The following is a 72,089-nucleotide window of genomic DNA, read 5'->3' as shown; positions in this document are numbered from 1 at the left end:
GGCTTCAGGAGAGACCAGGCACCCTGCTACAGACTTCAACTTTTGACTGATCTGCTCCAAATGCTGAGATCTGTGACAAGTGTTTTCTTAGGCATGCCTGAATGCCTCCCCATTACCATCTATGCACTGCCTTAGACATTTGGAAGTAATTTTATTTCCTGCTTGAGGCTTGACTGCTGTCATCTGAGAGTATTTGTATAAGTACTGCTGGCAGATCAGGCTCTTCAAACTCCCTCCTTCACCTAATTATCCTACAGGCACCAAGCAGTGTGTCCAGCCATTCTACTTGTGAACCAAAATAAAACCAGAGAAAACAAAATTAAATCATGCTTACATTCAACCTTATTCATGGGATAAATAGTGATTTAGTTAAATTAAGTGCTTTTTAAGTATACAGACACAAAATTGTGGGGTAACTAACAGAAAAGGGCCAGTCTAACCAAACTTTCAGGAAAGTGTGGCTGCTCCACAGTTCCCTGTCCTGCCCATAGCATAAGCAGGGTTAACTCTTGTTCGGTAGCTCAGGAACAGTGCTTAATAGGCAGATACAACATCATCAGATGCTCTTGGGGAATTAAACTATATAATAAACATTGGATAGTGCTATGGGGCTAGCAAGAGAAATCCTTTTTACTGGAAGGGATGCCAACATATTCTGCCTTTGTATCCAGAATATGTTGAATCTTGTAATAAAAGCATTGTTCTTGATTGTACTGTGTTTTAAATTAACTTTATCCATAAAAAGGCAAGCGAAACTTTGATTCAAAAATGCTGATTTGTGTTGATGGTGACATAAATACGTGAACATGTGTGCTGGGAAATATGAACTGCTAAATGACATGTAGGGTAGTAGTGTTTCCATCCAGCTAAGGAAGGAGTGGAGAAGCAGTTGTATACTTCAGATGTTAATTTATAATTCATTCAGAATAGTCTAATGGTAATCTAAACATAGTTTTTCACTTTTCCATGTTAAGCCAAATGTGGAATCACAGTGTTGAGTGGAAAACAGCATTATTTATTTTGACGCTATTTTCTAGAAGAGACAAAACCCATTTGCCATATCATGCTCACAGAGCCAATTACCCAAGAGTTTACCTCTTCTCCCAAGTCGAGATACATTGTTTTGCTGTTGCTTTCTGTCTCTGAGTTGTTGTTTGGAGATTGACTTTACTTGGTTGATGAATCTCAGAGGGTAAACTCTCCCTCCCCATAGTGCCAAGCAGAAGTGACTGACTGGCCAGCCACAAAGTATATATCTAGGAGTAAGGCTTTGGTTAACTGCTCTCTGCTTGGGAGCTGACTTGCACCTTGATACTTAGCTGTATTTATTCATACTTAATGTTGTTTGTGGTTTCTGCAGGAAAAAGTTGCGTCTATAATTTTCCAGTCCTAAAATACATGTTTTAAAATTATCTACATCATTTAGGAGAACACCCAGGGACTTTTCTATTTGTGCAAAAAAGCACAAAGAGTTGTAGCTCCTTGTCTAGAGGGCTGAAACTCTCAATCTCATTGAAAACTCATTTGGAATTAAAGACCATTCACTGTCTTTTAGTCTGTGGAATGCGTTTAAATTTGTGGGTTTTTTTTAAAGCAGGAAGTCTTGCAAATTGAATTAAAAAAACCCCACCTCTTTTCATAAGAGAAGTTCTGATGAAACCTGGTTTCTTACAGGTTTTAAACTGTGTGCACATTCCCAAAAGTATAATGAAAGGTATTCGTTATTGTCCACTCGCTTTACAAGGGACCCTTACTGGGGAACTCCCTTATCTTATGTATGTTCACAAAAATTGCAGCAGTGCGATTATCTCAGTGACCTGGTTTTTCACAGGGTCTCTGTCAAGCTTGTCTGAAATCAGCCCCTGGAATCAAACGGACTCAGGGATACAGATGTTACAGTGCAGTCAGTAGGGTCATATAAGCCTAATTTCCTTAGGAAACCATAGGAGAAATGCAAAATGAAATGTTCATCCAGACCTTCAGGGGCATGAAGCAACACACAGCCACAGACTTTGAGAATCACAGAATTGTAGGGGTTGGAAGGGACCTTGAGAGATCATCAGGTCCAACCCCCAGAACTAATCTTCTTTTAGACCTGTGAATGCCTGTGCTAGTTATTCTTTTTGACAGTCCTGTAATGACGAAATCATCTGTTTGATATTCTTGAGGAATATCTGTTGCCATTCATTGCTTCATCTCTTGGCTGTGCAGGAAGACTTTAGCTGAATTTGAAGACACCAAGAGAACATTCATCTTGGGTAACACTTCATGAATTGACACTGTTATACACTTTGTTAGTGGTCAGGGTTTCCAAGAGAACACTGGTTTCTCTGGATTTAAGTGCATTGTACTGTAGCTGTTATCTAAAGTTCAATGAGATGTATGTTGTGCGAATGTCTAAAAGCTTGATTTCATTTTGACAATCAAATATTTTGTAGTAAGTGAAGTGTGAATTAGTTCAGTCTTTTATTGGTGAAGGGTTCCAAGTTTGTCATGTATGTACCTGTAAAGTAAATATGTAAATTGTGCTAATGATAGCAACAATTGTTTCATTGCGACAGATGGAAAATAGATTTTGTATTTATCAGCACTCCTGAAAAGGATCTGATGGTCAAAATAATTGTATTTGTTATAAATTTGCATGGCATGGTAATTTGGATAATTATTTATTACCACTATAAATAATTAAATATATACATATAACTAGATCAAGCCCTACACTGTTGTTGAAACAGGCTGACAATCAAAGATTATGAACACCAGAATCCTCTTGTGCCTCTCTTGGCAGTCTGAATGCATACAGGACAGTACATCAGCAAAATGGTTGTTAGTGTGTGTCATATTTCGCTTTGATTTAGTTCTGCACCTCCTCTTTGTGAGTCAGCAAGATTAAACTGCGTAACTAATAACTTGAAACTTTGCTTTTCATAGTCTGTATTTTTTTAACTTAAAAAAACATTGTATCTATGTAATTTTCTATTTTCTTCTCGCAAGCTAGTGTCAGGATGACAGAGAAAGGATAACCTACCTGCACAAGCTCTTTTCTTTCCAATCTTTTTTCTTTAAATAACCATACCTCTTCTGTTCTAGTCTTCTTGTCTTAAGAAATGTGCAAGCCTTGGGGTTTGGTACAGTATGCCTCAAGGAGCCCTCCTTGGCAGAGGAAAGCATAAAACTGGCAGACCGTGCTTTCAATACCAGTTGTCATCTTTTCTGACTTTGTTAGACAATGTTCTTTACTGCCATACGTCCTTACAGGCTCCTTTAACTATTACACTAGTAGGACTAGTATAGGGACAATGAAATGGAGCTGCTTTGCTGTCAAATCCTTTTTTTCCCCTTACTGTTTCATCTATGAACCAATGTTGTTCATGTCTGCATAAAAGCTATACATCTGCAAGTTTCACTTCAGCTGGTTTTTGGCCAAGTAGGGCGTTGAGAGATATATTTCCTTCCAACATATACCTGACATCTCTTCCGCTGAGGTAATGGTGGTTGACTGCTTCCATATTAAGTTTTCTTTTACAATATTTTTGCCCAAGATACTGTGCTTCCCCACAGTTATGTTTTTCTTTTTATGGTGTCATTTTCCTTCTTAATTTCTTTCTTCTACCTGCTTCCATACCCAGGCCTTACTTACCTTGTTCAGATGCAAGATATGAACCAGAAATCAATGAAAGCAGTAAGAGTACAATAACAGGGTGTTACTTTAAATAACAAATCAGGCAGCAGTGAATTTTCAGGTGTTGCTTTCAAAATGCTGTATATCTGGTGGTGCAGTATTGAAACGGTTTCATATGCTGTCTTTTAAAACACTTGTCCCGTTGCTGGCTTGTTGAGGAGTGGAATTAACTTTGAGAGGAATTGACTTGAAAGGAAAGCAAGTTCAGCATCCAGTGCCCCAGCTAGGGTGTGCCTTTTGCCTTTACTGTGCATAATCTTCCTTGACACTCACTCGTGATGACTGACGGGCTTTGACAGCCATCTAGTGGCTGGGACAGGGGGGTTACCCCCAGTAATTAATACAAGTTCAGTGTTGTCACTGCTTGGAGATTTGGATACATGCTGTGATTTTTACTTTCAAATTGTGGATGTGTAGTTTTCGAGTGTGATGTATTACCCATGACTGACTGAGTGGCTTCTTCCAAAGGTGCTTCTCAAGCCGTTCAGCACATCGTGTTACAACTGCAGAGTTGAAAAGAACATGTGACATAAAGCATTTATAACTTGGTCTCTGTAATGAAGAATCCCACAGATTTCCAAACCAGGGAGGAATGGTGGAACAGTTTCCTTTTGTTGCCTTTCCCAGCCTGGGTGTAAATGGATTACATGCTCGCAGTTCAGGTCTGAGAGTTAAATGTCAAAATGTGACGTGGGATGAGTTGGCTTTGAAATAGCTGCTCATTTCAGATTACTCTCTCAGCGTTGAGCAAACACATCAGAAAAGAATACTAGAAGTACCAAATGTAATCAAAAGATTTAAAAGTAAAAATAATTTTTTCTGGCAGTATGGTGGGGTGGGGTTGGTTGGTTTGTTGTTGTTAGCAGCAAGTCTGCAACCTGATGGGAAAATTGATATGTGCTTTTTCCCTGGCCTTTGTCTGCCTCTCAGCCGCTGAGCAGGCAGAAGCTAGTCACCATCTGGCTGAGCTCCGATTTGCCAAAGCAGTTGCTATGTGGTTTATTTGAAGCTATGATAGAATGCTGACTTTGGGCTCAGTAATGTAGAAGTTTCATTTAAGTGAACTGCTGCTCCTCTGAACAGCATGACGAGTTCTGCGGGTGATACATTAAGGAAGACATAGACCATATGCCAGACATCTCGGGGGAAACGGCTAAATATGTCAGAGAGCGCGTTATGTCATGCACACAAGGGAGAAGTGAGAAGGGTGCTTTCCAAAATATGATCTGCAGTTTGGAAAATGATTCTCACAGTGTCGTAAATGGACTATACAGCACACTTGGTTGATGTCTTTACTTCACACTGAAAACATTTCCTCCTGAGCTTCTGCAGCACCTCTTAGAGTCATTTTGTCAGTTGGTGTGATGAATTGATTAAAGAGAGGAGTTGACCTGGTATAAATTTGGATTTCACTTTCTGTTAGAATGCTGTAGAAGTTAGTGATGGCAGGCAACAGTTAATGGCACATCTGCTCTGCTTCTCCGAGCTTTGACGTTGACACAATAACTGGACTTGAGTTAAGGCATGCAGCTGAAATCCCAAATCCGTCCGTATTTATTACTTTGGGATTTTCTGTTTACATCTGGTTTAAATTAGGACAGAAATGCAAAGAACAGTAAAACTGTCCTTGTGCTTAGAGCTATTAATTTTTACAGTAACAATAGGTTTTCTTAAAAAATAATGGTGGTCGTCATGTTTAACGGGTGGGATATGTCATATCTATATGTAGTTATAGATATTTGCCCCCATTCTCAGTCCTGTGTCAGATAATGGTCTTAACTGGATTGTCCACTTTCAAAACCTTTTTTGGTAGGAAGGTTTCTGTGTTCAGATGCAGTTTGCACCTGGATAAGGTTAATCTCTGCAGTATCCCAGGGGTCAGGAGAATCATTTTGGATGGTGTGTGAAAGCTTTGCTGTGTGTTACTCAGAGGGTGGCTTGGCAGTGACGTTCTTAGTTTGCAGTTTTGTGATGCACTGTCTAGGGACAGCCTAGGGACAGTTCATTGCTTTTGCAGGCGCTATGTTCCTTTAGAGAATCAAATATTTGTTGGACCACAGTAAAAAAAAAAATTTCTTTTTTTTTTGTTGTTAGGGCATTCTGTAAAATGTTGGATACCCAAAGAAAAGCTTCCATTTGACTTGGGTTTTTTATTTCTTTATCAGGCATAATATATTTTCATAGGAGATACCAAGAAGCACTCCCCTTATGATCAAAAAAATAACGCAGATATTTGGAGTATTGGCCTACAAAGTAGGAAGAAAAAAAAGGTTTTGAAATTCCAAGTTATAAATTCAACCCAGACAAGTTGTTCTCCTTGGTAGAGTCTTTGGAGAGAAGAGATCAAAACCCATATTCGGTACATTTTAAATAATTAGTAAGAAATTAATTTTAAATTTGAGTTCAAGGAAAAAAAAGAAAAGTATTACTGTAAAGAGAAGAAAGAAAGTAAAACTGCTGTAAATGGAGTGAATTAGGTTAAAAATTTCATATATAGCTGCATTAAAATAGAATGACCTCCATACAAATACGTGAATGTTTACATAGATAGGGCATAAGCATATAGTCAAAGCTGTTTCTATATGAATGGCCACACAGGATAGTTTTTCATATATAGTTGACACATTTGAGAGGTATTTTATATGCAGTGAATATATATCCGTAGAACTAATTTGTGTGTGTGCTGGGGTAACAGTGTAGGGCCGTGACTAGCTGAGTTATAAGAGCTGATCAGCATGGAGATGGCTGGCTGTTGCCACTGGGCAGTAACTGACAGTTTTTGGAAGATTTGGTTCTCTGTGTTGGCTTTACCTTACACCAAGACGCCAATAAATGAGTTTTTTTCTTTTCAACACATACTGCCATATCTGTTCAACACTGTAGTAAGTCCAGCTGTGTAAAGTACCTGCAGCAGGGAGCAGATAGTATATGTGGTTTTGTACAGGAGTCTCACAGGTTCTCTTCCCCAACCAGATGTCTCTCATGTCCTGTGCACAACAGTTACAGGGAGCTGACATATAGCAGGTGTTCTTTCAGGTAGAGTTAGTGCCCTGCTGAGCAACATGACATCCAGAGACCTGTAAGGCAATGTTCATTTGATACCATGGTGGATTTGTGTACTCCATGATGATTCTATTTTACTTCTTTATGATGAATTAGTAAAGTGGTAAAATAAGAAAGACATTTAAGAGGACTGATATTTAAAAGTCCTTAATATAAACTTGGTGCATTGGTGGATGTTTTCTTTGTGTATATGTTGCTGCTTCTGATCTCCAGATGCACTCCCTTGCCCAGACTTACACCTCCATTGATTTTATCGTTGGAAAATGTGATGTATGTTCTCTTTCCTATCACAGGAGAAGATGTTGAAGAAATAGCCTGCACTCAGAATGGCCAGATGTACCTGAACAGGGATATTTGGAAGCCCTCACCATGCCAAATTTGCGTCTGTGACAATGGAGCTATTCTTTGTGATGAAATCCAGTGTCAAGATGTGCTGGAGTGTGAGAACCCACAGGTCCCCCCAGGAGAGTGCTGTCCTGTGTGTCCCCATACAACACGCAATTTTGACACCACTGTTGGTAAGATACTTCTTTCCAGTTTGCTTTTTCAAAAGGAGAGAGAGCTCAGAGAACAAAGAACCTCATGATGCTGACATTTCTAATAGTATTTTCATGGTGGAAGTTTAAATCTGAAGAGAGCAGAAACTTGGCAGTTATATTTCATCTTGCATTGCACCTGAGCTGGCTCTGGAAACAGTTTTCTTACAACGAGGAATCTGATAAGCCCAAGTGGCTTTATAACTAAATGGCTGGTCTGAATTCGATCTTGATATTTCAAGGAGATGGAATGCTGGCTTTTTTTTTGTGGTTCACCTGGAATGGAAAGATAAATATATTAAGCTAAATGTATGCATAATAAACATATCTATATATATTTATTATAAAAAATAAATGCATGCTTTAATAAAACACTTGATTCAAGGCCCCTCCAGTAGATGACTAAATGTAAACATAAGTAAACAGTATAAAGGGATTCCCCAAAGTAGAAATGCGGACACATGATCCATTTGTGAGACATAAGTAAATACATTAACATGAAGTATTACTAATTCCCTGTTTGCATACTTTCTGTGAAATACCTTAAAGGTTATGCCTCTTCTAGTCCATTTTTTCTTCCTGGAGAGGCTTGGATGAAGCAATCCCCACTCAATTTTCCTTAAAGAATATCTCCTAACTTGCAATTAATGCTCATTAATACTGTGTATTGCATTATTTGAACTACATTCTATAGGTAATAATTAAAGCAATTTCTTCAGGAGGTATAATTGCTGTTGATTAGCTTAATATAGAACAAATTAGCGGTAAAGAGCTTGTAGTAGTGTCTTGTGCAATTGAGTGGTGGAGTGAGATGTGGCAACCATTAATAGGTGGTGCATCCTGCTGTGTTATAGGAGGCATTAGGCCAACACCAACAAGGTACGCTCAACAAATATAAAGCCAGATGGATACATTACATAATTCCTTACTGTTATCCAAGGTATAATAAAATATTCCTCTGAAGGTTGTTTGCAGATAGGAGTGTGGCTCATATGAGTGATACAGGGCTCTGAACTCAGGCAAAAGATACTGCAGTTGCTTTTTGAACAAGAAGAGGTCAAAAAATCCCTCAGTCAGCTCTGTCTTTTGAAAAATACCATATAGTACATTGTCAGTCCATTAACATTGCTTGCATTGAATTCAGTAATAAAACTTACTTTGACTTCACTGTTAAGCATTAGACTAGCTTTTGACAGTTCCCTAACAAGTTATTCTGCTTTCTCAGTGTGTTGTTTTTCTGATTCTATGCAGTGCTGAAAAAGGCTGAGTGTTAGGGCACATCATTGCAAACGTTTCTCATTCCTCACACCTGAACAAGGGAGTATGTGTGCCCCTGGGAACTTCTTTAGCTCCCTGGAGGGTGATACACCATCTTCTGTGCATCCAGGATCAGTGCTGGCTCTGGATGTAATGCCTGAACTCTTACTGTGTTTTGTGACTCAGAGTAAAAACATTAATTTCCTCTCTTTTCTTCTTTTGTCCTTTTTAATAGGGAGAGGAAGAAAGGTAAGATTTCCTTCACTTTTTTTTTTTTTAAATATATTGCAACTGCTAAAAGAATCTTTGGCATCATCTTGGAGCACTTCACAGTGGTTAAATATAAGATCTGTTAAAAGCACTTAATTCTTTCCTCTTGGTCTTCCTTAGTGGCTAGGGAGATTACAGTCCACATGGAAAAAATTCTGGGACTCAGGCAAAAATCCTGGTCTTAATATAAAGAATCCCTTAACTGAAAATCCCTGCTTTCTTCATAAAAGGAATTGCACTTTGAAAAGTTTGGTGATTTTATCCCTGTCAGGGCCACAGAATGAGAGAAGGGACCTCTAGGTCATTAGAAGCCAAACTATTTAAACTTCCTTGTTTTTTGCTGAGACATAGCTGTCCAGTGTGGAGTAGGTAGCAGTGTGAAGTAGGTAGCACAACCCCCCTGACCATTCCTGCTGGAAGTGTTAAAACTTTGCACAGGGAGCACATCCGTATTATGGTGCAAGGCATCACTGTGTCTTGTCTGGCTCTCCTTGTCTTAGCTTTGACATATTCCTAACTGTGAGGTATCAATTACAAACCATGGCCACTGAGGTGGGACGTGCAACTGGTAGACATACTGTGCAGCCTGTCTTGCATATGGTTACACCTGAGGTCAAGATGTACTTACAGGACCTTATGTGACAATGTTGTGTGCTAGGCAAACTTACCCCAAAACTGCTCTGCCTTCTAGCTGGTACCCCACAGCAATGATGTGATGAGTTCCAATGTGAAGTTAGACATACACATTCAAGTTATAAAAATGTTTTACATGAAATTTTATAACAATTTTTGTTTTCTTACTTTTGCTGTTGTATTTCATTATTTCATATACTTGATCATAAATGACAGATTTTCTATAAATCACCAGAGAATGGCACAAATATGAAAATGCTTCTCAGCCATATATAAACATATGCAACCATGCTGAAAACAGTTTTTTGGCATCCTTTCTACTTTCATGGTGACAATAATTCAGGCTGCTCAGGCAGCTCGCATCACATCATGGCCACGTTCGAGTCAATGCGAAGTAAAACACTGGCAACTGGCACCCAAGTCCTTGTGAAGGTCCCTTTCAACAGGAGGTTCTGTCACAGCCTGTGCGCTGGGTGGGCACGCTAGGTCCAGGCACTGATGAAAAATGGGGATAGAATGTTCTTGCACAGAGCTACACTTATGTGGGCAGCATCTCTCATAGTATGTGACTAACCAAAGAAAAGATCTATTCTTTAAAAGAAGTTAAAATACATTTCAATAAGTGAGCTTCTAAGGCAGTTAAGCAACTCCAAGAAATAATAGAAATAATTTTTAGGTGATCAAATATGTACTAAAAGTGAGTAGCTCTCTATGCAGATGTAGTTTGTGGAAATAAATGGACTGTAAACAGCTTATAAAGAAGGCAGGAAAGTTTGTAACAGGAACTTTTTATAAAAAGTCTTTTTTTGTTGTTGTTGTTGATAAAATGGTTACCACCAATAGGTCTAAACCCAGTTATTGTATGTAATGTGTAATCATTGGTAAGACATCCAGTTCAAAGGAATGTCAATTGGCAGGTGCTATGTCCTCTGCTCTGAAGCTCTGCAATCTCAGTTTATATCCCTATGCTGCAGATGGGCAGCATAGGGATATAATGATTGGAACTTTAATTCAATACCTTGAAGAAAGGGAGTCTGTGTGTTACTCTGGGCTCTGCATTTCATATGAATCAAATCATGTGGTAAAAGAAGTACAACATGTTTTCTAGTATTTGGGTATTGTGATCATTAATCAGTGTCCAGAGTCATGAAAAATAGTATGGATTCGCTATTGCAGGCACCTTAATTTAGTCTTTGTTATATCTTTAGAGAAGTCTTTGTGACAGTTATTGGGTTGGTGTTGGTATAACTGGTACTGTTAATTGAATGTTCACTTGTCTGCCATTTGATGTCCTTGTATTTTTTTCTACAGGGACAAAAAGGGGAACCTGGAATAGTGCCACCTGTAAGTCCATGTTTTTCTTAATTTCTCATTACACCCTAGAAATGTGAATTTTAGTGCTTTAAATCAGGATTGCAGTAATTAAGGAAATAAAACAAATATCAACAGCCTGGGAAAGAAAGAAATGGAATTAATTGCACCGTTTCACATATGTAATAGTAGAAATTCCTATTAATTGCATTTTGGGAAAAAAAAATCTGAGTTAAATCTGTCATAATCTTTATTTTCATAGAAGTTTCTGGAGGTATAATAGTAAATTAGTATTTGGTAAGTGTAGAGACAATTGAGAAAACATGAAATAAATTGTTACTTTCAATCTTTATTATTGTCCCTTTCTAGGAAGGGAAGAAGACAACAAGTTAAAATAATCAATAAGCTGAGACTAAATCATTGTAATTCACTTATTTTTTTAGATTACAATGGTACTTCCAAGATTTTGCTTGTGTTGCTTATTAAAAGATTCCAAACCAGTTGGGTTTTTTCCCCAAAAATGTCTTATAACTTTCCTAGTACTTAAATTTTCTTTTTTGCTATTTACTTTTCAGTAATTAATTTTCCATTGTGTAGTCATGTCTAACACAGCCATAATGTTGTGTGGTGGCTGTATTTTCACAGAGTTTATTTTGCCTTCCTTAGGTTTCAGGAATACGAGGCCGTCCAGGACCAGCCGTGAGTATTTTTGATCCTCTCTTTCTCTGTTGACAGCATTTTCCACGTTCTGCTGTTTCTGTTTTGCACTGGGGGAGGGCAATGTGAGAGAGGACTCTTTTTTGTGCCTGTAATGGGCACTGTCTGCCAAGCCGATGGATTTGAGGAGGCAACAAGATCGTGGGAATTTTTAGTAGCTTCAGGTCAGCCCCATACCCTGGGTGAATGGGTGTGTGCTTCCAGTATGTGCATATCTGAGGACTTTAGTGTCGGGCTGATGCTGGGGAATACTTTTCTAGCAGGGTTCTAGCAAGAGTAGGAGGAGATGCAATATGGGCCTTGGCTGCAGCTAAGCAGAGAGCAGCTCTGGGTTAGCAAGAAGGGTGTCTCAAACCTGTTCATCTCTGCATTAAGACCTTCTAGCATTTAGAAAACCTTTGCTGAAGTAATCTGTGGAGCACGTGAGAGAGAAAATGATTGCATGGACCTCTGTATCCTGGTTCTACTCCCTTCAGGCAATGATCAATTGAGAAGAAATATGGAATACTTTGGTGATTGTAGCTTTTTTCTTTATGATCATGTGAAAAAACCCAAAGGAATCAAATTAATTTTCAAATAAGCATTACATTTCATGTTTTCAGAACTCTAATAATTATTAGCTAGATCAATGGGTACTTAATATTTCTAATCTTTCTTTTAGGGGCCTCCAGGCTCACAAGGACCACGAGGAGAACGAGGACCAAAGGGAAGACCTGTAAGTTATTAATATCTCAGAAATCAAGTACTGGAATAATCTCAAAAGGTTAGATGCCTTTAAGCGCTCTCTATGTCTTCTAGAGTTACCAGAACTTTCCTCATATTTTTCAAGAATCAGGTAACAAACAGAAAAAACCTCTCCATTACCTGGATAGATTGAAACCTGAACATTTTGAGATAATTTACAGAAGGTTAGCAGTATTTTCACTAAAAGCCATACTTTCTCAACAGTTACCCAAAGCAGTGTGTGAGAGTATGGTTTTCTCCAGGGTTAAATAAACCAACAAAGCAACAAGAACGCAAGAAATCCCCAAGCAAACAAACAGGAACATTGTGTTTGCCTGTTGAAGAACTCACCGGCTTTTTGCTGGTTTCTACTGTGTCAGAAGTGTCAGCTTTGTAGCTCAGAACCTTTCACAAAAGGCAAAGCTTTGGAAGTTAACAGGAGTCAGTATGTGACTGCATATGTTGGTATGCTGGTGAATAATGTAATCAAGATCAGTCAGTGGAAATGAAGACTTCATAAGGAAATTTCAGCGTCTGCATGTGGAGAACCACAGAAAGGCCAAAAAGGAGTGCTGAAAATTCCAGAGATGACGCGATCCTGTTTAAAAAGCTAGGTCAAAGAGCAGAAGCTGCTAAAAGCAGATTTTGGAGTTGTATCACTGCAAATACTATGTGGATATTTTCCTATTCCTCAGGAGAGAGCAAACCAATACTGAGCTTAGGCATAGGCCTAAAACCAACTCCTTTCTGTTGTTCCTTCAGCGAATGCCTGCTTCCCATAGATGGCAATGACACCTCTAAAGCAGTGGAGGACATGTGTAGACTCTGAAATGGATGCCAAGCCACTGCTGCTCTCTAGATCACCATAAGATGTTTGGTGAATGAGGCTTAAAAGAATTCTGGAAGTAATTGTGAAATCTTGTGGTGCGTAGAGGAATCTTGACTGTTCATAGAGATGTCTGAAGTGCTTTCCTAGTGTGCTGCAGCACTGTTGATGAGACAATAATTTCTGTTTCTCTGCCATATATCCCTAGTATGTCTCTACAGTAGAGCAGTGGCTAGAAGCACCTGAAATGCCTTAAGGCTTGATATAGTTTTGAGTTCCTTTGACATAGTATATTACGCTGCTTTCAAGGAATATCAAGTTATGGAACGAGTCAGCTCCTTCGAAAAATGTTACCTTGAAAGTTCTGGTGAGCTGTGTGTATGTCAGAGACCAAAAATGCTGCTTCTGGGTACTGCTAGTGCAGGATTTTTTTTACTTATACTCCGGAAAGTATTTATTTATTTTATTTATATTCTGGAAAAAGAAAGAGTTACCTCACACTGCAGTTTGTATTATGAAAACCTCTTAGGGCATTGTTTGCAGTTTGGTTAAAACACCTGGTGAGGCAGGTAACCTTGTACAGACACCCTTCATAAAATGAGTCTGGGTAAACATGTTACTGGCTGGCTGTATTACAGAACCACTGAGCATGTTTCCAAGACTTTTGTTTGTGTCTTTGGAATTATTTGTGGTGGTGTCCTTTAAATAGGCTCCTACTGGCTAGTGAGCAGAAGGAACTCAGCCTTGCTGCAAGTCTCTGCCTTTTGCAACAGCGGGATCCTTGGATGCAAAATTAATTCAGGAGTATTAGCATGTGTTTTACTTCACGTTCTTTGTTAGTGTAAGAGTGAGAGAGAAAGTTGGGGAACAGCACTTTTGCATTTGCAAAATACATCTGGGGAGGGGAGTTCTGGAGCGTGACACATTTCCAAGTGTTTACAAATGATGTTTTGAAGACAGAAAGTAAGCTTGAGTATCCGCAGAACCTTTGGTATGTTTTGTTTCAATGCAGATTTGCATTCGATTGTAATCGCAGTAGCCGTTAAAACAGACAGTGGTTTGAGAGTGTTCTATCACACTCCGCTTTTTCTTCTATTCCATCACAGACAAAACCGTGTAATAGTTCCCTGAACAGAAGCAGTGGGCCAGCATGAGTAAATTGTGTGTTTGAACGGTGCCACCTCGTGGTCATTGTGAGGATCTTTTTATCTTTTTTTTTCCCCAGAATGTCGCTAACCCTGAAAACTAAAGGAATTTGTCTTTAAAATATTCATATAAACCGATGAATAACATAAAATAAATAAAAGTTTAAGCAATAATTTATTAAACCAAATATTATATATTACTGCTTAGTTGCAAACTCCAAATACAAACGTGCTGTTCAGGGACTTTTTGGGTTTCGAGGTTGGACTTTGCAGTCTTGCTCTGGAAACAGGTAGACCTACTAAAAGTAGGTCATCCATTAACAAATGAAAAAAAGCCCTTTTTCTGGATCAGATTTTAAGATGGTTTGCTTATTGAAAATGAGTAGTTGTTGTATAGAAGCTTGCTTAATTCTCTATAGGCAGCTGTTTTTTCCTTTAATACTTAGTTTTCTTTTTATTTTGAGAACAAATGAAAGAGGGTAACCTATTCTTTCATGCTTCAGACAGTATGCACTTTTAGGTTTGGTAGTGTGTACTTCTGTTTATAATAGAAATATTAAATAATAAAGTTTTCTGTTAGGACTGTCTGCTTTCAACCAGCATGCACAAATCTTATTTGTTTCAGAATACCATCTACTCACAACTCATTATGTGTGTACATATATGTCTGACAAGAAAAAGGTTTCCTCCTGATTGCTAGGCATATAGAAATTTCAGATCATAAAGATTGATGGAGAATTAATAGAGTGAGCACATTCAATGAGGGTTTGCAGGAATCCTATTGTCAATGCTATCCCAGTGTAGCCCTTTCCCAAGGGAATGCTTTTTCTTTAGCATATGAACCATACCGGTTCAAACCATACTGCTTCAGACATAAATTTCATTGAAAAGTGTCCCAGGCTGCAAGGAAACATGACTCTCATCTCATGGAAACGCAAGCAATCTGTGTGGTTATAATTATGTTTGTAAAGATGACTCACTGAGCCAGGCTTCCAAACTCTTATGTTTGAGGATCTTTAAAACAGAAGAGCTCATTATACAGTATAAAATTTTTCCTTGTCATAGTCATCACTTTATTCCAATGAAGGAAGCAGTAGTGACAAGCACTTTAAAGTCTGCACTTATTATTATTTATTATTGTGTTCCTATTGATTTTGTTCCACTAATGTTTCTTTAGCTGGTTCTATATTTAATTTCAGTTCTGACACAAGATCAGACGAATGCAGTTTAGGAATCAAAAGTGGGTGATGAAAATTGGAGCAATTGGATGGCCACCTGGCCTACTCTACAATACTAGCTAGAAATAGCGTTGATGCCACGGGAGTTACTCTGCATTTATGTCACTGTAACTGTTGAGAATTCAGCAATAGTATAAGCTAAGCCATTCATGACATCGGGAGGCTGTGAAAATCCGGCCTGGTGCTGGAGTTTCCTAAGCATGTGTATGATGTAGACTAATCTGAGCTATCTGTATTTTAGAAGTAAATTTGTGTTGCTCTATATTTTGTGCAAAGCCAAATAGCTTTCCAGGAATAGTATACTCTAGTATGGAAAGGTAGGAAGCCTGAGCTTCCAAAAGAGTTTGTGAGAGAAATTACGTCAGTCTATTTGTGTGTTGATTTTGTGACTGATTTTAGCTGATGCTTCTGATCTGAAGGTAAGAACAGGTCTTGGGGAATGTTGGCTGTTTGAAGATCTTTCTGCTGAAATACAGATTTATCACAAACAAGACAGTTGTTTACCTGTTACAATGATTTTAATTAAGAACTTTGTGCACTGTTGGCATTTCTGATTTTCTTTCTAGGGTCCTCGGGGTCCTCAAGGGATTGATGGAGAACCTGGTATCCCTGGCCAGCCTGGTGACCCTGGTCCTCCAGGGCATCCTACCCACCCAGGACCAGATGGGCTAAGCAGGGTAAGTTTTGCACTTGCTTAACTAGAAAGTGACATGAGTGTTGGGCTGGATCCATGTGATGCAAAGACTAACTTTGCTTCAGTGAACATGGAATGATCTGCCTACAATTCTGTCTCTGTCGTGAGGGACAGTAACTAGTGACACTGCAAGTTCTGCCAGAAATTTGGGCCAGTGGAACAAGAGAAACATCGGAAACGAGCCACGTTTCACAGTGGGTTTTAGCATCTAGAAAAGCCAAGGTACCCAAATTTAAAACCCTCAGCGGGGTTTTGTTACTTTTACCTGGGATCTGGGCAATAGTACAGGGAAGCTGCTCTCCCAAATTAGGACTGCAGAAAAGAAGCAGTAATGGATTATAACAGAGTAACTGTTAAAAAGATTAAAATGTGCCTAAGTGTGCTTCTTGCTGGAACTGTTCAGACTAACACTGAGAATATTAAGTAAGGAATTGTTTGTGAAAAGCAGTTCTAACCCGCCATAGTTACAGACAAGGTGCTCTGCAAACCCTTTTTTCCCTTCAAATGCTAACTTCTGTGGAACACATATTTGAATTTCTCAAGTCTATTCAGGTGCACACTCATTGCTGTTTGGAAGATATCCGATTCGATTTCTCGTTCCATTGTTCCTGCAGTGTTGCTGACAACAATGAATTTATACTGACAGTAAGCTGAAATATTTGTGTTAGGCCAGCAGCTTGCAAGTTTGGGCACTATGACCTTTCCAAATAGCCCTTAATTCAGCAGATACAGCCCAAGTAAATCTCTTTTGCACAGAGGAATCTGCTAGAATCACAGAAGCACCAGAATGGGAAGGGTGTTAGACCACCACCTTTCATGGAGTTCCACAGAAAATGTGAAAGAATAGGTGTGACCAGACATCTAAAGCAGTTTTGGGGTGTATTCCTGAAGTTAGGCAGTCTCCAGCCTTCCGGAAATCCTATGAGAAACAAATGGTAACTCTTAAAATTCTTAAATTATATTCATGCTGTTGATTCTCCTCAGACATTGTAAGCTCTGGCCTGCCACAAGGGAGGATCTGGCTCTGAACAAAGCAAAATAAAACGTGTTTTCAGCTATGTGCTTGCAGAAAATGGAGGGCACTGAAGGTTCTTTCTGCTCTAACTTATTTGTTTCTGGGAATTGGCCTGAACAGCAGTGGCCTTCAACATGCTTAAAAATTCTAGTTTGCAATCATAAATTCAGCCACATTTCCATTTACCTTAAGATATTTCTGTACTTGGAGTATGGGGGGGGGGGGGGGGGAACAAAAAGGCTGAGAAGATCTGAATAAATAAGTTAAGATGTAATTTAAATTTGAAGGTGGTGAAAAAATCTATTAATTTCACAGAAATCTTTACTCTTTTTACGTAATTTTACCATTTTTTTAATGTTAACACTGAAATTAGAGTCAGAATAGTTAACAGACAATATGATGCATTTGACTGGTCTTTGAAACCTTAAGCCACCTCAGATTTACAGGAAACACAACTTTTAATGATTAAACTAAAAATTTAGATGTTAGTGTTGAAAGCCAATGTAAATAATGAAGATGTGGTTACATTCATTTTTGCCTTATGAACCATCAAAATGATGGACAGCTAAAATCAACCATCTTATTTTTTCAGCCATTTTCAGCTCAGATGGCAGGACTGGATGAGAAATCTGGACTTGGTAGTCAGATGGGACTGATGCCTGGTGCAGTGGTAAGACCAGATCAGCCCTGAACAGGGTGGAAGTAGAGTGCATGTGCAAAAACCGAAAGGGGAATTGAACTTCCTATATTTCTAGAACCTGGATATGCAGTATGTTCTAATGCATTTTTGCATAGTATATGCAAAAATTTTTTTTAAAAAATCTTCTGTTAAAGTGAAAAGTTATTTTCCCCACCTCTTGTCTTTTCGTCTTCCTTACCTTGTTTCTGAAACAGTAAGATACTGGGGAAAAAGCCCATCTACTGATTCAATGTCTCAAGTCACTCCAGAGTAGCTGAAGAGTGTCAGGTATAACACAAAGCAGAATAAACAAATATGCAACTGAAGTCACCTTTGCACATTACGATATTTTTGGTAGCAATTTAAAAAAGTATTTCTGAAACCACCAAAGATTTGCATTATGCTTAACTTCTGTTAACAGTCTTCTTCAAAGACCTTTCCTTTCTCATGAATGAATCTCTCTCCAGTGAATTTGCTGTGCACAGTGTGATTTGTCCTACTTTGTCACCCTCCATTTTACTTCTTTCACTCAATTTGTATCGAGACATTGCATCTCTTGTGCTGTCTCTTTTTGTCATTCTCCTGTATGACTTGTTTTAATATTAATATTCCTTTTAAGGTATTTTTTCAATACCTAGGTCTCTCTGAGGCCTTACACAAAATCTACTGAAGTCAGTTGGCACTCACTGTCTTTGGATGGATTCATCATGTTCTGGGATACACTTTTCTCCTTTCCTTGTAACCTGAGTAACTGGCAGTCATTCAGCTGAACCATGTTTTTTTGGTTTTTGGTTTTTTTAAGTTGATTAGAATTTAATGGCCTGTTACTAACTCTTCTATATTTGCTTTGTAAAAATTAGTAAAAATTAATTGACTGTAAAAGACAAATCTTGAGCCTCTGCAAAATGCAAGTTATTGTCTGCTATAGGCATTTTGCTAGAAGGAGGAGGATTACTTTCAGACAAGTTTGTTTACTTCATGCTTTAAGTTACAATTAAGCATGAGATTTTTACTTAAAATCTTCTGAAAATTTTAAAGGAGAATTTTGAATTTTCTGTAATAAGCCAGAACCATTTGGAAGCTGTTTTGGTGGTTTGTATGATTCATGAAAATATCCATTGCTGCTGCTTGCTGCTCACATCTGAGAACAGCAGCATGGATTTGTCATTGATTCCATTATCATCTGTGTAATGAGACTCCCTTCAAGAGCAGGCTACTCCCCCCAGCTCAGTTCTGCTTCAGTGGAGTTATGCAGGAACACAGCTATTCTGACTAATTCCAGAGACTATAAGGTTCCAGAAAGCAAGCAAGCCCATGTTTTCAGCTGTTAATGAATTTACTCTGCTGTGCCTTTTTGAGTTTGAAGATTTCCATTCTATGTGCTTTTGTATTTCATCAGTCTCCTAAGTAAAAGCCTCTCTGAGGGTTTGACCATAGAAGTGTTATCTTTGAGGTCACTATTAGGCATTTTGTTGTCTTTGTAGGATGTATGTTCCTTGGGTAATGGTATTTTCCAGTATGTAACATTTATGTTTTTGATAGGGTCCGGTGGGTCCAAGAGGTCCTCAAGGTCTCCAAGGAAAACAAGTATGTACTTCACCTCAGCAGATGTGAGATAACTGGACAGAGTTGAATGCAAAGGACATAGTAACTGGTGTGTGTGGGCATCGCTGAGGCAATGTTCGTCTTTAGTGAGGCACAGAAGAATGCATCTTCATCTAGTGGTCAATCTAATCGTGCTGCTCTTAACGGTTCTGCTCCAAATGTACTCTATACACAGAATTGAACTCAAAAAGAACAATGTATTAGACCTTTATCAAGATTTTAGCCCAACACATGTTATTCAGTGATGGAGAAGCAACAAAAACAGGGCTGTCCTGGATTTAGTATTGCATGGTATTAAGTTTCAAGTGAGATTTGTTTATAGTACAGGACTTAAAGCCTGAGGGATTTTAGCATCCAACTTTCACTCATTTTGCATTGTGATCTGGTTCTGAATTAGCATCCAGACTATCCCATGGGCTGTGATTTTCCTGACTCTGGATTTTAATTAATATCCTTATATTATTACTTTTTGACATTTGTACCTGTGTTAATCTTTGGTTAATTTTAGGGTGGTGCTGGCCCTACAGGCCCACCCGGTGAACCTGGGGATCCAGGACCTATGGTAAGACCAATAAATGCAAACTTTTCTACAGTAATATTTCAAACAATATATTATTTCTTCTTAATTCAGAAAAAAAATATTTCTCATGTCAAAGAAGCTATTAAGTAACTTCAGTTAAGAGTTGTAGTGTGCAAAGCATGTTGTCCTGAATCAGTGAATTTGAATTGATACAAACATGCATAATAATAACTAAACAGTCGTCATTAGTCATTATTACTTTTCCAGCTCAAACCCGAGGGCGGTTAGTTAAGCACTGGTAAAACCATATCTGGCACTATAATTTACATGAAAGAGAATGAGAACTTTTTAATATTTTTTAGGCAATAAAATGACTCAAAATTAAGAGCCAGAGATTTGAAACAACAGCAACTGTGAATTTAATGACTTTTTTTTCTCCTAAAGATTCCACCCTATATTTTTATATAACATAATGCAGGTTTGTTAGGTACAGGATGATTAGAAAGAGCACTACAGAATTAAGCAATGCACTTAAGCATAAAATAATCCTCCTTCTACATCTGTTTTTATGAAATAAGACTTGAAATGGAGCAAATAGATATTTTAGTGTTGGCTAAATTGACTTCTAAACAAGTATATTTATTTCTTAGGGTCCAGTTGGTTCTCGTGGACCAGAGGGACCTCCAGGCAAACCTGGTGAAGATGTAAGTTTGTTATTCTTTGTGTCTTGTTTTATTTTTAATAAAACAAATATTGGCATCTTTGAGAGAGTGACTAACCAGCAGATGTGCCTGTTGTAACTACTTGAATCCTTTTACTTGGTGATACTCCTCATTAAGTGCAGTGATATAACTATAAACTTTAGCAGTCCTTTTCAAAACCCTGCCATCTACTCCATCTACACCGCCATACCTAAGTTTCAAGCACTGGCTCTTCATTGTTTTTTACCTCAGCCAGTTCTTCAACTGAGATTCTGTTCTTCAAGCATCATAATAGACCACAGTTAGGAGGGAGCAATTGGAGGATCTCCTCCTCTCTTTGGGATCATGTTATAAGAACTGTAATTGTAACATTCATTTGGACCTGGATGATACAATTTTAGTATTTAATTTTTTAAAAATATTAATAATTATATTAATAATGGATTATATGATTCTGGCCATGTATGGATGCATATATGTTTGTACAGATATATATGAGGTATTGTACATGTTGTATACATATATATGTATTGTACAACAATAGCCGAAGAATTTACCAGTAGATGTATGTGTTTGTAAAGCACACCAAATCCATCTGAATTGTAATGTATAACTTGGAAATGAGTTGAAACCTGCAGATGCTAGATATTTTAGCATAAGAATTACCATAGGTTGTGTAATGACTGCTTTCCCATTAAACTGTACAAAGAGTTAGAGGAATCTTTGAAAATAGCTAGCTCTCAGTGTAGTGAAGCCCATTCTTGATACTACTCAAAGCATTTCCTCCATTTCCTATGTACATACAGATTTCTCTGTTTGCATTTGTGAAGCGTTTTACCTTGTCTTTGTCTAGAAATTCTTTTTCTAAAACCTTTCATATTCTTGCAGTTTAGAGCACCTGGATGTATTTGAACTGATTGATGCATATAAAGGAATGTTTGGTTGTGACTTTGGGGGACTTTCAATAATCTTCAAAAAATGCTTATTTGGTTCTACCATATTTGCTTTCCTTCTCCATCACACAGGAAATATTCACCAACCTAGAATGAAATTATACACATTTTAAGACACTGGAACAGAAGAATTAACAAGCTGCAGTGCAGGCAGTTTTAGATTGCTGTTCCTATGGAAAGTTAAGATAATTTGACTCTGCATAAGGATGACAAGAGGTTACATCATTAATTTGCTGGAAAACTATGTTGCAGTGCCATCTTGTGATGCAGACATGCATTTTGGACTCAGTCTTAAGTGCCCACAATTCTTTGTTAAATATCTTTTTTAGGTTAGTGTGTCTAGTGCACATCACTAGTCATGTGTGCAGTTAATTACTGTAAAGAGAAGATCTGTAATACTGATGTTAATGTCCTCATTTGTTTGAACGGAAGAATGATAAGAGAAGTTAATTTTCACATTTGTTATTTTCATGTGTTCTTTTTTTTCCTTTTCTTAGGGTGAGCCTGGTAGACCAGGACAATCCGGTGAGCCTGGATTTCCAGGATCTCCAGTAAGAGCATGATTATTTACATTTTAGCAAAACAATCATATTTATGTCATCATTATCTTTTTAAATAATTAGTGCAAAGTGCAGTCATTCAATTTCTGAAGTACTTGTGCTAGCTTACTCTAATGATCCAGTGCAATAGCTCAGAACTAAACCAGTCCTTGAGTTAATCCTGTGAGTCACTTTGCATGCAAGTTTCAACTGTTCCATAGATGAGATATGCATGTAACAGATGATAGTATATACAAATTGGACTTAATTTCCCAGTATTTCACACAGACATTGGCAATTGTGCAAGAACTGCTTGGACACTATCAAATGATGTCAGGTTGAGGTGGTATTGTTTACACTTATAATAGTTATTCTGAGGACAGGGAGGAAGGGATTGTATTATATATATATATAATTTATTTTTATCCATATTTTCAATATGGAAATGCAATTAAAGGATTTTCAAATAATATGTACTTGTACTGCAGAGGGTACTTGTCATGGCTTACTCTAGATATAGAGAGTATAGAGAACAGGCATATCTGATGATAAAACAACATAATTGTATCATCTTATATAAATTTGGCTTATATTAGTAGTTCTGTCTTCATTAGTTAAGTTTCATCTGTACCTGGAGGGGAGTTGTAATGTGGTTGAAAAGGGAAACGATAAATCCCAGAACTGAAGCCCCCTGATACACATAGTCTCTTAAGCTGCCTCCTTTTCAAGTGTCCAGTTCTTGCCTGGCAATTTTGTTAGCAACTGGAGAGAATGATCTCTTGGAGAGAGGTGATTTTTATCAGGGCAGTGTTGTTTCCTAAGGTTTATAGATCAAAGACAATATTTTGTAAGCTGCTTGAGGCACATGTAGTCTGTGGAGTATTATTATTTGCTCAATAAAATTATCTTTTAGAAGACTTTCTAATGAAGGAAAGAAGTATTACAACTGCACACAGACAAAAAACTCATTGCTTGCTGCAATTGCATAGCACTATGGAGAACACCATTGAATACCCTCATAGTTTATCAGACAAGTGAGCCCTGTCTTTATCAATGACAAGGCTCAGAGACTGCTATGGAGATACCAAATGACAGTTTCCTCTTGTATGTGATTTGCCTTCTTGCTATGTGACTTGTCCCACATGCATGCTTCAGCATTTGATTGCCCTGGTTGTATAAGCTGATACACATACACAGTTGAGTACATCGTATAATAGCTTTTATGGGCTATGTTCAGTCTAAGCAAGTTTAATTTGTGCACTTTCAAATTTACATGCAAGACCATGTATGACAGCAAAGATCATCTTTCACTGAGAAACTCAGTGTTCATGTTAAGCTTCAAATCCTGATCTACTACTAGTCATTGTTTGTACTTGAGCTTTGATCATCCACTAATGTAAACAAGAAAGCCTCTCATGTCAGTGAAAATGTACGTGATGCTGAGACTGTCTAACTTCATGTCATGTTATGCTGTATCATCTGTGACCCGCTCAAATATCACGACCCACTGTATCATGTAACCAAGGTGAAGGAATGTTAGGAGTATTAGTATTAATGCTGCTACACTTTCCCCTGGTAGTGGTGTCATCACTAGGTTTATCTGCAGAAACAAGGATTAATTTGCTTTTTTTTTCCTACTTAGGGGCCTCGAGGCTTTCCTGGTGCTCCTGGTCTCCCAGGTCTCAAGGGCCACAGGGTAAGAAATAAGGTTTTCTCTCTACTTATAGATGATTTCTCAGTCAGTTTCACAGATTCACAGAATTTCAGGGGTTGGGAGGGACCTCCAGAGGTCGAATCCAACCCCCCTGCCAGAGCAGGTTCCCTAGGAAAGATTGCACAGGTTGGAGTCCAAGATGGGTCTTGAATATCTCCAGAGATGGAGACTCTACAACTCCCCCTGGGTAGCCTGTCCCAGGGCTCTGTCACCCTCAGTGTGAAAAAGTTCTTCCACATATTGGTGCAGAACTTCCTGTGCTCCAACTTGAAGCCATCACCCCTTGTCCTGTCTCCACAGACCACTGAAAAGAGGCTGGCCATGTCCCCCTGTGTCCCACACTTCAGATATTTATAAACATGGATCAGATCCCCTCTCAGTCTTCTTTTCTCAAGGCTGAACAGCCCCAGTTCATTCAGCTTTTCCTCCTAGGGGAGATGCTCCAGGCACTTAATCATCTTCATAGCCCTCCACAGGGATCTCCAGGAGATCCCTGTCTTTTTTTTACCGGAGAGCCCAGAACTGGATACAGTGCTCCAGGTGGGGCCTGAGAGGAGTATAAAGCTGCTGAACAACTTTTGTTTTAGTGGTGGATTTAACTAGACTTTTAGTTCTGCCAAATGCAGGAGAAGTGCTGGCATTTGCAGAAAATCAGCGCTTTTCCCCTTTAAGCTGACCTCTGCATTATATTCTCTAGCACTTTCTTCATTCTATTTTCAAATGATCTGGGAATCTGGAAGGCGCTTGCATGAGCCCTGCCAAGCCTCAGGAGGCACAAACCTGACAGTTCTCTCACTTCATTGGCAAGTCTTGAATTAGGGTGGGGAACATGAAAGGTGGATATGTTTGCAACATGGAGTGATTACAAATTCCCAAGTTTTCTGGCCAGAATTTTACTTCAGGGAGGAATAAGTAGGTTTCCTGTGGCTCAGAGCCGCCTTCTTGTTATTTTAGGATTTTTTTAAAACATTCTTGTTCCAAAAAGGAAACCAAATCCAAGGAAATGTACCTTGTAGAAATTGTTTCCATTTCAGAAATGTTGAAAACCTTTATTCCATCTGGGTTTTTTGTATTTATTTTTTTCCCTTCTTGCTCTTGCCACCCCAGATCCATTCTTAACGCTTTAGTCTTGAGTCATTTTAACAATAATAGTGGGGATGCATTGTATGTGTACATATAAAATATAATTTCTCTGTATTTTTGTAACCCTTACAGGGATTGAAAGGACTGGACGGTCCAAAAGGTGAAATTGGAGCAGCTGGAGCAAAGGTATTTTCATGGCCCAAAGAACTAAATGCTTAAGCACGTTTTCTATAATGCCAAAATAATAAAAGATAATAAAATAACTAATGCATAATTAACACTGACATAACCTGACTCTCCCCTTTTGGTTTACCAGAAACAGGCATTGGAGAGGAGAGAGAATATATTTTGTCATACTGACTGTTTTTTACATAACAATTTTATTCTGTTAGAATATTCAACCCTCACTGACCCTTAACACCTTCAGGTCAAAGCAGTTGTAACACAGGAGTATAGCCAGCTGGAGACAATACTTTCAAGATGGGTGAAAAGTTATTTTGAAACATTTTTGTCCTAGTGTAGGTTACAATCACAGATGGGTCAGAACTATCCCTTAAAAAATACAGCAACTGAAGAGAATCTTCATCAATCTGAATTTAAATGTGAAAGCTGTTAAGGAGAGTTTGTGTAAGAAAAGATTTCGTTCCTGAGATCACCTAACACTTTCTATGTAAGCTTGGTGGCAGCAGTGCAGTAGGTGGTGTGGGCTGTTAGGTAGAACAGGTAGGAGTTAAATGTGCTTCTCTGAGAGCATGTAAATATGGCATTTCCCATCAACGTGGGGAACAGTGTCACTGATGCACACAGATGACTGTGCAGATTTGCCTCTTAGGGCTCACATAGGCATGGAGGACGTGGAGGAAACATGTTACTCCATTTTCTTCTAGCCTGTTTCCTCTAATTGTTTTACTTCATTTTCCTTTCTAGGGAGAATCTGGACCAACAGGTGCCATGGGTGCAACAGGTCCTCTTGTGAGTGTTGTATGCATTGGAAATTACAGAAAGTCTCTTTAAACTTGTAAAAGCTGTTGCCAATAGGAATTTTAAAGATTTGGTACTTATACTTGATGTCGTGAAGCTGAACTTTCTCTTAAGGTTTTGTTTTCTATTGCACTGACAGTAAATTTGTTCCACTATAAGCTGTTATTCTTTGCAATTCACAGACATAGATAATAACAAAAAAATCAGAAGACTCAACAGAAACTCCAATGTAGGTTTTGATTGTTTGTCTACTCACGCAAGTGTAGGGTGACTAAATGTATTTTACATGTTGATGCGTCATATGGAGTAATTTCGATATGAAAAAAACTGGTTTAGGTTGCTCTGAAATAGGTCATAAATGCCCTAGCCAAGGAAACCATGGACAGAGGACTCTAGAGGTTATGGTGAGGATAAGCATGCATGGCATGGAAGTGAAATGGAAGGAAATGACTTTTTCTCAGGTTATTTTGCATTCAGGTGTCGTTTTGTACATCTGAATACTTGTGAGCAGTGTAACACACCAAAAAATCAATGCTCAGCGGTGCTTTTGGAAGTAAAGCCCCTTTCTGCTATCAGATAATGACATGTCTCTGCGAAGCACTGTTTTGTATCATGCAGGATGTAATATTCTTGAAGTTGAAACTAGTTTGTGAGATGTAGTAGATGAGATTGCATTATTGACCCTGGTGAGTATATACGGGATTTATTCTAATGTGTTTAAAGCTGGGAACAGAAGAGAAATTACAATCTATTAAATATCCACTGGCAAGCCGTTGAGGCTGCAAGGATTTATGTAAGCTGCTACTTCTTTCCTGCTATAGGACAAGGTAAGCTTCACATCCAGGAGGAAAAACACCAACTTGTTTCTGTAACTGCTGCTCACATAATCTGTCCTGGTCATGCTTGTCGTCTCACTGATCCTAATCGTGTTCTTGTTAAAAGCAATTAAAGTTGACTGAGCAGAAAGCCACTGAAGAGTGATACAGTGTAAAAACTTATTTGACTTGAAGGAAGTCAGGTGTGTTTTTTTAAAAAAAAAAAAAGTAAAAAGCAAAGGGAAAAAAAAGGGTTCTCTCCGCTAAGGGGGGCAATATTTTCACCATTTCATTATTCTGACATTGACCTGTTATATAAAGCACTTTTTGTTCTTTTTTTCAAGGGACCTAGAGGAATGCCAGGAGAAAGAGGTCGGATTGGACCACAGGGTGCCCCTGTAAGTAGATCTTTTTTGTTTCTCCTTGTAATCCTTCACTTGTTTTAATTAAATTTAAATCCCTGAGCCTGAAAGTGTGTATTCATATGGCTCCCAGTTACTTCCATGGTGAGTTCTGCTGTAGCTGAAGAAAGTTAGGGCTGAGAAGTTTTGTGTGGTAAGAACTTTATTATAAATTTTAAAAGTCAAACACAAGTTTAAAAGGACTGTGCTAGCTATATGGTAATTTCTCATACCGCAGCTGCCCACGAGGCTAAATATCCTCACAACACTTCTTTCTGTGATACAAAAATGTTTCTTTTGTTTCTGTGAAATTTCTCTTGAAAGGCTATTTTCACTAAACTAGAAATAATAGATATTGATTTAAGTTTAGCCTTTCAATTTAAATTGACTTATAATTTAATTCCAGGTAATAAAACTGTTATCTTTAAAAAATATCTTGCTTTGCAGCAAAAAGAGGGATTAATTAGTCTTGACATGAGATCACACTTGAGTAGGAATTTATTTCTGTCACTTTACATCCAGTGTCAAGTATTGTTTTTTCTGGCATTTCTCCCCATGACTTTTATGTGGACAGTTTGTTATGTGGTCCATACAATGACAATATTTTGATGTTGTCAAAATATTTTCTGCTCTGAAAACAGAGAAATTAATTAACTTGAAGAGAAGCATATTTTTTCCACGTGTTTTCCATGCCAGTGTTTGGAGGGCTCTGCAATCCTGCATGTCTTTTGATTTCTGTAGTGTGTATGGCTGTTAGAACAAAGAGTAACAATATATGTATTTTTAAAAAATAGAGTTCTTATATTCTGTCTTGTCGATTTTCATATCTAGGGTGGACGAGGCCAGCATGGCATGCCTGGGAAACCAGGGCCAATGGTAAGTTTCTTAATCACCAATTTTTTTCCACCTTGTATTTCCCACTTGCCTTCCGACACTACAAGAAGCTGTGCAAAAGAATGGTTGGCAGTTGCTGGTAACAGTTAAGTGCACCTGGAATTATCTGTAAGTGATTCTTAATTCTACTCACTTAGCTTTAGAGCAGTCCTCTGAGAAGTTATATTTTTTAGTCTGCTTCACCTGAAGGCTTTAATTTGCAGAGGAGTGCCATCTTCCCTGGAGAGGTGAAGCTTTGCTGCTTTTATGAAGGAGGATTCATATTGTAGGGAGATGAGTGTCTTAAAGGTACTTAGTGTAATATAAAACCAGCTTATAATTGGATATTATCTTCCTTCATGTATAAAGTTGGCAAGTGAGGTGGTATGCATTCTCAATGGAAGAAACACCACTCACTGATAGCAGAACTTGCTACATGGAATTGATGCCTTACAAAACATGTAAAAGAGAGCCTTTTAATTCTGGACAGTCATACATAGAACTGAGAAACAAGAAGCTTGTGTGTTGAATGCCTGCCAAGCTGAGAAATCCTGGTATGCATGTCTGCAGTTCTCACAGGATTGCAACAAGGCTGAAGATGACTGTGGCGGTTTTAACTGTGGATGTTGGTCTATCAAAGGGTGATGGTTTCAATCCTACAATCCAATCTCACAGTCCATTTGCAAACCACATTTCAGAGAATTCATATGAGTATTCGAAAGCCAGTGGCATTATTCATACACAGATAGTTATGTGTTGCTGTTACATGAAATCTTACAATGATTTCGCACTATTTGTGCAAGGCCAGCTTCCTCTTTTAAATGTGGTATTCATGTTTGTTAGGTTTTTTGGAAAGCATTACTTCTACAATATGGTTGACGGCTGTTGCCCGTTGTTGCAGGCAACCTGAACCTTTAGCACTTTGTGACATTCAAGTTAAAAGAAAAAAAAAAAAGCCACCACACTCCTGCAAAAATACCCCTCAAAACTTCAAAACACACCTACCTGCAATTAAAACTTCATTATGTATGTGCCCTTTATTTAATAGTGATAGAAGTCCTGAGAAAAATTAATTTACCTGTTACATCTTAATGAACAGGCTATTTTATGAAAAACTTCATTAAGTAATAATTAATAGAAGCTTAAAACGTGTGTCTAAAATCTGCGAAACTCACTTATTTAGTTTATAACGGAAGAAGGGTAACTTGTTAGAAGAAACTTTCAAACAATGAAAACAAATTACAAAGCTTAGGGAGAGCTGGATCCTGAGATAGGAAATTGTCCATGAAACTTGAAATTCTTCTTCGCCATACAATATGCAGCATGTTCAGTGAATATGATAATTGGTTGGCTAACTTTTTTGATAAAATCTCATGTTGTGTCACAAGGGAGATACTGGTACTTAGGGCATATGTTTCTCATTGGAGGAAGTGTTAATGAAATGCATTGTTATTTGGGTCAGTGCAGTGCTACATGGTAATTCTGGAATTCTTCCTGCAATGAGAGAGAGAGATTTGGCTGACATGTATTTGTGATCCAATAAACTGGGACATAGGTTTTCCAAAATATACTTAGTGAGCTGTTACATCAGTTCTGTAGAAATTCAGTGCAAGGTCATGGCAGAAATGTGGTCTGTAATTAATGTTCAGTGGGACAGATTGTTCCTATTAAGCTTGTCAGTGGAGCTTTATTACATAGAACATTTTTTCATAGTATGCATCATGCTTTACAGAAAGAGAGAAAATCAGGACAAGATAAAAAGGAATCACTTGGGAACAGTGTTGTAGTGAATATTTCTAACCGCTGTGTGCCGTGATGCAGAGTTTATAATACAGTAGAAAGGGTTTCTGTTGAATGTCTTGTTCAGCACAAGAGGCCTTATGTGTGCCACAGCCTAGTGCTTCCTCCATGGCCTTTTCCAGATATACCTGTCTATCTCTGAATGAAGATCCAAGCAGAAAACTGTTTCTGTTGTATATCTTTGTCTATACAGCCTTGAAAATTTTATATAAAATGTGTGTTTTAGAGCTTGCAAATTAATTCGGTTGTGAATTTGGGAATCTCATCAGGACAGAAGTGTAGGAAACAGAGCATGTTTGTGCTTACCTCAAAAATTCAATTGTTTCAATGTAGAAGTAGCTTATATTTCTTTTTTTTTCTAGAATACCATCTTAATTTTTAAAACTCTCATTTGCTACAATCCATAGGACAAATTATAATTGCTTAGCACATATCTGATGTTTTTATTGCAATGCTACAGTAGCATAGATATAAAAATGGGATATATTTTATTAAATAAAATTTTAAAAAATTGCTATAATGATTTTCACTGTGCGTGTCGCAATTTGTACATTAATAGCTGAATCAGAACTGTAACTTTGCTGAAGTCAGTAAGTATGTTATTCCACCACAATTCCATAAAATGTGCATGTAACACTTTGAAAAATGACATTTATACTTCTTTTGGTCTTGTTTTGAACAAAGATGTTATGACTAAAAAATACATTAAATCCCAGAACTGCATTTACCCAGTGATTAGATGCTGATCTGTGTGATCTAAACAGCAAGATTACAGGCTTGTGTGTCTCTGTTTTAGGGCCCACTTGGCATAACTGGTTCTCCAGGTTTTCCAGGTGCTCCTGGTGTAAAGGTAAAAAATAAAAGTAATTTTTTAATGTCTAACAACACAATTAAAAAGTGTGTACTAGACTCTGCAGAGTTCAATTTGATGTGCATGTAAGTCACTAAGAGTTGCTGTGAAATCAGTAGAGAGACCTTGATGGAAGATAGAAATCAGAAGCCAGATGAAGCAATTGCAACTCACTGCAGTCAGGATACTATCTTTGCTTTCACTTTTGCTTGAGCTATGGGAAGATTATAAAGTGACTTCCATGCTGTGCCTCACGAATATTGTTTAATATATTCAAATAACAAGAAACATTATTACAAGTTGTGAGGACTAGTTTAAGAAGACATGGAAGAAGTACCCTCTAGTGCTGAAACTTCCAATCTCAAATGAGAGCACTTTTTGAGGTGACCTAGGCTGCTAACAAAAAGGCCTGACCCCCAACTTGAGATGTATCACAGTTCATCACAATAGAGAAAATTATGATTACCACTTTTGTGGCTCTGTGTGTGCTTAGGCTGAAACAGATTAGTTCCAGTGGATGCAGTGCTTTCTCTGTGGGACTTTCCTCTCATTTTTCAATAGCCTTGAGAATATGTCTGCAAAGAAGACAGAAAAACAACTCAGAGTTTCCTTATACTTCTTATACTTGTCCTCCACCCAGATGCTCCTCTTTGTTCCTTCACACTCCTAAAACATCATAGGAAAAAATTACACAAGAAGAAACTCTGAATTAGTCAGGTAGCCAAGTTCAGCAGATGTTTTGTATTGTTGTGAAGCTGGCAACATTCATCAAACAGTCTTTTGGAAACAAGTCTTCATAAGATTACTCACATAAGGTATACAATTACACAATAGACCTTTTAGTGTGTGTCATAAAATATTTTGGTATGCATAAGCACTACTTAATACCTAAAGAAATGTTTGGAAAACCTATCACGTTGTATCAATGAAAGCTTTTGAAAAAGAAGACCTACCTTTCAAGCTTAATCATCGGATGATGTTAAATTGGAATAGGTGCTTTGAACCTGTGAAAGCTGTGCAGACTGCACAATGAAGATGTTGTATTGGATTATGAAGATGTGATATTAACAGCGGTCAGTTCCAAAAGGCAAATTCTCATATAAAGATAATTTTCAAAGGAGACACACGGAGGAATTTTTTTCTTAGACCATGCAGTCCAGTCTTACAGGGATTTTATGTTTAATATAGGGCTGTAACAGTAAATTAATCTGCACCATGCCAAAAATATCCAGATGTGTTATCATTTCTAAAGCTTAAGCCTTAATGAAGCTAAAAAGAAAGTCTTAAATTTCAGATACATAATGGGATTTCAGGGGGAGAGGTTTATCTAAAATACTTGATCTGATTTGGGCCACACTAGAAGCAGAATTAGGTAAGCAAAAATATGTTTGAGGGACAATAAACTATTTGAAATGCTGAAGTGTTTTTCTCTTACAAACTTAGTATTCTTTCTTATGTACTTTGAAGTGTTACTTTTTAGGGCAAAATAATCTTCAGTTGTTTTCTCATGTGAAATTTTAGGGTGAAGCGGGTCCAACGGGTCCTCGTGGTCCTGAAGGTCCTCAAGGACAAAGAGGTGAAACAGGTCCACAAGGCCCAGCTGGATCGCAAGGTCTTCCTGTAAGTACATGGAGTTCCCCAGGGCTCAGTGTGCACATGTGGCCTGTTCATAGGGGATTTTAATACCCCACTTGATAGGCACCAGGTTTTACTCGAATTACTTTTTTTTTTCTTTTCCCAGAAAAAAAAAGGTATTGTTCATGTATTTTCAACAAAATAAGCACAAACCAATTTTTCATTATTTAATTAAAACAATTTGGAAAACAGAAAGTTACACAGTCTCAGTCCTACAAGTACTTTAAAGCTTAAGCTTAAACATAGGATTCTAAAGATTAAAAGTCACATTAATTTGCACACTGTCACTTGGATTAGCATTTGCACCAGTAGATCTTATTTTTGTGTGTTTATTTAGTAGCCTTTATTGTCTGGTCTTGTAATGTAGATAAAGTAACTATAACCATCTGCCTTTGTTACTGATACCCTCCTCGTTAAAATTAATTTTGATGATTGGTATGTTATTTTTAGGGTACTGAAGGGACAGATGGCTCTCCAGGTGCTAAGGGCCCAACTGTAAGTGATCATATCACCTGTTGAAGAAATCGTCTAAGTTGATTTATTTTATTTGCTTATTTTTATTATTTTTCCTTACTGTGCTTGCTGTTATGTCTATTTGCAGGGATCTCCAGGCACTGGAGGCCCCCCTGGTTTATCAGGTCCACCTGGTTCCCCAGGACCCCAAGGCAGTACTGGCCCACCTGGTATTCGAGGCCAGCCGGTAATGACAACTTTGTCTCTTTGGAGATTATGGTGTCCAGCAAATGTGTCATGCAGTGAAACTAAAACAGTGATCAGCAGTGAGATTCCTTTAAATATATAAATAACATGCCAGTGAGCATGCTGAGACTGGGATCTGGTGAATCTTCTGTGGGTCCAAAATACTGGTTTCGTTTTCTTAGAGGCTTAAGAAAGAATAGTGTCTATATAAACTTGGTCAAACAGTTACGTTATCTGCTGATATTGTTAAATTTAAAATTGTATTTTGATAATGTCATAATAAACAAATATGCTAAGGGGAAAGACAAATGATTCTAATAATTGCCTCGTATAAACTGCAACTAGTTACTCAACTAGGGAGCATTTCTGTGTTGAATGATTGATGCAGGGGGTTGACCTTATGGGTGCTATTCTTGTTTGTTTTCAGGGAGACCCCGGTGTCCCAGGTTTCAAGGGAGAAGCAGGGCCCAAGGGTGAACCTGTAAGTCTCCATATTCTTCATAACATGAAAAGGAATCACAAATGCTTATATGAGTATGAATGGTGAGGCAGGTCCTTTGATGCTATAAATCACCTTCACAGTATAGACCTTAGAGGACTAAAGACTGAGAAACCAATTGATGCATCTACTGAGGTTTCTGTAGCATGCAGAATGAGTTTATTCTAATTTCTTCATCTCATGAGAAATAAACTAATATGCCTCTGGACATTTCAGAACGCACAGGTCTGCATGTTAATCATAATAAAAAGTCCTTGGCTGGTGAAAGGGCTGGAGGGCAAATCCTATGAGGAGCGGCTGAGGGAGCTAGGGCTGTTTAGCCTGGAGAAGAGGAGGCTGAGGGGAGACCTTATCACCACCTACAACTACCTGAAGGGAGGTTGTAGAGAGGTGGGCAATGGTCTCTTCAGCCAGGTGACAGGCGATAGGACAAGGGGAAGTGTCATGAAGCTGTGCCAGGGCAGGTTTAGGTTGGATATTAGAAAAAAATTTTTTACTGAAAGAGTTGTCAGGACCTGGAACAGGCTGCCTAGGGGGATGTGGTTGAGTCACCATCCCTGGATGTGTTCAAAAAAAGGGTAGATGAGGTACTTAGGGATATGGTTTAGCATAGGATGAGAATGGTTGGACTTGATCTTCAAAGGTCTCTTCCAACCTTGTGATTCTAAACTTATCCTTAATATGTTATTTATGCAGTTATGTGTGTATTTCCTATAATTTATTTATAAATTAATATAAATATTTATACCTGTATAGTATGAATTATGAATAGCCGTTTAGCCCACAGCAAATGTTTGAGAACATGGCTAATTCCCTGATATAAGCATGTGAGTTTTGGAATAATCTCTTTATCTTCGAACAAGTCAGTTTGACTTGTCGACCGTTCTTTAGTTTCTCATGAGTTAAATAATTGCATAATAACTGAGAAAACTATATGGATGAAGTAGTGGCTTCCTTGCCACTTCCTGTGTTCGAGGATTTAAAGAGTCTCACTGAGTTTTGAATCCTCTAAAGCTTGCCCAGTTGATAATAATAGACACAAATTCTTATATCTGAGCAAACAGGTGATTATAAGAAGCGCTGTACAGCTGAACTGCAGAATCACAGTTTATTCACAGCGCACTGCCTACTGAAGTATTAGCTTACAAACATTGTAAAAGAAAAGCTGCATCTGAAACTGATTCAAAACCTAGCTATATTTTTTCTCCTTTATTTGGAAAAAAGGTTATGATGTTTAGAAGACGGTGTGTTTTGGTGAGCTGAACAATGATTTTTTTTATAAAACATTTTACTTCCACTAGGGCCCACAAGGTCCCCAGGGTCCCATTGGCCCTGTAGGTGAAGAAGGAAAAAGAGGTCCTCGAGGTGATCCAGGGTCAGTAGGTCCACCAGGTCCTGTTGGAGAGAGGGTAAGTAAGCCAAAGAAATAATATGTGGAGAGATGCACTGCTAAGCCCCAAACCCTCTTGACCTAACAATTCTTGTTACAGCTTTGTTGTGGGTATAGTAAAAGGTTATTTTCCTAACAAGTTAATTTGGTTCAATATCAGATTAGCGATTAAAATGTCTGTGGTTAAAATCCTGTCTTCTGTGATACATTCTTTTTGAAAATGATAACTTGAGGATGAGGATATAAATCTATGGCATGATGTTTTTTGGATCCTGAGTAGATCTTACCTCTAAATGATGTCATACCCATTTTTTCCCTGGATATTTTTGTTTGTGGTTTCAGTGCACAGGACAGTGTGATAGCAGAAATGATGGAGTTATACAGAGATAATGTTCAGATTTTTTGCTTAACCCCTGTACAAATGGCTGTCTTGTTTTCAATGAGGCTCTTCATGCGGGACAGCATGCATGAGGGAAACATTGATATCTTTACCACTCCAACTGGTTAAAAAAGCCACAAGTTCAAAGTATTGGAAGTAAGAAAGTTGTAAGGAAATAAACTGAACCCCTAATCAATAAATCTAGTACTTTATTTACAATAAATTATGTCAGAATTAAAATGATAATCTTGTATCTATGGCTTTTCCTAGGGTGCTCCTGGTAATCGTGGTTTTCCAGGTTCTGATGGCTTGCCTGGACCGAAGGTAAAGGAATCATTTAATTAAAACACAGGCACACTAAAATGTCTGTCTTTTATTTAGGTGATTATTAAAATTTACATACATACAGATATACAGGATAAAAGGAGTTATGTTAAAAATATGCTTCTTGGTAAACAGGCAGATCTTCAGAGTCATTGGAAGCAGGGTCAAAACTACTTGTAAATGCCAAAAGGGGGCCTGAATGTTTTGAGAATTATTTATTTCTGTATTTTTTTTAAGAGGGGTTAACTTTCAGTTCCAATGATGTTCAGCTTTCCTTGCTTGTCCCTGGCTTAACGCTTCCTCATGCTGCAATGTGAAAAAATTAGAGACATTGACCTGCTTCTGCTACTATATTTTATGTATTACTCTGTAGTAGGTAACTATTTGAGGAATCGCCTTCTCTCTGTGTGTGGTGTAGTTTTTCTAGACTTGTCCCTTGAACAGATGGTCTTCTCTGTCTTTGCCTAAGTGCTGTAACACTCCCAGGGAAATGACTCACATATGTATTTGTCTATTAATTTCTGTTCATTCTGAGCTTCTTAAATTTACAAGGATTCTAAAATCCTTACATAAATGTGTTGCATGGAAGAGACAGCTTTTATGTAGTAGTAATAATAATAATAATAATAGCAACAAGTATTAATGATTTGGAAATCTACCTGCAAAAATAGTTCCTTAATAGAAGATACCTGTTTTATTTAACATTGTCATACTGTTGCTGCCTGATAACTAGTAACCCATTGGTATCTTTCTAGGGTGCCCAAGGGGAGCGTGGTCCAGCCGGCTCTTCTGGCCCCAAAGGAGGTCAGGGAGATCCTGGGCGCCCTGGTGAACCTGGCCTCCCAGGCGCAAGGGTAAGGACCTAATAGCAGTGCACTGTAAACCATGACTATAAACTGTGACATTTTTAAAAGGCAGCAATGAACTTTGCAGAATTAAGAAGCAGTTACACAAGGACAAACTTGTTTCAGTGGGGCTACTTGAAGGGTAAAGGCCAGATTACCTGGCTTTTTTACTGCTGATGTGGGGAAGCACAGGTCACATTTTTCTTCAAACAAGGAGAAATAGCCCCCTGATTGAGACTGGCTATTGCAACTGAAAGAAGTGTCCTTGTTAACCAGTATTTGCCAAAGATAACAGATATTGAAATCCAGGCCTTTGTTAAATTGCTGATTGATAAGTTACATAGTCAAGTGGTGCATGTCATGTAGAGGGTTTTTTACAGGAAAAAAAATTGAGGACAATTTAGGATATCGCAAAAGGAGAGAAAGGGGAACAGCAAATAAAAGATGTGATGTAGATCACTGGGTAGTGGTGGTAGAAATAATGATGAGCCTGTGAGAAACTCATGAGGAGTAGAAGCAAGCAGATGGAGGATAAGAGCAGGGAAGGTAAGACAGTGAGGACTAAAGGTAAGTGAAGGTGAGGACCTTTGAAACAGAGACTATATTCTTGTGCAAAGAATATCTTAGTGTTTGTACCATGGTAGTAACTGAGTGTATCTTTTGGATTTATTTACATTTCTCCTTTGTTCTAGAATCATAGCACAATGTAACATCAATGTTATCCTTTCTTTTAGGGTTTGACAGGAAATCCAGGTGTTCAAGGCCCTGAAGGAAAACTTGGCCCCTTGGTGAGTGACACAAAACCTAGTCCTTTTCAGTAAGAAAACAGTAATTCAAAAGTCCCAACTCATTGAAATTAACTTGAATTGTCTTGATTTCTGGAGGTTCATCTTCTAAGTGTTCACTTCAGAATCCTGACTCCAAAATTAGTGCAGATAACATTCCTTTAGTTCTGGCTGTGTAGTGTTGTCTTTAGTGTAGCAGCTACTGTATTAATTTAAAATGATTTTGAACTACCTTTCTTCATAAATATCTCTTCATAATTTAATGCGAAAAATGTTTTTTCTCTATTAGGGTGCTCCTGGAGAAGATGGACGTCCAGGTCCTGCAGGTTCAATAGGAATCAGGGGTCAGCCAGGCAGCATGGGCCTTCCTGGTCCAAAGGGTAGCAGTGTGAGTATGGCACCTGGTACCCAAGATCTGTTTAACTTAAAACATTGGCGTGTATTTTAACGAATGAGAACAGCATCTAAAATTAGTAATTTTTATTTCTGCACATTAGGGTGATCCTGGAAAACCTGGAGAAGCAGGCAATGCAGGTGTCCCAGGACAGAGAGTGAGTGTGACAATGATTACAGAAAATGATGCTTTTCTGTTATATACATTCACCATACAAGATTTCCTATGTTGTTTTTATTTAGGGAGCCCCTGGTAAAGACGGTGAAGTTGGTCCTTCCGGTCCTGTTGGCCCACCAGTAAGTCAATTTGTACTACTCTGCCTGCCCGTCACTCCATCCATTTATTACTCTTTCTGCTTCTGTTTTTATCTATCTTCATGTCAGGGGTTGATTCCAAACAGATCCCAGAACATTTAAAGAAAAAAATTGGAAGCTTTTTATTGAAATATATATGTATACATATACACGTATTAGTAATCTAATTTGTTTTACTGGCCATTACTAGAAGTAAGTTTTAGTAATTACTAAAATTTCTTCCTAATTAGTTTTCCTAGCTTCCTTGTTTGGAATGGAACTGACTGCTATCCTGTCAGGAGAGATTTTTTTTATGTGCGGAGATCTTAAAGAAATATGATACATCTTATTGTATCTTTTAGATAGGGTATATTTTGACCTATGTAAAATATATCCTAAACAAATGCAGAATTGAAAATATACATATTCAAAATCAAGAAAAAAATGTGGAGTCTGCCTATATTCCTCTACTGTATTCTTACTACTTTCTTTTGTGTAGGGTCTGGCAGGAGAAAGAGGAGAACAAGGCCCTCCAGGTCCTACAGGGTTTCAGGTATATGCATTCATTTATTTTTTAACAAAAAAACCCAAACGTGGCCATGTTTCTATAAGCTTAAATTGGAGAAATTCGATTAAGTGATGTTTAACAAAGCACAACTTCAGAGTTAAGGCAGTGACGCTCAGAATAATTGGTGACTTAGCATTCACACCAGCTGTGTGCTGAACTGAACTGACAAAAGCTTCAATACCAGCTCTGTATCTCTTAGAAAATGTTTTTTGGTTTTCAGTCTTAATTGGGAGATTCTCCAAAGGTGTTCCAAATATGGAGCAAAAGAATTGTTTTGATAATGAAGTATTAATTATTCAATCTCTGTTTATAGAGAATTTTATTTTTAAGTCTGATACGCATATGTCCTTCAAATGTTAAAGAAGGGCTGCCATTTCATTTAGAGGGGGGAAAACTCTGGTGCAATATTTGTGTTAACTGTTTTGCTTGGGCATCTCTGAGGGTATACTGTTGTACTTAGTACAATACTGCATTCATATTCTTGGTGTCTCAATTAAATCTGGATTTATATAAATTCCATTGTGTTAGTGATCATTTTATTTCCTTTTTTACAGGGCTTGCCTGGGCCACCAGGTCCTCCAGGTGAGGGAGGAAAGCCAGGTGATCAGGTAATTTCTGTGTAACTTAAGAAGAATTCACTTCATAATGTAGTTTTTACCTTTTCTTCTCTTTATAATTAAATTTCACAGTCCGTTTCAAATTATGTACTGATGTAGCCTGCCAGATGTCTGAGAAATGCTTTTGGATGAAATAACTACTATAATCTGACCATCTTCTTGGTCAGAGTTGGACTATTGCCTCTTGTCGTGGACAGATAATATTCAGAACTAGCCATCTACATTCACAGAACTCTAGAAATGAAAATGTTTGTCTGTAATTTCCATAATGGTATGGTTATGAATAATGTGGTCATGCTAATGGTGTGTTCTGTTCTTAGGGTGTGCCGGGAGATCCTGGAGCTGTTGGTCCATTGGGCCCTAGGGTGAGTGTTTGCTTTCAGAGTTTAAACTTTCTTAACAGTTCTCTGAGGCTGAAACTTCATATATAATAGGGACTTTAACAACTACATATTTGATTATTTGATGGTTGGACTTGATGATCTTAAAGGTCTTTTCCAACCTTGTAATTCTGTGATTTTAATTCTGTGACTATTTTCCCACCAGTAAAATGGTTGTAAATATGGATATGTTTTACAATGGTTTCTGAAAACCTACCACCTTTAACAGTGTCATAGCTCCTGAAGTGGTGTTGAACAATAGCTGCTAAGTATTTGGTTTACAGCTGTGAAATGACACTTTTTAGTTAGCTGAGCAACATCCTATTTCCCCTACCTGTAGTAATAAAAGAATAAAGCTGGATTTTATTTGATCAATTCTTACAGAATTTGTTCACAGGCTCTTTGTTCAAATAGCGGTGCTGCATTTACAGTGTATTTAGAATTTTGTCTACAAGAACTGTACCCTGACTTCTAAATAAGGAATAATTATCTATTTTGTAGGGAGAACGTGGCAATCCAGGTGAAAGGGGAGAACCAGGTGCATCAGGACTCCAGGGTGAAAAGGGTATGGCTGGAGGTCATGGTCCTGATGGTCCAAAGGTAAGCTGAATGGAGATTTGTGCTGCTGCAGTAATGCAATATATAATTATGCTCATTTGCATGAATGTGAGTACACTTTTATTATAAAATGGGTATCTTTTTGTGAAAGACATCTATGTAAGTGTTCTAGTAGGACATAAAAGTAATATTAATAACTTGCAAGATATTAAGATGTTGAGAGATCACAATTTAAATAGGCCCAAATTTTAAAATCTTTTTGTGTTTCTCAGTAGAACAGGGTAAATCCATTTCTGAACTGCAGAAAACCTTTTGACAATGGCTCAGTTTTAAGAACCATGTCACTTTGCATGAAGAGACTAGGCAGGATTGAGTGTTTAAAAGAAAATACAGAAACCTGCATGTCTGTCTTTCAACTGAAATTGATGTGTTTGGGGCTTGGGAAGGTCACCCAGGTAGGGAGTAATGCAGGACCTGTAATGGATATAAGCCATGAGAAGCAAAGCATAAATAAAGCATCTCTGTCCCTGGCAACTTGTAGGTATAATAGACCAATGTGGCATCAAGGTCAAGTTAGATGCTCAAGCTTCTTTTTTTGCTGGTTCTCATCCTTGTTATGCACTGAGTAAATGTGTTTTGAAGGACTATGGTATTACAACTGATCTTCTTGAGTAACACAATGGGAAAAGAAAAGTATTTGGACATGAATGAAGTCCAAATTTAAGAACAAATTATTTCTTAAAACTGTACACCCCAGGGACTTCAACACAAGCACAGCATGTTCTGCAGCCTAGAGACAAAGATACTTCTCAGATGCATAGACAGAAGCTTGTTCTTTATTTGTTTTAGGGAAGCCCAGGCCCTAGTGGGACGCCTGGTGATCCAGGTCCACCAGGTCTTCAAGGTATGCCTGGAGAAAGAGGGATTGCTGGAACACCTGGTCCCAAGGGTGATAGAGTAAGTCTCGTTATTTCTGTTGTGTTAAATCACCTGTCTTTTAATACTGTAGATGTTCCAGTGTATGAACTCTTCAGTATTCAGTGTCATAACTGAGACTTTCTGGGTCTTTTCCGTAGGGTGGCATAGGTGAGAAAGGTGCTGAAGGTACAGCTGGTAATGATGGTGCAAGAGTAAGTAAACCTATCATTCTTTTTAGATGTACTTTTCACACAGCAGATTTATTGTGCTAGAGGTACTCTCTAGCACAATACAGTTAGACACTACTCAACTTGGTGATATCATGGATTGACAGTCATTCCATTCCCCCTACCCTTTAAATTTGGTCTTCAAGTTTTCAAAGACTGCTGTACATGTTTTAACAAGTCTGTGTTCTAAGCCCATGTTTTGTTTAATCAATAATGAGAGTTAAGAAAAAAATGTGAGTCAGTGGAAAGGCATCCCAGAAGTAGCGTGTTCATTTGGGATTCAACTAAGCTGGCTATAATAAAAATATGAATAAAGGGACAGGTAAAGATCAACAGTCAAAAAGCCAACCCACCGGTTCCAGGAGAAGGCAGATGTATCGTTATTGTTAGGATGAAGTTGTCTGTGGTCCATCCCGAGTTTCACATACAGTAAGTCACTGACACTTCGGTAGAGCTTGGAACCTCCAGTGCACAAACAACATGGCTGGTCTGCTCATGTGCAATAAATCAAACATGTTCATGATGTTGCATGAACACTTCTGCATAGACCAGCTGTCCAGTAATCTCATGTACTGGGTTTGCTGTATATGTACTGACTGTATTTTCTTCCCAGAGGCTGAGTGAATTTTTACTTAAATTACCTCGACCTGAGAGTCTTGGGTTTTGCAAACCAGTTGAGAGTACTAACTGCCAGGCATTTTGAAACCTGAGATACATACAAAAGAAAAGGATTCTGACTGGACTAAATTTCTAGTTAAAGAAGAGAGGTTTTTCAGAGAAACTCTAGCATACAGAAGCACTAACTCATAATTAGCAACCATGAGCTGGAATTTGTAAGTCAGATAGTATCCAAAGACACAGTTCTTAGTCATTGTAAAGCAAGTTTACAGCTTAGAGTAACTAAAAAAGTAACAGTTAACTAAATGTACATCCCTCTTTTAAAGCTAGGTACCTGCAGAACTTTGCCACCTATCACTAGATCATTGATGGTGATGCAGTATCCTTTCTTGATGCTGTCTTTTTTTGTTATGGCGCAAACTTTTAGGGCAGAGGGAATTCTGTTCGAGATAAACTTGATGCAAATTGACCAGAGGGCTGGAGCACCTCTCCTGTGAATACAGGCTGAGAGTTGAGCTTGTTCAACCTTGAGAAAAGGCAGCTCTGGGAGGAGACTTTATAGCAGCCTTCCAGTACACAAAGGGGGTACTGGAAAGCTGGAGAGGGGCTCTTTGCAAGGGTGTGCAGTGTTAAGACAAGTGGCCTTAAGCTGAAGGAGGGGAGATTTAAATCAGTTATTAGGAAGAAATCCTTTCCTATGAGGGTGGTGAGACCCTGGCACAGGTGTGGCTGTGGCTGCCCCTGGATCCCTGCAGTGTTCAAGACCAGGTTGGATGGGACTTCGGGCAGCCTGGGCTAGTGGAGGGTGTCCCTGCCCATGGCTTGGACACAGATGTCCCTTTCCACCCAAATTGTTCTGTGATTCTAAGTTTGTGATATTCTGCTTCTAGTGAAAGAGATTCATAACTGAATAAATATTCATGAATAGGATTTGATGGGTTTGGACTGAAAGTTTTTAAACTATTTGCTGAACCACCTATGTATGAAGAGAAAAAGGACACTTGAAGATTTTTCACAATATAAATTAATCTTCAAAAGTAATGATGGACAGATTAAAATTAATTTAAACAATGAAATAACTAGCATAAAACCAATAGAGACCTTCTGCATGAGTAGGGAAAAAGGACATAATTTCCTCCTGAGAGAGCAAAATAAAGCCAAAGCTTTTTTATCATTGGCCTTATTCATAAACTTCGCATAAAGTAGAAGATGAAGTTAGTGAAGAAAGAGAGAATGAACAAAAGCAAGGCTTTCAAGATATGGCATTTTGGTCACTGGGAGAGGGAATGCAAGTAAATTTTAGGTTAAAAAGATCCAACAATATTTCAGAGATAAAGGAGAGGAGTTTAAAGGGATAAAAAGTGTATGGATGTTTTAAATTAACTGCTTTGAAGCATCACTTTAACTTCTTTTTATCTTAATTTGTTCAAAAGGGTCTCCCTGGTCCGATTGGCCCGATGGGTCCAGCAGGTCCCACTGGTGAAAAGGTAAATAGATTTTTAAGCCATTCCCTACTGAATTTTTTAATATTTTTATACTTTATTTGAACTTTCACTACTTGTCTAATAAGTTACATAGGAAATAACCTTCAATTTTATTTAAAGGGTGAACCAGGCCCTCGAGGTCTAGTGGGTCCTCCTGGCTCCCGTGGAAACCCTGTGAGTAAACATGGGTTTTTTTGCCTGGCATAAGATAACTATATTTAACACTGATCCAAACTGCATGTTTTGTCTCATTTGCTGATATTTCTTCCTCTCTTTCTTTCCCTTTCTGCCTAATTAAAATCTTTAGTTCCTGTCTGTGCACTTGTAAAACTATAGGCAGATTTTTTTCCTCTGTTCTACATTTATTTTATGTCACTCTTTACATAGAGTTACTCTCATTTACCTCACTCCTGAAAGCATGCCACCACTTTTAATTGTGTAAGTCTTTTTAAGAGCACCCCCATAGCAGATAGTTCTGTACACATACAAATATTTAGATGGACAAAGCACGGAAGCATGTCTTAGTTTCATCTAATTAGGGTAATTCTTGTCACCTTCTATCTACTAGTGATATTAAAGATTTTAAGGGTTGACTTTCATTAGGCTCAGCCCTACTTGGAACAGATGATGTCTCTGTCATAAATTAGAACAGTCTTATTTCAGTGAAAATTGGAATAACTTCCACCTCTCTGGGGAGCACTGGAGGCTGGCAGCCTTCAGCTCCTCCTTTTCCAAACAAACTTTGTGTGAAAAGCTAAGCTAAAACAGCTCATAGCCCATTCTGACCTTGTAGAAGAATACATCTTTGAACTATCAAGGGTTTTTTTCCCCCAACCCCTCTGATTGGAATGGTAGGTTGCATAAAGTGTTTGCACTTCGGCTAATCCTGCTATCACTGGAAGTGGTGTCATGAGCAGAATTTCTCCTATTGTTTTAGTGCTTGCACATGCCTTTCATCTGAAATTCTGAAAGCTTACAGTCTTGTACCTTAACATGGCAAACATTAATGTTATAATTAACATCACTTTGTGATTAAAAGATCATTTGATTCTGATTAATAGAGCAAAAATATAATCACACTTAACTATTTATGACAGTAAATAGTTAACATCCTGTCTTGAATATTTAAATGTAAATTATACTGTATATAAAAAAGTTATGTTAAATTCAGCTATTCTAAATTTTTTGACCAGGGTTCCCGAGGAGAAAATGGCCCAACTGGTGCTGTTGGTTTTGCTGGTCCTCCGGTATGTGCTTTGTAACAGTAATGAGTTTCCTTTGGTCATACTTCAACATACTTAATTTCCTTCATTGTGAATAATAACGCAGTGTTCTGGAACATGAGTCATATTTTTCTTGCAAATAGAGCTGTTTCATTTTCCCATCAGAATATCAAATAAAGAAAAGGGCCAATAAATACCCTAGACACTTGAAAAGTGGTTTTGTTGATAAGATTATGTAATTGTTCACCAGATTTCATATTTTTGTGAATATGATATATTTCTCCTTTGAGATTAAAAAGAAGCAAATTATAAAGTACCATCTACTGAAGGTAGCAAAGATTTGCTCTATCAGTAGTGAAAGCTAGGGAATGAATTGATGGATGAAATGGGAGATTTTTGATGAATATCCCAAACTTTCTCACAGCCTAAATACTGTATTTTGGACCTTTCACAAAGAATCAGGCACCTTGCTTCCCTTACTGGGGAAAAAAGAAGACTAGAGAAGACACTTTTTCTTCAGTCTCTTTTGTTTTTAGGTATGTAATAGCTGCTGAGAGAAATAGAAAATCTAAAGGAGAGAAATGTGTGAGTTAGGTAAGAAAGTATTTTAAGTGGAAATTCTGGCTTCACAGTCTTCAGAATATGCCATCTGTGATCCCATCTTCCAAAGACTGTACGGATCTGTTAAAAGTTCTCTTGAAATGAACCATTGAGAAATGCACTGTTTTCTGGGCTGATTTGTTCTACTGTTATTTTTTTGCCTTCTAGAGATTCCCTACAAAATCACTTCGTTAGGCTGGAAAGATTTGATACTCTGTGACCTGATGTCTCTTGTAAACGTTATTTCTTATAGGGCCCTGATGGTCAGCCTGGTGTGAAAGGAGAACCTGGAGAACCTGGACAGAAAGGAGATGCTGGATCTCCAGGACCACAGGGTCTTGCTGGGTCTCCTGGCCCACCGGTAAGTATAAATAACATCACCAGAGAACCAGTGGTACAAGCTGATCTTTCTTATTTAAAGTGTCCCGAATGTTCACTTACCACCTCTCTCTTTCTCTGTTCCTCTTAGGGCCCTTCAGGTGTTCCTGGTCTGAAAGGTGGTAGAGGAACTCAGGGTCCACCTGTAAGTAGATCTTTTTTTTGTGATTTAAATGCAGTAATCTAATACTGAAATTGTATATAATGTGTGTCGTATTCCTCATCCAAGCTTGTTTTTCCACAGTCTGTAATTATAACATTTGCTCATTAATTAAGCTGAGAGCATTTGAGGTAATTGGTGCTGTATTTGTTTCAATATAATTGGCATTAAAATGTTTTTTAGGGTGCTACGGGATTCCCAGGATCTGCTGGAAGAGTTGGACCTCCAGGACCTACAGTAAGTCAATTATCATATTCCTAATTAGGTAGTATTTTTTATAACTGCTAACTAAATAAAGCAGGAAAGATTAAGTGGTGTTTGTTGCCTGATGCTATAGAACAGAACAATTTGTCACCACTGACTTCTGTGACTGCATGCTTACATCCAACTTCATTAAATAAAGCTCATTAGTCTTGGATTTGATCCAATGTCAGTGTGTCCAAATTAGAGCAAGACTGGTCACTGAGTTAAGCAGGCTTTGAGCTGTTCAAGCTGCTCGAATGACTTAATTTCTTGCAGGAACAAACCAACCACCTCTATCTTCCTGTATGTTTTACTTTTTTGTCTCTTTGTGAGTGACTGAAGTTAGGAGAGTTTTTGGAACAGGGGGAGGCCTCTGCTGGGTTATGTCATCAGTTCTTCCAATATAATTGTCATGATTGCAAAAGTGTCCAATGTAATGAGACGTTTTAATCTTCTTAGGGAGCTCCAGGGCCTGCTGGGCCTATTGGTGAGCCAGGAAAAGAAGGTCCTCCAGGTCTTCGTGGAGATCCTGGTTCTCATGGCCGTGTGGGAGATCGAGGGCCAGCCGGGCCCCCTGGGGGTCCTGGAGACAAGGGTGATGCAGGGGAAGATGGGCAGCCGGTACGTCCTGTTTGACAATTTTCCCTAGACCAACTATAGGCTTGGTTATAGTTATTGCTGTTGTGATGATAGTAATATTGTTTTATTGTTTGTGGGTTTCAGGGCCCAGATGGCCCCCCTGGTCCAGCAGGAACTACTGGTCAAAGAGGCATTGTTGGTATGCCAGGACAGCGAGGGGAAAGAGGCATGCCAGGGCTGCCAGGTCCTGCAGTAAGTAATAACCAAGTCAACATGCCAACAGCTTGGCCATTCTTATCATCTTTGTGGGCACCATAACACGAGGAGAAAGTTGAAAAACTTCAATTGCAGGAGTGAATATAGAGAATATAGTCACTAACTACCTATCTCTCATACAAATGTATGAGGTGAGAGATTTTATTTCTGCCATAATGGAAGATCTCAACCAAATTAAGAGTAAGCGGGCAGTATCATTAAGACTTCTGGCTAAAATGTTCTTGTTTGATTTAAAACTACGTCTCTGAAAAAACAAGCCCAGACTTTTCATTTAGGTGCCCAAAGGTCACTTGAATGTGAATAAATGCTCCGTAACTGCTCTTTCATAGATCGTGAACTGCAATCTTCAAAATTGCCATTTGTGCTCTCTTGTTTTCGTGTAGGATTTATGGGTATTTATTACAAAGCCTAATGATCCAAGAGATCAAATTATTAAAAAAAAGTGCTAGTAAAAGGGATATTATGCAGTGCCTGCCATTACCACTGGATCCATAAAGTCAATTTGTAGTTAAAGTTGACCAGAAATTATTCCAGGCTAGCAAGATTTCTTCGTGTTAAGACAAAAAAAATAAATAAATAAATAAATAAATAAAAAACCCCTCATGTAATACACTTTGAAATAAGGAGTCAAATTCCAGAGTCAAAAACACCTTACCTACTGCAGATACTGTGGATAATGCCAGCAGTCATCATGTTGGTGTATCAAGGGGAGTGTGTGCTTAAGAAATTTACTACTAGACAGACTTCAAGTGCAGCTTCTAGTCAATAAAAGCATAGTCAACAGCAACTAAGACACCTATATTATTTAAAAATACTTAGCACATTACAGAGCATAAATAGACAGTATATTAAAACCACATTCAAAATCTTGCCAAAATTTTTCTTACTAGATTTTGGTAGTTACAAATATAAGTGGTACTTCAGACTGGATTAATAAGTAGTGATTTGCAGGCAGCAGGTTTTTTATGCTTTCTTTGTTTTGTGATATTTTGTTTATATGATATTTCTCATCTTTTTTAGGGTACACCAGGAAAACAAGGTCCCACTGGGCCACCTGGTGATAAAGGTCCCCCAGGACCTATTGGCCAGTCAGGTGCTACTGGACCTGTAGGTGAAGCTGGTCCGGAAGTAAGTATTAGAGCATCATAATATGCAAAAAAAGGCAGTCTAGTGGTTATTCTCCTCAACTTGAAGTTAGAAGTACATAACAACTTTATACTTCTTACAGAAATGCAAGATTACAGAGCTAATCAATAGCCCTGTTTTATTTCATACCTCTAGGGACCTGCTGGTAATGATGGTACTCCTGGACGAGATGGAGCTGTGGGAGAACGTGTAAGAATATCTTTTTCTTAAGTCACTTCTGGGTATCTGCATGTGATTACTGACTGATAGTAGATTTTGTCTTCATTAAGTTAACTTGGAGAACTTGTTCTGAAAGTGTGTCACAGCTTTGAATGAATTGTGCCTTTTAAAGTTGAGGAAACTTGGAAAAAGACTAAGAATACCTGCCTCCACAAACTCAGACTTGAGTTCTTACAAAAAAAGAGTATCTTTGTAGATTGTAATTGCTACAAAATAGATTAGCAGTGCTAGATTCCTGTTGCTTTGGTTTAGTCCAGTCCTCTTCAGATAAACAATGTTGAAATCATGCTTTGCAGGGTGATCGTGGTGAGCCTGGTCCTGCAGGCTTGCCAGGCTCCCCAGGGGGTCCAGGAACACCAGGTCCTGTTGGCCCTCCAGGAGATGCAGGTCAAAGAGGTGAAACTGTAAGTGAGGCTGTTTGGTTGGGGTTTTTTTTAATACTTGGTTTAACAAAAAAATATTGTGCGTGCTTTTGTACAATGTTTCACCTGTCTTTCGTGTGTCATCTTTGTAGGGTTCTCGAGGTCCGATGGGTCCCCCGGGTCGTGCAGGAAAAAGAGGTTTACCTGTAAGTTCTCCAAAGTCACTCTGGTTTTATTTGATGCGTGTGAGAAACTGAGCCCAAATTAAAATGCTGAAGAGGCCTTCAACCTTTAGAGTGCTGACCGCAAATGGGTGCGGGTAGTGTTCTGGGCTGCAAAGCTGCACAGCTCTGTTTGGATACACTAGTATTTCCACACTACCTTTAAATATACTTTGTGGAGATATAACACCTGTTTTGGAAGCCTCTTTGTTTGGAGTATGTTGCTATCTGAATGATGGCAGGACATTGGTTAGCAAATGGCTGGAGTCTGTGTTTGACAATTCAGATAAGGGATGAAGAAATGAATACTGAACAAAAAGGCAGATTTTTTTTTTCATTATCAAAATGGCAGAAATATAACAAAATCACCTGTTCTAGTGAAACTGCCGTATTTGACTCATGAGATTCTGACTTCAGTCCAAATAGAAAAACAAACAAAATCCATCTTTTTGTTACATAACTCTTCTACAATCCGAGCTTGGAACGAAAAATTAATCACAAACTTGAGAAATTGAAAAGAATGTTGTCCTGTCCCTGAGCAGATGTCATATGAGAGACGGGAAAATTTATTGAGTAGTTAGTGATAATGATGCCATTGATAAACTATTTGAAATCTAGAATTGAGAAATTCAGCATGCAGTTTGGGCTGAGAAATACGGAATTGAAAGCAGAAGGCATTTTTTCCAGTGATTCTTGAATTGGTATGAAAAGTTTGAAACTATCAAAAATGCCAAGAACGAAATCGTGACAGTAATAAAACCAAGGTATCCACACTGGTGAGCCTCAGTGTTGTCTGTAGTTAGGGAATATAACTTTGGTTGTCCTGTAATCTTAGTGAAGCTGACAGGAGCTCTGAGAAGTAAAGATGCAACATGGAGTGTTTCATATATGTTTTATTATTTTGAACCTGAAACACATGTAAAATATTTCAATCTCATCTATGACAATAATTTACCATGTCCAGTAAGGCAAATAATTTTTCACATTTAATAGTGTTATGTAAATTATTTAACATCATTATTACAGGTTCTTTATTTTTATGGTATTATGAAAGCTGAATAGACTAAATTTCCAACAACTATATTTAAGCACAACATAGTTTTCTGTAATTATTTACCTATTCTTTGGTAAAATATTAAGATTCTTGAAGCTGCTCCACTATAATCATCTTTCTAGCTTTACAAGTGAAGGGGGTCTGAATGGAGTGTCTAAAAGCAATTGACGGGTTTTTGACATTGGGGGTGTGGTTCGAGTTCAGAATTTTGCATTTAATCCCTGATATTTGCAGGGTCCCCAAGGACCTCGTGGTGACAAAGGTGACAATGGAGATCGAGGTGATAGGGGCCAGAAAGGACACAGAGGTTTCACTGGGCTTCAAGGTCTTCCTGGTCCTCCTGTAAGTAGTTCTGGTTTTGCTCTCATTTTATTTCCTTCATAGTTACATGATGTATCATGGCCATAGTTAGTTAAAAATGGGGAAAAAAATGTTTGGGTTTTTTCCCCACCAGATATTTGTGAGTGACCTTTCTCTCTGTACTTTCCAATATTTTGATGCAATTTTACCATACTATTGCATGATGAGGTAAACCTAAGTTTTGCAAGATACATGTTCTACTCTTGCTCCATTTGTGAGAGTCTTGCAGGGACTGATCACTGATAGTCTAGGACCTGTCAGCACAAGATTATAACACAGTAGTTTCAGATAAGCAGATTAGAGTGTGAAATGTGTTTTGCCAGTGTTTGAAAAGTCAAGGAATCAAATGCAAAATCCCTTGAGGACTCTGAGAGTCTCTCTCAATAGTATCTGCAAGAACTTTGTGATTTGAGTGGTAATTGAATGGAAATGCCATGGAAAGATTTTGGTTTTGGTGGGTTGTTTTTTTTTTTTACATTTGTTTACTGATCCTGTGCAAAAGCTGGAAATTTCAGCATGCAGAAGAGTCAAAAAAATACCCCAACACTCAAATTGCCTTTCCACTTCATATTAGTGGTATCAGTTGCTCTTTTTTGAGCCAGTCTAATTCTAAATGTCATGAAAGCAATGCTTTTCTGCAGAAGCAACTTTATCATTAGCCAAGCACCAGTAAAGTCTGTTAATCTAAATTGTGATTCCAGTTGATGCACTGTCTTTGTGACAATACAGAGCAATAGAGTGGAAATGAATTGTAAAGGAGAAAGGGTTCTACCTGTTGTTCACATATATTATCCTATTCATAAAGAATTGTGTATATCACACACTAAGTCTTCAAAATTGAAGGAGTATGCTTTAGCATGATATGATAATTTCTTCTGTTTAGGGTCCTATTGGTGAACAGGGCAGTCCTGGCATTCCAGGCCCGTTTGGTCCTCGGGTGAGTATAATGTTTCAGGTGTAACAGTTTCCTTGCTGATGCTTTTTTTTTTTTCCCCTGCCAGGTTTCTATTTCAGGTCTGCTTTCATTTCGCTGGCTTTTATTGACTTCAGGATCATGTGGTGATTACCCTACTATCCTTTGCTGAGAGACAATGCCTTGTTTAATATAGTAAAGCTTTCACATAAGCCTAGTTTACAGCTAGGTAAAGGTCAGTCCAGCATAGCTTTAGAGCTACAGTCTCTTTTCACAGATGCTTTTGCTGCAGCTGATGCAAGGCCATTTCTGTGGCAGCTCTGCTAATTGCTACTCTGCCTTTCATACTGCCATGTATGCCATTCACTGAAAAGTAAAGGAGAAACATGACTCTCTTGGATGTTCCCAATGACAATGGCAGCTACTTTGATATTCAATGCTAAAATACATTCCTTCTTTCTTTTATGTTTTCTAGGGTCCTCCAGGTCCAGTTGGTCCTTCTGGCAAAGATGGAAGTCCTGGTCCACTTGGGCCAGTTGGGCCTCCTGGTGTTAGAGGGAGTGTAGGAGAAGCTGGGCCTGAGGTAAGTTGATCGGAATATGAAGGGAAAAGTTCAGTTTCAATTCATGACTACTTTTTTCAGTCCATTGCATCACTTTCTCAAACATCCATGACCTCAAGAAAAATGGCAAGATTTGATACAGTTTTTCCTACAAATACTCTGTGTAATTCTGTATTGAAAGGGCTCATTTCTTACTCATTTTCCTCCTCTGGACCTGTGACCATCTCAGTCTCATCATCCGAGCTCTCCTTATTCCAACCTGGGGCACTTCTGTGGTTAGCCCACCAGATCCTGCTGGATATGCAGTTCAGTATGGCTTTTTGGCCAGTTGGGTCCTAAAACCTCAGGCCTAAGCATACATGGGCACTGAATTAGATCATCCATATGACTGATGTCAGCTGCATATTTCATCGTGCCTTGCATTAAGGAGATCTTTTAGTCCAAACAAACAGCCCAGACTCTCCAGCCTGTTCTGAGGTTTACAGACACCAACTGTGAGCTGATTCACAACTAATGAAAAATGAGTTTCACCTTTTTTGAATGAAGTTCTAAATTGTTGCTAAATGCCCTGGGCATATTCCACATTTGCCAAGTCACAGTACCCTAAGTCATAAAATGTAAGTTATGCTATCCCATAGAAGATAAGTTAGAAAACTATAGGGATGAGAGAAAAAGCTGATCTGGATGATTTCGTGAATAATTAAAAGACTGGTATTGCTTATTTTGGTGAAGAAGTAGAAAAGGTAGGATAAAGGGGGAATAAAATAAGGAGCAAGACACAGAAGGCTGTTTCTGCTAGTGTTCTGTCTTGTAAGACATGGTGTTTGCTGTGTTAATGTTAATCATTCAGCCTATTTCATTTGAGTTTCTGCCCATTATTGGTATCTTTTTCTCCTGAGGCACCAAGACTTGAATGAATAGTGTGTGGTAGAGCATAATAAAACATGTATCCTGATCTGTCAGCTCTATAATGAGTGAGATAGTATGAGAAATATTGAATGCTAGTAACTTCAGTGTTGCTTTCCATGGTGGCTTGCTGCAACTATAAATTGGCACTACAAAGCAAGAAATAAAAGTTAATATTTAATTTGTTAGATGGAGCATGTGTTACTTTGGTTGTGTGCTCTGTAGTAAACATTTGGAGCATTAGTTATGAATTCTGAAGTAATTACTCTCAAAGGAAATGCAATGTTCTGATATACCATCTGATGCACCAGAGCATCAAACTTCCAATGCAGGTATGCTACAGACTTTCTGCTGCCAAAGAAGAGCTGGCAGAGCGAGATACACTTTGTCTCAAGACTCAGTTACCTCCCTAAGTGCCACAATTCACGTTGACAGAAGGACCTTGTAACCTTCCATTCAGAAAAACATCCTTAGCCAGGAAAACACCTGCTCTGCCAAGTAAGAACGATGTAGCTTCTGTCTCACGTACCTGTGGCCAGAAAGCTCACCACTGTGCAGCATAAATGTAAAGCTATTTCTAGTGCCATTTTTTTTGTCCAGGCTTTACCAGTTGAAAACATGCCTGAGGAGATTCAGGGGAAGCAGGGATTTTAGATGGCTCTAAAAACAACAGCTGCTGGGAATTTTAAGAAATGAAGTTATTAGGTAGGGATTTGATTGAACAAGGAGGGATAGATGGCTTTAAAAATGGAAGGAGACAGCCATTCCTTGATGACTTTTTCCAGCTGCTGAGTGTGGAATCAGGAGTAAGAAGAAATTGAGCAAGGTATTAAGACAGGCAGAGAAAATCTGTCACATGCATCTAGCTCTAATCCCTCATCCCTATTCCTGGAGATGTGAATTGTTAATTTAGCTATACCTGGATTTTCCCTGTGTGTTAGGGTGACTGGCCATGAAGTTTAGCTTTCTCGGTTGCTGGCTTTGTTATCATTTTGCACAGTATTTACTTCGCTGTGCCTCTGTTGACTCTGTTTACTTATGGTTTTTTTTTAACCTTAGGGTCCGCCAGGTGATCCTGGTCCTCCTGGCCCTCCAGGACCTCCAGGTCATCTCACTGCTGCCATCGGTGACATTATGGGACACTATGATGATGCTATGGCAGATCCACTACCAGAGTTTACTGAAGATGAAGCAGCCCCAGATGATCATAATAAAACAGACCCAGGAGTCCATGCCACACTGAAGTCACTGAGCAGCCAGATTGAGACTATGCGCAGCCCAGACGGTTCAAAGAAACACCCAGCACGGACTTGTGATGACCTGAAGCTGTGCCACCCAACCAAGAAGAGTGGTGTGTATAAACATAACCATCTTCTCTACGTGCCTTATGATTCTGTCTTATTTCTACTGGATACTTGGTCACTGGAAAAAATATCCAATCCAAATTGTGTTGGTCTAAATTGACATTCACAGTAGGAGCTTGAAAACTTCTTGCCAATTAAGTATATATTCTAACATATACCATATTTATTCAGTATTAATTCAGATGCATTTTAAAATCTGAAATACTTTATTCTTCTGTGGAATACTACTTCTGAAAATGTTTTCATCATGGAGTACCACTTACACAGTGACAGAGCTAGGTTGGTACAGGAGTTAGGAATATCTGCTTTATTGCTGTTAGCTCAAAACATTACTTGTGGGCTGAAAACCAGTGAGTGTTTTTCATCCAGCATTATCTGCTGCTGCTCCATAGCAGCAATTTGTAGATGTTAATACGCTAATGTGCCATTTAGGACTATCCCCAATGTTTATGGATTACCAGTGATGAATCAGAATGGACTGGAAGGTAGAGATAATTTTTGGCATGCCTTACCAGCCTTTTCCCTTGGTTCCTGAAACTTTGCTTTCCAATATAAACATCAGGAGGGGCTGCCTCATATATAGAGAAAACTGTCATCTAGTTATTGTGTGTTCTTTGTGCACATGGAGTGTCCAGGAGCTTTGCAATGGATTTAAACAACCTTAACTAATTTTGAAGTCTGCATTCTCCAGCTTTGAAAAATTTTAACTACTAATCGGCCTGTATCTTGAAGTTATATTATAGCGTGCCTGATGTGCACATCAAAGTAGGCATCGGATTATATGAAACAGATGTTTGTTTTCCTTGTGCTTTGTACTGTCATGTTGTACTTTTGCTTTTATCTCCCCAGTTATTCCAAGAATGCTAATAATGTAGCGGAATCATGCTTTCTATTCTTTGCAGGAGAATATTGGATTGATCCTAACCAGGGATGTGTTGAAGATGCTATAAAAGTATATTGCAATATGGAAACTGGAGAGACCTGTATTTCTGCAAACCCATCTACTATACCACGTAAAACATGGTGGGCCAGCAGGTCACCTGACATAAAGCCTGTTTGGTATGGCCTCGATATGAACAGGGGATCACAGGTAACTAAATACATTTCATGTCAAGAATTGACTTGTATGAAACTTGTTTCCTTTTTTAGAACTTGATCTACTATTCTGAACAGACTCTGCTACAGTCAGAACATTACAACTGTTGACTGACTGACTTATAGTCAATTGGTTATCATACAGTTATTATAGGAGAGAGCTGAGACTTGTATCTCCCAGCTCTCTCCTATAATGATACAGGTACATCTAAGGTATCTATAAGTGTACCATTGCCCAAAGAAATTTCTCTGGATCCTTTCAACTTCTGTAGCAGTCTGCTTCAGTAACTCACTATCCTTGGCATTAAAAAGTAATATTTGACTTTAATATGTGATTTTAATCACTACTGATTTAACTGAATTCTACTGATTTTTTCCAAAAAGCTCTCTAATGCTAAAAAATACAAAAATTACTTTTTTAATGCTCTCAGATAATCAATTTTTTAAAAAAGTATCATTGTTATTGTCTGTGTCAGAATGCTCCATGCTGAATGCATCAGTCTCTAGGCAGACAAAAACTCCACTCTTAGCATTCTGTTGTTTTTTCTTTCTGTAGTAACTTCTAAAACTTCTAAAAGTAGATGTAATGAATCCTGCCAAACAACAGAAGTTTATGCTCTGCAAAGCGTATAATGAAATAACAAACCTTTACCATTTTTATTACTTGTTCATCAAATCAAAAGTGTATATTTTCACTTCTTATTTCATAGGAAAGTAAGAAATGTTTAAGATAAGTATTTGGTTTGTAAAAATAATAGTAGCGTTGTCAATTGAATTCATGATGCCAGTCCAGAACTTCAACAATTGAGAACAGATGTAATACTGATTACTTTTATTAAGATGCTTTCACTTATTACAAAATTCAGGAGAACGTGCCATGACCCAGGATGTCACAGTTGATGTTTAGCTGGCTGCAGAGCTACACATAGGGTTTTTGTAAGTCAGATGCTGTTGGAGGAGGAAATCACATTCAGGAATATTATAAAAGAGTATTTAATTTTTAGAAACACTGTCAGATTTGATAACTAGCAGTCACATCTGTGTAATAGTTGTATGTATTCCTTACAGATTCTAAATAATAAATGTCTGAGATTGCTATACAAAGATAACACTTTTTAAAAAAATGACAGTGTCAGTGTATAAGATGTTCTTTTATTTTTCTTCACTGGTTTCAGATAACTGTATAGATTTTTAGTAATTTGTGATTTTTTTTTCTCAATGTTTCACATACCATGAATAAAATGAAGCCTGCCCAGCTAGGGAAAATACCTCAGGAATTTTAGAATTTTTTTTATTGTTAGAAAATTTGCTTCTGCTTTTTATAGAAACAGTTGCACATTTTTCAATTATCCCTGTAAGTCACTTAATTGATAAAGTCTGTTAGCAAATCTATAGTTATTTTTATATAATCAAACTCTCAGACTGTGATGCTTTTAAATACAATACAGAACCTATAGAAAACAAGCTGCTGAAGATGCCATATAGCAGGTACACGGTTTTCTGTGGTTGATACTTCTTACCTAGTTTAGGGTGGCTCTGAAGCACTATTTCATACTTAAGCTTGGTCTTCTACTGAGTTCCTTTTTAAAAGAAGACAGAATTCATTCCAAAACTTGGCACATCTGTGGAGACCCAACTGCCTTTCAGTTATTCAGCTGCGGAGCTTTAAGGTCAAAGTTCTCCAAAATAATCCCTGTTACAGGATGTCTACATTTCTTTGTCCTCAACTGGCAGCAAATTACAAAAGAAACCATTCTTATGTTTTATGTAATAGGGCCTCTGTTAGTCATGTCTGGACTGGGATATGATAATGACAGATGTTTCTAAAGTTCATGAACTGTTAATGACTTTCCACATAATGTATGCTGATCTGTTTCCTTATCTTCACAGTTTGTGTATGGGGATACAGCTGTCACTCAGATGACATTCCTGCGCCTCCTATCAAAGGAAGCTTCCCAGAATATCACTTACCTTTGTAAAAACAGCGTTGGGTACATGGATGACCAGACTAAGAACCTGAAAAAAGCTGTAATTCTGAAGGGGGCCAATGACCTGGAGATCAAGGCGGAGGGAAACAGTCGATTCAGATACACTGTTCTGCATGACAGCTGTTCTGTAAGTTTGGGACTTTTGTAATTTGTTATGGAGAAAAAGGGCCTTTATCTTTTTTGTGTTGTCTAATGGTTCCAGTTCCTTTTGAATTTAGAAAAATCTGTAGAATGGGGTAATTAAAATGCTGCCAAATTCTGCCATGAATTGTAGAAGTAACTGATGAAATAGGTATTATACTACAATTTTAGCTTCACATATTAGAATTTTCCATCGCTTAGAGGATATTTACAAATCACTAGCTACTAGTAAGCATGTGGAGATAGATATCTTGCTACTTTGCATTTTCCAGTGTTTGTGTACCTCTGTGTGGAATCACACAAAGAGGTCAGATAACCTCAAGCATGTATCTGCCAGATGGGTAACAGTATTGCAGCAACCCACTGGAGGAAGCCCATTGGTCCAAAGACTGACTAAATTGCAAAGGAAAATATGTTCCAAAAAAATATGCCCCCCAAAATTTTAAAGGGCATAAAAAGCAGCTTGTAAATTTTTTCCATGTGTTTTAGCATTCTCAGCTAAGTCTGAGATACTGGCAAAATATTTCTAAAATTAGTTTTTCACCTGAAATAATATAGAGTACTCCCTGTGCTTCAAATAGGGACCAAAAAATGTGTGTGCAGGCACATATTAACATAGAGAGAAGAATTTCATAATCTAAAGAAAAATCAATGCATCTTGAGGGGAAAATCCTGCTTTGTCAATCTGGCTGGCCTGTTCATCACTGTAAAAGCAAGATATAATCCAGGTGCAGTACAGACGGGTGTGTTGGTCAGTGAAGATACACTGATATGTCGCTGAATGACCTCAGGCAACAGGCTCACCGTGTGGACTTCAAGCTGTTTCTGACAAGCTCTTGCCTAAGTTTTGTTTTACTTTTTTTTTCTTTTTTTCTCTCATTCTCCTCTCCAGAAACGTAATGGGAATGTGGGCAAGACTGTCTTTGAGTACAGAACACAGAACGTGGCACGCTTACCTATCATAGATATTGCACCAGTGGACATTGGCAGTACCGACCAGGAATTTGGAGTTGAAATTGGGCCAGTTTGCTTTGTGTAAGAGAAAGGGGGGAAATTACCCAGCAACAGCAGCAATTAAACTCATGAACTTAGACCGATTGAAGTTAATCCTGAGACTCTTGAAGTAATTATTGATATTGGATCAGCACTGTATATATGCTTCTTTTTAAATGCCCAGCCTCCTTTTGAATATTTATTTTACTTATAAACCTTCCGTTTGAAACCAACTTTTTAGTACAACAGTACAATTTTAAGAGGATTGATGACCACCCTTTAAAAGTAATATGAATCTTTTTCCTTGCTTTTGCCTAAAATTATTTCAAAATTTAAAGGTATTAAAAATTTACAGCTTCAATGTGAGACTATGTAAAGATCAAAGGATTATTTCTTTTGCTTCGATGCATACCGAATAACAGAAAAGTAGAGCACTTTTGTGAACCCTTGGCTATATTTCAATCATACCTACTCCCTCAACTCCAGTTTGTCTTCCTGTGGTTGCCAGCATTATATTCATTAACAGAATGACTGTCTTCATTAGCAATCTCTTGTAAGAAAATCTCTTGTAAGAAAATCTCTTCAGACAAGATCATACTAATTTGGCATTGTCTTCTCTGCACATTTCTATGTCATGGTCTGCTCAGAAGAGCATTCCATTATTTAAGAAGTAAAAATACTTCTGGGGTAAATATGAGTTTTTGGTAGGGATGACCCATATCTTAAATTTTAAGGCCAGGCTTTACTTCTCACCATGTATCTGCGTAATTCTATTGAATTGTTCTTAATCTTTGAATTAAGTTTCAAAACCCAGTACTTGTTGATTTTCCAGTATTTCCCCATTGAAGAAGCCATTATGCATCAAGTTATACAGATGTCTTATATATGGTACCAATTTATGTATGTTGCAAATCATTCATATGTATACCAGACCTATTGCTAATAAAAAAAAGTTTAGAAATCCATTTGTTTTAGCTGGCATCCAGACATGCATCACCAGTAATTCCACTTCTTTACCTTGCGCTGACAAGGCAAGAAAGTTCCATCATTTCTTAGCATGAGCTACCTCATCTCTGGAAGTTGGGATGCATTTTATATTCCTTTTTTTACTTTAGCTAGTAAAAGGTGCTATGCTTCTGTTGTTATTTCGAGAAAAGAGATAGGCAGGGCAAAAAAAAAACCCAACAAAAAAGTGATGGTGCTAAATGACTCTGTAGAAGGCTGATGAAATAAAGATGCCTACTGTCAATGTCATTTTCTGAGCTTAGCTGTTAGGCTTATGGTGTTTGAGAGAACAGTGTTACAGTGCATTTATTTGTTGGTCATACAATATATAGAATGTTTTGTACCACTAACATGCTTTATTTTGTAAAGTATGTGGGTACAAACTGGCATAGGAGTTTTGTTTCTTTATTGCATCTGTGCTTTCCATGTTTTGTTTGTTCCTTTTAAAAAAATAAAAATAAACAGCTGGGGCCATCCCTAAAGAAAGTCATGCACATAGCTTTATTCATGTATCTTTGCAAAGCATTTAATTAAATACATGCTTCTCGCTATTTAAGTAGTTTCCTTTTTGTAGAATTCCTTCCAGTGTGTCCCATATCAGTTTATTAACAGGAAATTAAAAATAGAAGTATTTACTTTTGTTGCTATTTGAACAGCTCCCTTGCAATGCATGCTTATGAATAACTTTACACAGAAGAACATAAAGGTATTTTGAATAATCCCCTCTTTGTGAGGATTTTTAGAAGAGAGGTGTTGATTTGTATGAAGTACTCACCAGCTGTCCTGTTGAAGGTATCTGACCAGTGGTTATTTCAGACTCTAGGGAAAGAGAATTTTTATTCAAAGCTAAATAAAATTATTCAATTCCCACTATCAGTGTAAGTTATCGGTGAAAGAAAACAGTTTCTGGACAAGCCCTAAAATGGTGTTGCAGCAAGGCAGGCAAGAACTTACATTCCTCCTCCTGAAAGTGTAGGAGCTTTTCAATTTTCCAGCTGTTCACCTGTATGTCCATGCAGGGTAGGTAGGGACTTGGAATGGGGAAGTTGACAGGTTCACACTGATGTTACCCATGTGCTTTTATTAACCGAGCAGAAACTCTGATTTATTCTTTTTTTCTAGCATGAAGTAGTTTCTATAAACATGTGACTCAGGATTTAGCTTATCATACTGGATCCTTGAGAAGTTTTAGGTAATGTTACTTTCCCTGAATAACCTGTTACTCACTCCAAGGTCTTTATGTAAAGGTGTTTATGTAAACGTCGATATCCAGTGGCTGTGTTCATACCTCTACAGGACATTTCTCCAGATACACAAGATAATTAACGGCTGGGATACAGGTGCATGTTTGAATGTTATTTTTATTCTCTGATTTTCTTTTGAGTGTTACAATCCCTGATTAGAATAAATATTTTGTGAGGTTGTTGAAGAAGAGTATTTAGTTATGAAGGATACTTCTTTTTTTTCTTTTCAAGTCTCTCCTTTCATCTCTGTCTCTGTGTGAAGGGTGCAGTATTTCCTCAGCTGGATGCTTTGAGCACTGAAAAAGAGCTTTAACTAGAAAGCACTCTAAGGTGATATTCTGTAAAAACCATCAGGAGAGAATCACTGAAGCGAAGTCTTGCTAGAAGTGTAAGGTCTTAGGAAATCCAAGTAGTCTTTGTACACACATTTTCACTTCTCTTGACTGAGTCTTACATCTCTTGTTTAAGCATTCTTCAAAGTATTGTAGGGACTTTTTAAGCAGAAAAGAGAAAAGGGGATGTGGAGTTTCACTGTTCTAAACTGCTTTACCTCTTCAACAGGGAGCATAGCTTAGCCTCATGTAAATACAGCGGTAATTTCATGAATGTAGAATGAACGAGCTGATAATTTGCAAAGGGTTTGTTAATCTGTGAAGTATTGAGTAAATATCACCTATTTATAACATCTGGTGCAGTTCTTTGTTGCAAATGGCCTCAGAAATTGTAGAAAATACACTTTAGAGTAGTTATGATGATACAGTAGCAGAGATGGCATTTGATTTAAATTTGAGTTATAAGAGTAGGTTATTGCTATTGTTTTCCATAACTGACCTGCCCACAGTGAGAAAACGTGAAAGATATTTCAGATATGCTCAGTGTGCACTGAAGAATGATAAATGTCCCCAGAAATAAAAAAGTTTATCTGCAATCACAACGAACAAAGAACTGAGATTCAGGTGTGGCTGCTCATATCCTTATTTTGCTGTTGATTAGTTTTCATGATCTTTCATGTTTATAAAATGTATATACTTACAAAATATATTTGTTTTTAAGATATGTATTATAGTTTGTAAAGGTTTTAGTAGTCTTCTCCAAGGCTTTTTACTCTTATTCCTGCTTGATTGTCTTTTAATTTATTTTGAGCAGAAAGAGATACAGAGGACAGAACTGATCAGTGATACAGTTTATTGGATATATCATCTAACACACCCGGTGGTTTCATCAGGCAGTATTAATATTGCTTTATATATTGTATAGTTAAGTAATATTAGTATTATAAAAAGAAAGAATAAAAGTCCTTGCTCCTTCTGTATTTCCTGGAGGAGCCCAGCTCTGAATGCATCTGTCAAACATGGTCATAGCCTCCCTAATGCATCACAGTCTTCCTGTAAAGAGCTCTCTACACTGATCAGTTCTGGATTCTTAAAATAAGCCAAAGACAGGAATTGATGGTTTAAGCTCTCCCTGAGCAAGAGGGGTTTTTCAATCACAGTTTGGGATTTATGCACCTCAGAGTGACTGCGAAAAACTTGGCATTCGGGCTGAAAGTTCGCTCCTTGAAAAGGCTGGCACAGTTCTAGTTGCATCTCCTCCATGCTCCTTCCATCCAAACCTTTCCCCTTCCGTTCTAATTTGGTGCTCCCCTCTGGTTACTCTGTTGTCCCTAGGTGAATGAGAGCGTAGTTTCAAATCTCATGGCCTCTCTCCCAAACTCCTTCCTTGCTTAGCTCTTAGTTTCTTCATAGCTATTGTAAATACTGAGCTCTATGTTTTTAATACTACTGTACTGGTAGTGCTACATGCGGTAGAAGACTGCATCAAGCAACACAAGAAAGAAAATTATCACGGTGGTATAGCTGGAGATACAGCCAAAGTCTAGAAAGCATAGCAAGCAATTAGAGGAGAGGGAGGAAGATTTTTACTTTACAAAGGAGTAATAGTGGGTTAATAGAAAAAATCGTTATTTTTGTATTAGTGTTTGGCTAAGAGCCCCTAGGGTTTTTTTTGATCAGTGTCAGATGGGAGATAAAGTAGTTATGGGACTGGTAAACACTCTCCTTAAAAACATTCTGTTTTAAAAAGAATGTAATTATCTTTTCAGGAATTGAAGGTTATACTGAAGGATTAATACTGACTAGGCAGTTGATCTCACTGAATGAGGCTATATTTACAAAAAGAAAAGGGCTCCAGGAAGACAGCATAAGCCTATTGCAAAAGGAAAATTAGAACTGAATGGAAATGTAGAAATGGCAACGGAGAAATGAAAGACTTTCTGTAAGGAGGCAAATACCATAGAGAAGACAAGGTAAAAGATATGGTATTAGACGATTATGGTATTATCATTGAAAAAGTCATGACAAAAGGTAAAATCAGTAGTTCAGTAGCTGAAATAGAAATGCCAAAGAAACTGTAGACACATAGACTCAATTGGCCAAACTGTCTTTATGCTGCAGGGGAAAAAAATATGGTTCTGGATTATTATGTCTAGTGGATTGCAATTTGCTTGCTGGGAGTTTAATGATTTTGTTGAAATATGTGATTTTAAGTGTACTCTGCTGAGTTCAGAATAGCCAAAAAGGAGCTGCCTTGAGCTAGATTGCTAGATGGGTACCAGGGGATTAGATTCAGGTTCTTAAATGGTAGCATGTCTTTATCCAGCCTATTTTACCTGCTGTCATGTTACTCAGAAATTTAGCCAGTGTTAAAATCAGAAGTGATGCTCATTGATGTGTCAGAGATAGTGAGAACCATTATGATGAAATATATTAAAGAATTACCTGCCTGTATTGCGCCCAGAGAGGGTACATATGGTCACAAAGGGAAAACTAAGTAGAAAAGATGACTTTTCTTGTGAATTTGTTGTTTATTTCTATGAGGTGGTTAATCTGATACTATGAAGTGGTTAATCTGACAAAAACCAAATTATAACACAAGAACATCATTACAATTCCAGAAACTTCAGCAAAATATTTTTACATGTTTAGTAAGGAACAATCTCCCCTGTGACAAAGAAACATGACACTAACCAAAGATTGGGACATTTTTAGTAGTCACCATCGTCATTTAGGAGCTTCTGCCCTCTAAAGATCATGCTGTGTGATTCTACACAGACCTCAGAGTAAGTCAAAAGCATCTTCTGCTGGCATATCAATTCAGCAGTTTCCTGATAGGAATCTCAGTCTTTGCTTTGCAGATGCTACCAAACTGAGAAGAGGAATGAGTAGCCATTTTCAGGTGTCTTGGAGTTACTGTAGCAAAGATAGCAAAACTGAAATCTGAGTCATGATGGGAACATTCACAAATCCCCACTGAAACTGGAACATTCCAGTGCCTCCATCAGTGACCTCTTAATGACTGCGTTCTTGGTGCATGTGGACATGGATCCACCATGGCTTCAGCAATAAAACTTAAGTTTGTTCCTTAATCCAGAGCTGTGCAGGCCTAAGGGTATACAGAAAGGGGGTCATGCAGTTTCTCTCATGAACCTCCTCTAGCAGAAAGACATTTTGGATAGGCATAGCTTTACCAAAGGCAACGGCAAAATCCAACGTTTTCCAAGTGGCCTCCTAGGAAGGAGCTGTCAGAAGTGGGAGTGACTGCTGTGGTGGGAAAGCAGCAGTATGGATTTCAGGCGGTGAATGCTTCCAGAAGACCGAAGCTAGCATGAAGCTACTGTGAGACAAAGAACAAGTGGCAAGACAAGACCCACTGGGCTTTTGTTCTGGTGGGCATCATTCATTCCGAAACAGCAATCTCTCAGTTTAGGGGGAACTACATCCCAGGAAACAGTTAGGCAGAGGTGCAGTAAGTGTCTCTTCTTTCAAATCCTATAACCTCCTGCAAAATATCTTTCTCTTCTAATACTTTAGATCTAGGTTTCTACGGCTTTGCTTTTTTAAGAGTGTACGAAGATATAATCGAGGACACCTGATTACCAGCACATGTTGAATTAAAATGCTGAATACTAAGGAAAATAATTTATATATTGCTGCATCTTAAGATTGGTGCAACAAGTGCCTTGTTACTCATGTTTCCAGGAGAGAGGTACTTTATTTAGAAACTGGAGCTGGCCAGACCTGACATCTTTCCCAGTGACGAGAAACAGGTTTTTGTGAAAAAGGCATTAAGGTGTCTGTCTTAATTGAAATAGGCATTTTCTATGTAGTAAGAAATACGATTTGGTGACCACAATGAAGCTGTGTTACCATCATAAGTAACAACCAAGCCTCCCACATAACACATTTTCTAGCTTATATAAATGATGTGTAGCTGACAAGGAACAGTAAACTAAATTTCTCTACTGAAGCTATCAAGATGCCATGGCAAAGTGTGTGTGGGGAAGATCTTTCCCCTTCATGAATTCAAAATTCTCACAGGCATCTCTTCCTCCTTCTTACTGCCTGCAAATAGAGGCTTAATTAGCTGATGTTGCAACAAAGTGAGAGTTACAAATTATGTTGATTATTTAAATGGTTAACTTCCTTGTTTTTATCGAGAAAAGCTGTTGATAGTTAGGCAGCTTCCAGAAAAAATTCCTAGTAGCTATCCAAAACCAGAAACCATCACCCCTCCAAGCTGCACGTTTGCCACGAAGGGAAGACCCGGAGACCCAAACCCAACGAATGGTTCATCTCTTGCTGGTAGCTGTCCCTCAGTGGTTACCTCCAGTGCGGTGGAGGGGAGGGGGCTGCAGGGGGAGATGGTGCTGAGGCCACACTGCTGCAGTGATGTCACACGCAGCATCTGCTCAGGGCTGCCTGTGGAGTTTGTAAATCAGTGCCTAGAGCCGCACAGCCGCTACATATGCTGGCCATGCAGAATGCTTTCCCTATGGCCCACAGGCAGATAAGGCTGTGAGTGATACATTGGGGCACACAGTTTGTTTCCAGTTGGGATCTAATCAGCTAGACAGCAAAGTGTTTCTGCTAGAGAAGCGTTTGTCAGGTGGGTGGTGTAGTTTTGGTCTTTTCAAACATAATTTCCATAAATAATGTGGGAAGTAGGTGTTGAAATAGTCCCTATGCTGCAGACAACAATCAGGGAGGCCATGTTCACCAGAAGAAAAGCTCTGTTGTCCCATGAGAGAGCTGCACTTTTAGGTGATAATGTTAAGTTACAAGAAGATATTAAAACCTAAATTAGTGGTATCTTAAAGCTGTGGGTGTGCCCTGGGAACCCTTTGAAACAGCGTTTTGGGGTTATATTTCTTTTCCACAAAGAGCCATAGTACTATGGTGCTATGAAGTGTACGAATATCAATGGGCATAACACATGGCTGAATAAGAACCTGTAGATCAGAATAAGGAATATATCAAGCTTCCTACTGTGTGGACCCCTTCTTTCCTTGCTTGTTTCTGCCTCTCTTTCAACTTCATGTGTCCCTTTCAGGTACATAGACTACAGTATTATCTTTTACTTTTCTCCAAGACAACTTTAAATTATATGCCAAAGGAAGATGAACTTCACTATGTGCCTAAAAAAAAAAATCAATTTATCAGAAGTGTGAAAGCAGGTGTTGGTGTTTCCATAAAGCCTGGAGAGATCTTCATTAATTACCAGTGTGAAAGGGAGTTATTCCCAGAAATGCTGTCCTCTGGGAACGTGACATGATGCCAGCCTGGAAGTGTCAGGTAAGACTCACATTTTTATTTTTTTTCTAATGATATATGCCATGTAGGCTGACATAGTAACAAATTAGGATTAGAATGTAAATCTTCCAAAGATAAACCTGCCTTATTTTCTAAGCTAGTTATTGTTTGTTAAACAGCTCTGTTTCACATTTTTTTTTATCTCCCAAAGACCTTTCTATAAAAGTACAAAAGTATAAACATCATGGTGGCTTCATAAGCGACCCTCTGAAAATAAAGAAGGTATTTATTTTATGCTTATCTTATGCTTATTTTGGCTATTTCCTTGTGTTTTCTGCAAATGTTCTGGTAATCATCTTTCATTAGTAGTAATTATTAATCAAAGACTTGATGACTATATGTTTTCCATAGAAAAAAAAACAACCCAAACCTTCAGTTTTCAGAACTTCAGTTCTTAAAAAAAAAAAAAAACAACCCAAAAAAAACCAAACCCAAACCCTTCAGTTTTTTTTAACAGGCTGCTCAGGGATGTGGTGGAGTCACCATCCCTGCAGGTGTTAAAAATCGAGGTAGACGTGATGCTTCCAGAGATGATTTAGTGGTTATAGTGATGTAGGGCTGCCAGTTGCTCTTGAAGGTCTTTTCCAACCTTGATGATTCTATGATTCTAAGATTGAAAAATTGCTACCACTCACTCAGCCAGAGTAGCACTGCAGATTTCAGAGGGACATTTTTTTTTCCTGCTGTGGGGATTAAGGTTTTCCCCATGATTTTTGTCTGCCAGCCAGCATTCTTACCAGCTGCTTTCATAAAATTTCAACTCTGCTCTATGAGTTCAAACCATGTCATTTATGTTAGATTAGTGTTATTGTACACAGGTAATTCTCACCTTCCATAAACAGTACCTATTTTCCCCAGGAAACGTGGAGGTTTCCTGAGAAAGGCAGTATTTTTTTATGAGTTCTTGGCCACTGTTCTTTTACGTTTCCATAAGTACAGTCATGCCTGTGCTGATACTGCATTTGTGCTGCTAAGGTGTGAGTAGCGCCTATTATCTGCCTCTGTTACAGGTTTCACAGCCTGGAGTCTGGTGTGCATCTACTTGCTGCCTCCTGGCTTGAACTACCACACTACTGTGGTAATTGCATCTGCTGTAGTGTTTGCTGAGATCTGGGATGACTTAGTTGTGCAGCTCCAATGGACATAAATAATGTCAAGATGCTTAGATTGCTGGCTTCATCAAATGTCTAGTGCCTCTGGCCTGCACTGTAGGAGACCCTTTTGGCCATTTATTTGAGCTTCCACCTGAAAGAAGAGTAGTCTGTGACTGCCTGCTTGTTTAGAGCAAGGCGTAGGGATTTGGGAGGAGGGAGGATTAAGCTCTTGTAAAGAAAATATGTCCTAGTGTGATTCCATGAACTGCAACCCTTAGGATTACCAACTTTTAATGCCTTATTAATGTTTGAAAAGATAGAAGTAGTAAAATAAATTTAAAAAGTCAGTTTTATGAAACAACAAGGAGTTTTATTAAGATATTTTATTATGTGTCTCTGTAAGGAATAGACCAACAACCATATAAAAGCTTACAAAGATGGTTAACCTTCAACACTATAAATGTGTTAATGTGACAGAAGAAATTCACAATTTTGCATCTTTATTGACTTTTACAGAATGAAGGGAGAAAGTTAGGACTTTCTATGATAACTGTGACATGCCAATGATGATGTTTGACAGGAGACAATTGCAATTGCTTGAAATCCTTTACCTTTTATTTTTAAGCAAGTCAATAACCCTGACTTGCAGAGTTAGGAGTGAAAAATACATTAGCACCATCATATTAGTCTTTTACACTTCCCTAATTTTAGTGGTCTTGACCAGCAATGACAGGAAAGTAGAGAAGCACCTTTGATAACAGAATACAATCCAACAATAAAATTATGGTGACTGCTGATGTGAAGGTAATAAACTCTTAAAATACACTGTACTTTTCCACAGCTAATCAGTACAGACATATACAATTTTGTACCAAATGATTCCACTGAATTGACCAATGTATTTTGATTGATTTGATTGATTTTTTTTGGTTTGACTCACCAGACTCATCCCAGTTTCTGTCCATGTTGAGGTAGTTGAAACAGGGAGGTCTTTCTAGCTTTATGGACTGTATCTTAGAAAGAAGGGTAAACTTTGGTACTGGGAGCAATCAGTGCTTTGTAAATTGGCTAACATTCAACTAATAGAACACAGTGTTGTTTTATTAAGTGTTGAAGTTTTATTATAGCACCACGGAGACATGTTTTGAAGATGGAATTTTGTAAAAAAAAAAAAAAATAGAGCAAACAAGCATTTTTACTGCACTTTGTGTAATAGCGAAAAAATAACCCTTGATCTCAAATTGTTTTTTCCCCCAGAAATTTGGTTAATAAATAACTGGGATACAGATGGTCACCTGTACTAACTGACAAGGCTGAAACAAAGGAGCACAGTTGGAGTGTGAATCTGTTTGCTGGGATTTCAGAAAAAGCAGGATCTTTGATTTATAAGAAGCAGACCGGGCCAATGTCCACGCCAAATTCCTGATCAGGACCACCAATATCTAAGGGTGCAATATCAACCACAGGCAACCTCATTGTCTTGCGCGTTCTGTATTCAAAGACTGTTTTGCCCCATTCACCGGTGTGTTTCTGTGACATTAAAAAAGAAAATTAAGAAAAACACGTTAGATAAGTCTGTGTTGGGGCATGTGAAAGTTCTCCTACAGTTGTTCGATACTGTCCATGTTAATCTGTCCCTCTCAATACCTTGAAAACTGCTTGCAGTCTCAGAAATGAACATGTTGAAGGACATTCTCCATTTCTGGACCTTTTATGCAAGGTCTTCTGGAGTTTTAGACATTGCTGATGTACAGTAGAGAGCTCTGGAGTGGTGCCAGAACCCTGACTTAGGACTGAAATAGGCTCTGTGAGCTGGGAGATGATACAAACAGCTACTCTATTTGAAAAGTGGCAGCAGTAATGAGGTAACTCTATGTTCATGTTAAAAGAAATGGCTGCAAAGTTGATGCCCTTATTCATCCTTAAAGGGCATGTTTGCAACATATGCCAGTGGTGGCTGTGCTTTAGGGACCTTAAGCAGCAGGAGGTGTTTGTATTTGCTACTGAAAGGGCCAGAGATGCTGACAGACCAGCACGTTTGTTGATGTTACTCCTCCTCTCCAGTGCTTTCTGCCGCAGTGAGCAAGGCAGAGTGAAGCAATGTTGCACCAGAGCAATGACTCTGTTTGCCCCTTCCCACAATCAGCCTGGATTGTTTTTGCATGAGTAAGATGATTCTTAACTACTCTTAATTTTAGAGTTGCCATGGGGTGGATCAAAATTTGCATCGCTGACTTCACATCTGTGCTTTGTAGGTATCTCCTTGCTTCAGAGTCAAATGGGAATGCACCTCACTACAGGAGTAGTGCTGCTGGTGTACAAGCTTTAATTCTCAACCACTAGGTATAACTCTGCCCTTTGCTTACCCAGGTCATGCAGAGCTCCCTCTTTCTTTTTTATGGGTCTAGTGCTCCAGAGTGTGTTAAAGTGCTGTACTAAATTCTTGTTTACTTACAGTACAGCCATCTTCCAGAACAGCATATGTGAATTTGCTGTTTCCCTCAGCCTTGATCTCACTTTCCACAGAGCTCATCAGTTTCAGGGCACTTTTAACATTTCCATTGGCTTGATCCATATAGGCAATGCTGTTCTTGCAGTGGTAGGTGATGTTCTGGGAGGCACGGCTGGAGAGGATGCGGAGGAAAGCCAGCTGAACTTCTGAGACATCCTCTGGAAGGTCAGGATCGCCATAGCTGAACTGCAGAGTACAACACGTAAGCAACAAGTTTTTGTTTAGTCACATTTAGGGACAGTCCACATCGTTATTATTTCACACACTGAATGCTTAGCTTGGTTTAATTTCAGGAGTATTTATTAGGACATTACAATGTATGCACGTACAATCTGTGTGCTACACCTTTTGGGCTGTTAGCTGGGGTAATTTCTTACCTGGAAGCCTCCATTCATTGATTCTCCAAACCAAACATGTTTCTTTACACTGCTTTCGCTGGTCCACCAGTTTTTCCTTGGCACAGTGCTGGGGTTCGCGTTAAGGCATGTCTCGCCAGTTTCCATATTACAGTATACTTTAATAGCATCCATCTTGCAGCCTTGGTTAGGGTCAATCCAGTACTCTCCTAGAGGTAAAACCACCGTTATAGTAATAATGTTAAGGGACACAATATATTTGGAGGAGAATCTGACTGCATAATGGTGAAACTTATTTCTACACCAGATTCCTGAGCCAAATTAGGAAGCATGTTAATTTTGACAGAAGAGTTGCTGCAGAAACTATGATGATATAAAATTATACTGAGTTCATGTGAACACTCTAATATGACTGGCATTTGAAACAAACATGGAATTTATACTTTTTGTGGGTTTTTTTCTACACAATTATTTAAGCAAACGTTCACTTACAATCATACAATCATGTTGAGTTGAAGACAGTCTATATACCATGTAAATGCATAGTAAATTGAAGTGTAAAATTATTATTACATGTATCATCTCTACTACTGGTGAAAATAGAAGCCTAACATACCACTCTTGAGCTCAGGATGGCAGAATTTCAGATCTCTGCAGTTACGAGCTGGATTCTTCCGTGACCCATCAGGACTAATGATGTTTTCAATCTGATTGTTAATTGCTTTCATTGAAGATATGATGTCACCCAGATTGATATCATATTCTTTTGGCTCATCTCGATATTCATATGGAAATGGACCTTTCTCAGGTGAGGAAACTCCACAACAGGGGCCAGGAGGACCAGCAGGACCAGGAAGACCGGGCTGTCCCGGTGGACCCTAAACAAACAGTGAACATAGCTCTGAGTAAAATCATATGTTAAAACTGAAATTCTGTGTGGGCCCTAATCCTGAAAACTGAGACTTCTGACATAAACATTTGGTTTGCTTATTCATTACTTAATAGCACTTGCTACATTATAAACTTCTCTTAGACTTCCCAAGCATTCATTTTGCTAAAACTGGAATTTTCTTTTCCTGATTCCATCAAGCTATGACTGTCCTCCTGTCTGTGCTTTGAGAAGTAGAAGAAACCCTTCCCACCAAAATCTAGAGAATAACCATTTCTTGGAGAAGTGGCTTTGCCAGTGACCTTTGTATTCCTGGCCTCTCCAGAGGAGTCTAGGAAACCTGCTTCATAGCTTCCCGGGCAGCTGAACTTGAGGAGGAGGTCCTGCCTTCTCGCTCTACAGAGTCCGTGATTATCTGAGCCTGACACCCAGTGCATCAGCTGTTACACCAAACTACAAACAGTCTGTATTTTTTTTGTTTTAGCCTTGATAGCTGGATAAATCCCACCACTAACTCTGGCCATGAAGCACAGAACTTTGAGGGAGATACTCGAGTGGGAGAGCACCCTATGCTTCAAGAATAATCCCTGAACTCTTGTTTGTTTGTGTGCATGGTTTACTTACTGCAGGGCCGCTGTCACCTCTGTTACCGCGAGGGCCAGGAGGACCAATTGGACCTGCGTAGCCACTTCTACCATCCTTTCCAGGTGGCCCAGCTGGTCCTGGGGGACCCTAGAACAATATTGAACATACATAATACAGTAAAAATGGTTTACCTGATAATGTCCATTTCATAAGTACTTTGTGAGAGATTTCAAACATTTCTGTATGATTTATCAGGTGTCTCTCTTCAGGTGTTGCCTGTTAAAATGGCCAATTTAAAAAAATATAGTACTTTTATTTTTTTTTCAACAGCCTGTGTCTTCCTCCCAGTTCTGATAAGTAAGGAGTGTTTCTTACCCGTGCACCTGAAGCTCCTGGACTTCCAATTGCGCCTTGTGGACCCAGGGGACCCTGTGAAGAGAAGTCAGTCATACACCTCCCAGTAATATTTTCTATCTAGCTGGATGTCCCTTAAATAGTGACACTGAAATGTCAGCTACAAGAAAGAATGGATGCCATTCTTCAACCATATATAAGTGTGTCACAAAAATCTGACATCAGCAAGCTCTGGATGAAATGATTTACTCATAAGAATACATAGCTATAGGTGAAAGTGCTGCATATTACCATAAAACCATATTACCTGTAAAGTTATTTAAATATTTGACAAATACTTACTTATGTTTTCAAATGCATTAAATTTGGTCTATGTATGCAC

General features: G+C 38.3%; 1 protein-coding gene and 1 long non-coding RNA gene across 2 annotated transcripts; both read left to right on the top strand.

Annotated features, from left to right (window-relative positions):
• Window positions 1–23,749: 23,749 nt before the first annotated feature.
• On the top strand, window positions 23,750–25,866 carry LOC311192600. The gene is made up of 3 exons (XR_014617347.1): window positions 23,750–23,803; window positions 25,037–25,090; window positions 25,832–25,866. It is a non-coding gene; the product is annotated as an uncharacterized lncRNA (long non-coding RNA).
• A 336-nt stretch (window positions 25,867–26,202) lies between these two features.
• COL5A2 (collagen type V alpha 2 chain) lies at window positions 26,203–58,066 on the top strand (the record flags this gene model as incomplete). The annotated part of the gene is made up of 40 exons (XM_084264581.1): window positions 26,203–26,289; window positions 27,045–27,098; window positions 27,933–27,977; window positions 30,571–30,624; window positions 32,146–32,244; window positions 32,710–32,754; window positions 32,861–32,959; window positions 33,386–33,439; window positions 34,759–34,866; window positions 35,497–35,550; window positions 36,306–36,404; window positions 37,130–37,183; window positions 37,470–37,568; window positions 37,678–37,731; window positions 37,817–37,870; window positions 38,367–38,420; window positions 38,990–39,043; window positions 39,373–39,417; window positions 39,934–40,032; window positions 40,840–40,947; window positions 41,067–41,120; window positions 43,187–43,240; window positions 43,358–43,411; window positions 44,431–44,484; window positions 45,314–45,421; window positions 45,530–45,583; window positions 45,782–45,835; window positions 46,301–46,462; window positions 46,565–46,672; window positions 47,717–47,824; window positions 47,978–48,031; window positions 48,358–48,465; window positions 48,576–48,629; window positions 49,933–50,040; window positions 50,942–50,995; window positions 51,447–51,554; window positions 53,499–53,790; window positions 54,706–54,893; window positions 56,789–57,013; window positions 57,920–58,066. The coding sequence occupies 40 exons, from the start codon at window positions 26,203–26,205 to the stop codon at window positions 58,064–58,066; spliced, it is 3,567 nt and encodes a 1,188-aa protein (XP_084120707.1).
• Between the last annotated feature and the right edge of the window lie 14,023 nt (window positions 58,067–72,089).

This window comes from Gallinula chloropus (assembly GCF_964237585.1).
Source record: "Gallinula chloropus genome assembly, chromosome: 5".
Taxonomy (NCBI): Eukaryota; Metazoa; Chordata; class Aves; order Gruiformes; family Rallidae; genus Gallinula; species Gallinula chloropus.
This window is presented reverse-complemented; position numbering and strand designations above follow the sequence as displayed.